General features: G+C 39.7%; 1 protein-coding gene across 2 annotated transcripts; it reads left to right on the top strand.

The window, feature by feature from the left end:
- Nucleotides 1–2,146: 2,146 nt before the first annotated feature.
- On the top strand, nucleotides 2,147–51,048 carry ZMPSTE24 (zinc metallopeptidase STE24). Of its 2 annotated transcripts, none has more exons than XM_082664808.1 (10): nucleotides 2,147–2,303; nucleotides 4,275–4,421; nucleotides 11,616–11,702; nucleotides 22,815–22,931; nucleotides 23,312–23,464; nucleotides 24,817–24,958; nucleotides 29,835–30,019; nucleotides 43,369–43,473; nucleotides 45,242–45,385; nucleotides 49,731–51,048. In XM_082664808.1, exons 1-10 carry the CDS (start codon nucleotides 2,181–2,183, stop codon nucleotides 49,821–49,823), a joined length of 1,296 nt encoding a protein of 431 aa, XP_082520934.1. In that variant the 5' UTR covers nucleotides 2,147–2,180; the 3' UTR covers nucleotides 49,824–51,048. The 2 variants fall into 2 exon arrangements, with proteins under 2 accessions (XP_082520934.1, XP_082520933.1); XM_082664807.1 differs by having other exon boundaries at nucleotides 48,148–49,870.
- Nucleotides 51,049–51,970: the final 922 nt, after the last annotated feature.

Raw genomic sequence — 51,970 nt, 5'->3', positions numbered from 1 at the left:
AGTTTCAGGAGAGGAAGGGGCTTTGGGTCACTGCTATATCCCCAGCACCTAGAACCCTGTCTGGTACTTAGCAGACACACAGTATTTGTTGAATAAATGAATGAATTCCAGTTTTGACTTTTAGAAACCTCATACCAGCTTCCTGATCCCTTATCTCCTCAGACACGTGGTGACAGATCAACTATGGTGCAATTCTCCCAAGTATGGTGAGCTAGTAGCTAATCCTTATTGGACACTTATTCAGAGCCAGACACATGACTAAGAGTTTTATATGATTTTTCTCATTTGATCCTCACAGTGTGAGGGGGTAAATATTATTATTCTCATTTTACTGATGAGGAAGTGATGCACAGAGGGGTTAAGCTGTTAATATGTGGTGCAGCTGTGACTAGAACGTAAACAATGACTCTAAACCTGTGCCCTTAGCCACACAGTTTGGGTGGCAGGGGCTTTGTGAGGATTTGGACTAACTGCAGCAGGCTGGGTGGACCCAGACAGGAGAAGACAAGACTGAAGAGGACATAGCAGTGATAGTCCAAGTGAGCATTCTGAAAAAATGTTTATCCCCTCATATTTTTAAGTTGATATCTAAAAGTTTTCATCATAAATTGAAACAGTTGCAATGGATGTAAATTCTGGCAAATTGTAAATAATGACAATACACGATAAAACTGTTAAATCTTTCTTCATAGTGTGTCCAACAGAATCTACATAACAATTGAATAACCATCACCCATTTAAAAGTACATGAATGAGCTCTTTAACATTCGATAATTCTACACTGTTCCTTTATAACTTATATTTATGTTCCACTTCCCCATGTTATCCAAATGTAACACTTTTTATGTTTGAAAAACATTTTATAGATCACATCTTTGCAATAAAAATATGTATGTATTAAAGTAAAATTTAAATTTTTTTCCTGTAATTGTATGGCTCTACATATTAGAATTCTTCTGAACTGAGTAATTTTACAATTACCTTTAACATGTAGCTGCTCTTTTGACACGATTACAAATTCGATAACACATAAACATAAAAGGTAAAATTCTACTGGAAATGCATCTCTCAGTGAGATAGATGGGGCTTCTCCACCAATTAATTCAAGTATCTGAATGACTATTTCTTACTGTTAGATAAGCAGGGTCCACTTTCAATTTTATTTGTTTTTTGTTTTAGTAGATACGGTGCCGAGAAATATTACTCACATTAATGTATGATAATACTTGTAGTTTTGTTAGAATATTAATCAATTCTTTGGTTTTGTGGACAAAAAAAAAAAATGCTGCCTGCTATTTCAGTAAACAAAAAATGTTGCCTACGGGACTTCCCTGGCGGTCCAGTGGTTAGGACTCTGGGCTTTCACTACCGCGGCCCCAGGTTCAATCCCTGGTGGGGGAACTAAGACCTGCAAGCTGCACGAGGGGTTCAAAATAAAAACAAAACTCATTACCCACTTTCTAATATGCCTGAATTCAGAACAGCCCAATATAGGCCAAAACACACTTATAATGCCTAGTCCCGCTCTTTAGTCTTAAGGTATCCCAGGGATGAACACACCACAGTCCGAGAAGCACCAGTTCAGAGGAATGATTTCTAGAGCCTGGGAAGCCGGCTCCTCTGCTGCTCTTCCCAGCGACCTCAGGGCCGGAGCGGCGGCCCACTCTGTCCGTTCCCGCTTAGCCCGAAGACCAGTGGTCCTGACCGCGGAAAGAACGGCGCAGGCTGCAGCCCAGCCAGGGCAAGCCCTGGAACGAAGAGAAGAAATTGCCACTCGGGAGGCTAGAAAGCGGAGAGTCCGCGGCTCTGCCAGGCCCAGGAGGGAAGCCGGACCCTCGGCAGGAACACGCCGTGGAGGGGAGGGGAAAGAATGTCGGTGCAACACGACTCGGGGGAGCAACAGCTGGCGGAGGTCGGAACTCGGACTGTGGGCCGGAAGTGAGGAAGGCGGAGCTTATCCTGTTCCTGCAGACACTAGGCGGCCCTAGGGAGCGTCAGCCGGGGGAAGAGTGTCTGTGTAACACTGCGGGCTGAGTAGAGGGCGTGGGATGGGACGGGTGTCGGTATAGGAGCTCTAGGGAGGGACGGATATCGCTGTGACACTGCGGGGGATGCTCTGAGGGGACGGGTGTCGGTGTGGCACCAGTGCTCGCTGAAGGAGCCGGCGGAACGGGGTGGTCATGGGGATGTGGGCGTCGCTGGACGCGGTGTGGGAGATGTCGGCCGAGAGGCGTATCTTCGGGGCCGTGTTGCTCTTCTCCTGGACAGTGTATCTCTGGGAGACCTTCCTAGCACGGCGGCAGGTGAGCCTAGACAGGGCCCACCTGACCCCGACACCCGGCCAGCTCTAGGCCAGCCTCGGTCTCGACTCCAGGTCCCTGGATGATTGCTGCGGCCCCAGCACCGGCCTCGACCTTATGGGTCTCTACTGAGCCTCCTAACTTGGCCCGATGATGGGGTAGGCCTTGAGGGGATCTGGTGCTTCAGGACGTTTTCCGCAACGTGATCATGGGCCCCAGGCCGCTTAGGATCTGGTGAAAGGGAAGGCAGGGCTGCCGCCTTTTCAGGCCTGAGCTCTTGTACCTGCCCCACAGCTTCCTAAGGATTCTCGGGCCCAGACTTACTTCCTTTATTTTTGGCAGCAACTCATAAACCTTCAGAAAGAAGATACTAAAATTTTATAATCACAACTTCCCCACGATATTTGTGTCATGTTCAACCACAGCACTGGGAAGCCATTTTCTGAAAATGAAGATTTCTCAGTCCTTCCAAAGACCTGAACTCTTTTCCCTTTAAAAAATAAAAAAGAAAGAAAAAAAAAGTGTATATTGTTGTTTTTGCCCAAAGGACATTTTCTTAAAGGCTTCTTTATTGTTTTTATTCAAACAATTAAACAGTAAAGTAGAAAGTTACTTAATAACAGTTCCCTGGAGATAATCACAATTAACAATTTGATGGATTAGAGATATGAACTTTATTTATTTATTTTTTGGCCACACCATGTGGCCTGCGGGATCTTAGTTCTCCCACCCTGGCGGGCAGTAGAAGCTCGGAGTCCTAAACACTGAACCACCAGGGAATTTCTGAGATCTGAACTTTTAAATGAGATAGATTTGAAGTTTAATTGACCACTTTATGGCAGCCTTTCACTGCTGGTTTTCTTCTGTGTTGGCACTGAATCAAGTCAACTGTAATGGTTAGGAAAACCTTTCTTTTTTTAACTGCTGGAACCTTTTCCTTGAGCACTACAATCTTTTTCCTCTGCAAATTTCTCCTCTCAGATTACATTCTGTATGAATCTTTAAATTAAAAATTAAAAAATTTTCTATATCTGTCATTGTCTGGGTTATATCTAGATTTCTTTTTTTAGTCCAGGATATTCAAAGAGGTGTTAAGCTGTATAGCACTAGGTTCTCTGACTAGCTCTTAAGATAGCTTCATTAGTACAGAATGCTGTAGGCCTAGAGAAGATCCTTTGCAGAAAGTAAGCACGCAGTATGTACTGTCTAAATTGGAGATGGGGTATTGAACATCTACCTACTTGTCTTACTTTAATAATAAGCCTAGTTACAGTAACTACTTTTCAGTAATGTCTTCTTTCTTCAGTTATGCTTTCATGTAATGCCCTTTATCAAGGGTTTGGTAAGGTATCCAATAATAAATAGAGAATAGAGATTTATTGTAAAACCATTGTAGAAAATGCTGTCCATTATATTGTCTGGTATCTGTTCTCTGTATTATGTACCATGGGCTGAAATTACTTTCTAGAATTTGGTATAACGAGAAAGTTTGTCTTTCTTGAAGACCTGATCTGTTTCTGTCGTTCCTCAAATTTCCCTTAATTTGTCTTCTAGAATCAAATTTAATGACTAGCCACATTATCTGTTAAAACTCATGATTAGCATATTTACTTCCTTCTGTCCATGAATTTAGTTTCTATATTATAGGATGTGTGCTGTACCTGGAATGAGTAGTACTCTTTGTAATGTTACAATTTTGGTTTACCTCTGCAAACCAAAGTGTGTGACAGCTTTGATTTTAATTTCACCTAGTCAACTAGTTGCAGGTTCTCTCATGCTTTTACTTTCCTGCACGAGTTGTTTTAGTGGTCAGTGTACTTCATCAAACGCAGTATTTGTGTATGTATAAAGCAAATTCAACAGGCTTAAGTGACAAGTTAATGTTATAAACCAAAGTTTGATCGTAAATGACTTGTAATAAGTAATGAGTTAGCTTGACTGTTTCCTTAAGGTGTTTTCTTCAAAATATTTCAGAGACGGATATATAAAACAACAACTCATGTACCACTGGAGTTAGGACAGATCATGGATTCAGAAACATTTGAGAAATCTCGACTGTATCAGCTGGATAAAAGTACTTTCAGCTTCTGGTCAGGACTCTATTCAGAGGTTGAAGGCACTGTGAGTAATTTACTTCTTGGGGAGACAGTCTGTCAACTTATTTAATACTTTGGAATGTTTATTTTCATTTTTGTACTTTTGTGACACGAAAGAGGGTACCACACCTACAAATCCCAGAATGCTTTCTTAACCTTTGTTATTGATGGTTAATGAGTGTGGAGCAAAACAGGCAGAAACATAACTATTTAGGCAGTTGAAAACTGTAGAATATGATAACTGTCACCCTGAGGCCAGGTATGAAAAAGAACTTTTTTTTTTAATATTTATTTATTTGGCTGCATTGGGGCACGTGGGATCTTCATTGCTGCGTGCCGGGTCTTCCTTGCAACGTGCGAGATCTTTCAGTTGCAGCATGCGAACTCTTAGTTGAGGCATGTGGGATCTAGTTCCCTGACCAGGGATTGTACCTGGGCTCCCTGCACTGGAAGCGCAGAGTCTTACACATTGGACCACCAGGGAAGTCTCAAAAACGAACCTTTTGTTGTAAGTTATTCTTGTAGCAATCCCAGCTCCTCTTCCTGCCTCTCAACTCTGTAACCTGTCCTCTACATTGTAGCCCAAGGAATCCTGAAACACGATTCTGATCATGTTATTCTCCTACATAAAACCTTTTGCTGGCCCGCTGTTTCCTTCGGGGTAAAGTCCAAATTTCTTGGCACGCTTTATGAGGTCCTTTTGACCTGGCAGTTGCTTACTTGAGCCTCATCTTTTTATTCCTTCCCCCAAATTCTTTCCGCTTCTTTATTGTCCATCTCATACCCAGCTTGGTTTCTTATGACCTTGAGTCTTTTCACATGCTGGTATCTCTGTCTGGGGTGCCCTTCCTCTCCCACTTTGTCTCCACTCTCTCACTGAGCCTGACAGATCCCTACTGTTCCATTAGGATCCAGCTGAGACATCATCTCTTCTAAGAAACCGTTTGAAACTTCCCCATCTCTCAAGTCTGGTAAAGTAGCATCCCATTATTATTCCTATCAGAGTACTTAGCATATTGTATTGAATTTGCCTGTTTAGCTGACAGACTGGTAGTTCCCTAAAGATAGGGTACTTTAAAGTCTTGTTCATCATTTTATACCTAGTACCTGACATATAATAAGCACATAATTCATATGTATTGAATGAAATAATGAGTGACAGATAATTTTTACTTAGTACAACAGGGCCAGTCTTCCCCCATGCTAAAAGAAGAGAGGCTGTAAAGTACAGAGTCATGTTTCTCAGTCTTCTTTTCATGATCTCCCCTGGCCCCTGATCCTGGTACCTTTTTAGCCAATTTTCCTAGTTGCCCCTCCATGAAATTTTAATACCAGAGATATACTGTATGTTTGTTTCTGTACTGTATGTATACATATATATATATATATGTGTGTGTGTGTGCTTTACATATAAAATGAGTAAGATTCCCCCTGCCACCACAGACCAGTTCTTGGTTTTCTACCCCTAAGAACAACTGAAAGTGCATGGCGTTGAGGTTGAGAGCTGACTCTGAATTCAGGTGGCTTGAGTTTGAGTCTCAGCTGTACCATACCAGCTATGAGACCTCAGTCAAGTCACTCAACATTTCTGTGCCTCGGTTTTCTGTTAAAATCGTATGGTAATAATAGTTCCTCATTCATAGTGTTGGTGAGAGGATTGAAAATTAGTTAATGTATGTAGGATGCTTAGAATAGTGCTGGATCTGCAGTAAGTGCTCCAGAAGCATTGGCTATTGTGTTTTTATTTATTTATTTATTTATTTATTTTTGGCTGCGTTGGGTCTTCGTTGCTGCGTGGGCTTTCTCTCGTTGGGGCGAACGGGGACTACTCTTCATTGTGGTGCGCGGGCCTCTCATTGCGGTGGCTCCTCTTGCCGCGGAACACAGGCTCTAGGCGTGCAGGCTTCAGTAGTTGTGGCTCGCGGGCTCTAGAGCACAGGCTCAGTAGTTGTGGTGCACGGGCTTAGTTGCTCCTTGGCACGTGGGATCTTCCTGGACCAGGGCTCGAACCCGTGTCCCCTGCCTTGGCAGGTGGACTCCCAACCACTGTGCCACCAGGGAAATCCCTTGTTGAAATTTTTAAGGGCTACAAAATAGTGCAATATAAAGTGATATAAACATGAATAGAATCCAGAAGTTTATATTAATGAAAAATGGGTATATATTCTTTTTAAAAAATAAACTATTATTTAGAGCAGTTTTAGGTTGACAGCAAATTTGAGCAGAAAGTACAGAGCGTTCCCATACACCCCACGCCCCCACATATGCGCAGAACTCTCCCACTGTCAATGTCCGGAGTCACAGTGGTACATTTGTTAGAATAGATGAACCTACACTGACACATCATTATAACTCAAAATCCATAGTTTACATTACCATCGCCTTTGGCGTTTTCCATTCTATAGGTTTGGACAAAAATATAATGACTTGTATTCACCATTACAGTGCCATACAGAATAGCTTCACTGTCCTAAAAATCCTCTGTGCTCTGTCTATTCATCCCTGCCTCCCCGCTAATCCTCGGCGTCAACTCACCTTTTTGTCATTCCCATAGTTTTGCCTTTTCCAAAATGTTATATAGTTGGAATCATGTAGTTTATAGCCTTTTCAAATTGGCTTCTTTCACTTAGTAATATGCACTTAAGAGTCTCCCATGTCTTTGCATGGCTTGACTTTATATTCTTTTTGAAAAAATGCTCTGTCATAATTCCTCCAGAACTCTTTTAGGTCCCTCAGTACCACTAAGAGAAAGATTCCTAAATTGATAATAAGGTTGTAGGTACTTTCACCATAAGCATGTTTGCTGTAGACAGCTTTGCTGTAAGCATTTTCACCACATAACCAATTGACTGTAAGGCAATTTTGCAGTAAAAGATAAAATAATGAAAAATAAAAGAGGGGCATTAAAAAGGACATAAACACGTAAAATGAATAACAAAATTAAAAAGACTTCATTGCAAAATACAAAACATTTGAATACATTTAAAATGTGTGTGGATTCATGACAATACTGCACAAATAACTGATTTTATTTTGTGAATTGTACCTAAGCACTTGTCTTCCAAGTCTTCTGTTCATAGTATTTTATAGTTTTTTTCTTGTTGATTTGTCTCATCGTTCACAATTGCACTTTTTCTTTTTTGCTAAAACTTCTTCCTTTGTTAAGAGAAGTATCAGTTTTCAAATACTAGGAGGCATATTTGTAACTGAGCTCTGTATTGCGTTGTGAAAGCCTCTATACCATAGTTCGTTCTTGGTATGTAGTCAGATGTCCACTGATAGATGTTCCGAAGCTCTATGGGAAATGTGGGTTCAACTTTGCACCTTGGAGACCTCTTTCTCCTCCAAAGTAGTGTGTTTCAAAGTAAGAAACCAACTCTTGGGGCAAATCATCTGTCAGCTCAATAAAGCCATCAAAAACATTGCTAACTGGAGGATATACTAACCAGTTGAAACCAAACTGTCAACCCCAAAACTGTCAACCAGTTATTTTATCTTTCACAGCAAAATTTCCTTACAGCCGTTTGGTTATGCAGCGAAAATGTTTGCAGCAAGATATTTAAGGCAAAGAAGCTTATGGCAAAGATACAGACATGTAAAAATAATTGAGATTGGCTACCATAATTGCTTCCTCACTTAAAGAGAAGAAACTGGCTGTTTGTAGCTTTGTTAAATGATTACAAAATTGTCTAGTTAGTCACAAAATTTGCATTGACAAATATTGAATACTAAGACTAGTGTGGTTAAAGCAAAGACTCAGAGAAATTAAATGGCTTGCCCATATAATGGCCAAGTGACACTCACTGCTAAATGGGAGAACTGAATTTCAAACTCTGCTCTTCTGAGTCTTTAAAATTACACAGAAGAAACCATTTTTGAAACTCTAGGGACTGCAGCATGAAGGTGCTAAATTTATCCTTGGGGAATTAGTAAACTACATTTTCCATTAGATAGGAAGTATTTTGTGTTACTTTGAAATCCTGTTCTGTTTGAAAACAATTTCATTAATTCCTATTTTGTGTTGATTAAAATTAATTGGTTTGTAAGCTTTGGTCACAAAGAACAAGTGCAAAGATTAATTTAGACTTTTTTTTTGCCGTGGTACTTTCTACCTGAGGGAACATAAGAGGCCCTTGTGACAAATTACAGATGCCACTGTTCACACAAATGTGACAGAGCACCCAGCGATAAAATGTCCCCCCTTTCTGAGACAAACTTTCCTGATATCTCATAGGTGTCAATAAAGAGCCCTCTCAAGAAATGGAATGACTGGGGAGTAGAGTCGGGCAGAGTAGAAAAGTTCAAATTACAGCTTCTCCAATTTCTGCTTGTTTCTGAGTCAGCAGTTTAGCCTCTTTGAGTCTCATTTTTTCTCCTCTTTAAGATGAGAAGAAGATAGATATTAAACCATATTTCATATGTTTTGTGGCAGGGACTGAGTAAGATAATGTAATGAAGCAATTAGTATAGTACTCAACACATAGCAATTACTTAGTCACTGGGTTTCTCTGGGCAAGTTACTTTAACATTTCTGAGTTTCAGTTGCCTTATCTGTAAAATCGAGATGACTATGCTCCCTGCCCTGCCTGCTTCTCAAGACGTTAGTGAAATAATATATGTGGAAGCACAGGACTTGTTTTCGCAGGCATCATTAGTTCTTTTTACAGGACATCCTATCAATACAGAGAAACTTCACTGTTCACCGTGTTTTGTTTTTTATTCCCCAAAGCATGCTAAGCAAGTTTGCAATAGCAGTTTCCAAATGCATTCATAAATGCATTCAAAGTTCATATTAAAGGTACCCTTGATACTTACTTAAACCTGGACTTTTGGAACTTCCCTGGTGGCGCAGTGGTTAAGAATCCACCTGCCAATGCAGGGGACATGGGTTCAAGCCCTGGTCTGGGAAGATCCCACATGCCGCGGAGCAGCTAAGCCCGTGCGCCACAACTACTGAGCCTGCACTCTAGAGCCCGCGAGCCACAACTACTGAAGCCTGAGTGCCTAGAGCCAGTGCTCTGCAACAAGAGAAGCCACCGCAATGAGAAGCCTGCACACCACAACGAAGAGTAGCCCCCACTCGCTGCAACTAGAGAAAGCCCACGTGCAGCAAAGAAGACCCAACGCAGCCAAAAAAAAAAAAAAAAAAGAAAGCTGGACTTTCAATAGTAGGTGTTCCAGCCTTTCCCCCAAAGCATTATAAATCCTTAATTCTGCATTATTTATTAGTATTGAGAATAGGATGAAGGAAATGCCATCCCAAGTCAATTAGTTCAACAAGTGGAGCATATACCACATACAGTGGTGCCAAAGCATGTCTTCTGGGAAAACAGTTTATATCCAAGATTGAGTTAGTTAAAGTAAAGTGGAAATAGCTGGATGTAGAGTTGAGGGGCCTTTAAAAAGGCAGTCTGTTAAAACAGTGATTTTCAAACTTTGATGTACATCACATTTAACTGGAGACTGACTCTTAGGCCCCACTTCCAGTTTCTGATTCAGTAGTTCTGGAGTGGAGGCTGAGACTTTTCATTTCTAGCATGTTCCCAGCGACACTGATGCTGCTGTCCAGAGACCATATTTGCGACCCATGGTATTGTATCAATCCCCTGCATACTGGTAAAAGTCTAAGAGATGAATAGCATCAAGTATGAGTGTGATTGTGGGGAAATAAGAATGCTCAAGTATGGCTAATGGGAGTGTAAATTGATGTAAACACTTTAAAGAAAAAGCTGATAATACCAAATAGAGTTAAAACTCACCGTATATTGGTCTAAAAAGGTGTAGAGTGTAAAAAGTAAGTTGTAGAATGATAAATACAATATGATGTCATTTATATGTGTATATATATATATTCTTTTTAAAAAAAATTTTTTTTAAATAAATTTATTTATTTATTTATTTTTGGCTGCGTTGGGTCTTCGTTGCTGCGCGCAGGCTTTCTCTAGTTGTGGCGAGCAGGGGCTACTCTTTATTGTGGTGCACAGGCTTCTCATTGTAGTGGCTTCTCTTGTTACGGAGCACGGGCTCTAGGTGCTCGGGCTTCAGTAGTTGTGGCATGCAGGCTCAGTAGTTGTGGCTCGTGGGCTGAGAGTGCAGGCTCAGTAGTTGTGGCGCACGGGCTTAGTTGCTCCGCGACATGTGGGATCTTCCCGGACCAGGGCTCAAACCCGTGTCCCCTGCATTGGCAGACTGATTCTTAACCACTGCGCCACCAGGGAAGTCCCTGTGTGTGTGTGTGTGTGTGTGTGTGTGTGTGTGTGTGTGTGTGTGTGTGTGTATATATACACATATATATATATATTCTTAAAAAGCATATGTAAACCGCTTTATTATTTATGGATACATATATAAAAATGGAAAGTAGATTGAAAGGACACCTAAGAAATATATGATAGTGCCCAAACCCCTCAAAGCCACAAGGAACCATGTCTGAATGGATGGGAATATTGTGCTTCTAACCAAGGAGTGTGATCACACTCCGGGGCTCCACAAGTGAAGAAACAGTACGTTGACTCCTCTGGGCAAAATGATTCCACGAACTTGGTATCTGTTGTGAGAAGTCGTGTTTTGTAAGCATGTATTCTTTTCACATTTTAAGAGCTGCTCCCTCATTCATATGTCTTATTGGTTTGGTGAATATCTGTGTTCGCTTTATCTGCCCAAGACAAAGGGTGGTGCTGAGAAAGTGCCTTACTCCTATGATACCCTGACTCCTACCTCAGGATTCACTTTTTCCTGACCCAGAGAAGGCTCTGATAGCTCATTCTGTCCCCCAACATGGTAGGTGGACATGACTCTGTACTTATACCGATACTAATGCTTTGTCCTAACCAAGAGGCTATTTTCTTTCAAGGAAAAGCCAGCTATGGAGCCATAAAACCTGGCTCAAATTCCATTTCTTTCACTTGTTAGCTGTGGGATTTTCGACATGTTGCTTAGCCTTTCTAAGCTTAGTTCCTGATTATTAAGGTCTTTTGACAAAAGTTTTTTTTTTTCTCTAAACAGCTTTATTGAGGTAAATTAACAAATCATACAGTTCATCCGTATAAAGTGTACAGGCAAAAACCTTTTAACAGTGTAAACTTAGGATCTCAATTGGTTTGTATCTGTCTAAATGCATATTTTATCCTAAATAAGATCTCTCTCTTTTTTTAACATACTTTCATATGATAGTTTCTAGTACTGCTTCAATGTGACCAACATGTGCTTTGTTTTATAGCTTATTCTTCTCTTTGGAGGAATCCCTTATCTCTGGAGACTCTCTGGGCGGTTCTGTGGCTATGCTGGCTTTGGACCAGAATATGAGGTATGTCATTCATTAGCATATATTTGTCAGTCTTTCTTTTTCCTTGGCCAGCTTTCTACTAAAGTTAATTTTTTGGCTTCTACCGTTATTAGACTTCTCTGTCTCTGCAGTCCTTGTTGACCTGTGTTAGCATAATGCAAGTTACTGTAGCAAACCCCAGAATTTCAATGGCTTATTACAGTAGTTTATTTCTTAATCACATAATAACCCAGTGTGAGTATTTTGGGTGTCAGCAGGTGACATCTTTTATGTGGTAAGTCAGAGACCCAGTCTCTTCTTATATGGCTCTGCCATTCCCTAAGTGCCCCTAAGTTCTCTGCATCCAACAGGCAGATGGAATGAGAGGGTGAAGAAAGTACATCCCCTTCTTAACTCCCTTGGCTCCGAAGTGATACCTGTCCTTGGCATTCACATTTCATTGGTGAGCCGGTCATTTAGTCTCAGATGCAAGAGAGCTGAGTAATGTAGTCTCTGGTAGGCAGCTGCTTCTTGGGAACAACTCTATGAAAGGGGAAGCATGAATTATGTTGAACTCACGCTAAGCAGATACCCTGTGCCACACATGCTTAGCAGATACTTTCAACAGAGACAGAGAGTATACCTCTTAGAATCTCCACTGAGCTGCTTGAGTTGACTGCCCACTCTTCCAGGAATTCCAGTTATTGGAATCAAAGCCTTCGACCTGAGACTTTCTGCCTGTAACGGATGCTGGGACACTGCTTTTGATTCTTTCTTGGAAATTGCCAAGTCTGTTCTCTCCTTCCTGATTGTTTATTTGAAATGTTGGGTCTTATCTATACATGTAGGTACCTTGGGCTTTAATTCAGCTCATCCTGTATCCCTTTTCTGTGTACCGTTTTCTAAAGGAGCCAAACTCTTTAAGACCTCTTCTTCCTGTGATATCTCTGTATCTTTATAGACTCTGTCCTGACCTGCTATATGCGCTGTTAGAGTTTAACTGCATGTTCTCTGTATTGTTTCATAAAAAATTTAAGGTGGTTTTGTATAAACATGACTGGCTCCTATTTTAGTTCCCATCTTCAATGTCACTTTCTCAGAGAGGCCTTCTCTGACCACTCTCATCTAGAATAGCATCCCTCTGTCACTCTTCTTTTTTTTTTTTTCCCCAGCCGAGCCATGTGGCTTGTGGGATCTTAGTTCCTTAACCAGGGATTGAACCCAGGTCCTTGGCAGTGATAGCGCACAGTCCTAACCACTGGACTGCCGGGGGATTCCCCCTCTGTCACTCTTTAGTGAAGCATATCACCTTATTTTATTTTCTTTATAGAGGCACTTACCACTATTTGCATTTATCTTACTGTTTATTCGTTTACTTTTTATCTGTCACCCTGACAAGACTTTTAAGCTCCAAGGGGACAGAGACCTTACATAATTTCTTCACTGCTGTGACTTGTGCCTAGAACAATGCCAATCATGGTGTAGGTATTCCATAAGTATTTGTTGAACGAATAAACCCAATTTATATACATACATATAAAAATATTCCTTACGTTAATGGGACATATTTTATATAATGTTCTGAGACATTATTTTTGTATTTAACAATGCTTTAGAGATCTCTTCCTGTCTGTTTATATAGATCTTTGTTTTCTTTAATGGCTGCATGGTACTGGCAGTCCTCACTCTGCACAGTTCTGATATACACACATTTCACTTACCATGGTTTAGTTAGTAACACCAGTCCCTCAGCAGGTTTAAATTTCAGTTACCACAGTATGTTACAGGCATAAAGTACAAGTTCCCTGCTAGCTCTTCAGTTCACAGATCACTGTGCAAATAACAGATGCTCATGCAGTGACCAATCATGTCAGTCTTTTCAAATTCTGCTGGTGACTGGTCACTGCACATCTGCTATTCAGTGATTCAGAGCGTGCAGTCGTCTTGCCTCCTGGTCTCCCGGCTATACATCCACATGACATTTTACAAAGATGGATCACTGAAAGAGGGAATTGGCCAACAAGGATGAAAGTGTAGCAAAGAAATAGAAGATGATAACACTGGAATTGAAATTCAAATCTAGGAACTTCCCTGGCAGTCCAGTGGTTAAGACTCCACGCTTCCACTCAGGGGGCATGGGTTCAATCCCTAGCTGATGTACTAAGATCCTGCATGCTGTGCGGCGCGGCCAAAAAAAAGAAAAAGAAATTCAAATCTAATGTACATGGTACAGAGGAAACAGCTGACCACATTCCCACCTGAAACAAGCTTTTTTGGGTTTTGTTGTTTCATAATGTATGAAGCACTAAAATACCCTTTCCCTGGATCCTCACCAGTACTTATTATATACATGATTTTTAACTTTTGCCAGTCAGGGAAAAAATGTTATTGTGCTGTTATTTTATACAACTTATTGAATGGAACTTGTTGAATGGAAAAGTCACTTATGAAGCAACATAAGTAAGTAAAAGTGTGTGTGAATATCCATACAGATTTTTAATATAACTAGTGTCCTGATGATGAACATTTAGATTGGTTCAATCTTCCTTCCTCCCTCCCTCCCTCCCTCTCTGCCTTCCTTCCTTCCTTTCTTCCCCTGCCCGCCTCCCCCAGCTCCCTTCCTTCCTATGTTGGGTCTTCGTTGCTGCACGCGGGCTTTCTCTTGTTGTGGCGAGCGGGGGCTACTCTTCATTGCAGTGCATGGGCTTCTCATTGCAGTGGCTTCTCTTGTTGCGGAGCACAGGCTCTAGGTGCTTGGGCTTCAGTAGTTGTGGCACACGGGCTTAGTAGTTGTGGCACACAGGCTTAGTTGCTCCGCAGCATGTGGGACCTTACTGGACCAGAGATCGAACCCGTGTCCCCTGCATTGACAGGTGGACTCTTAACCACTGCGCCACCAGGGAAGTACAGTTCAATTTTTCTTAATTGCATACACTCGTGCCCATCCTTGTACACATGTCGTTGTGCACATATTCCACATCTATAAGAAGTCTGAAATAGTATATACCAAAATTCCAAAAGTGGTTTTCTCAGGAGAGAATTTTGGCAATTTTTATTTCCTTATTTTTGCTTATCTCTTAAGAAAATTCAGCAATGAACATCTACTTCTCATATAATTAAAACCAATTTCTTCACTAGAAAAAGAAGAAGAAAACTAAGTGGACCTCAGCTTATCCTTAGGCATAGGCAGTGTGTCTTTTGGCAGGACTTTCTGCTTTCCAAACTACCAACAAATGGTCTTATAATCAGTGTCCTTATTTTTTGACAGTGATATTTGGCCCAGCCTTTTTCAGCAGGTAATCAACTTAATGACTCAGGATGCTCCAGAGTTCTGTTGCCACATTATACATATAAGATGGAATGAATAGGTTCATCTCAAACAAGAGGTGAACTGTGCCATCAGGATGTTTTGGTCTGGATCACTCTGCCCTCATGGCGCAGCACTTTATAATGTTCTGTGTCCTGGAGTCTTCAAGTGTTCACTGATAGGGCTAGAGCCCAGATCTTGTTGCCTTTGAGAAGCTATGAGTCAAAACCCCTTCCCCTCACTGCCCAGTAGATCTTATTCCTAGGATATTTTCTCCTTCCTGAATTAGAATTAGAGATCTTCTGAGAAAAACTCCTGGAGGTTTGTGTATTCTCCAACTTCCCCAGTGTGACTGTCACAACTCCTTTTTTTCAGATAGAATATCTTCCTTAACTCAGTCACCTGTCTAAACTCCAGCTCACAGTTGTCTGTTAGGAGTAGAAGGGTCTTAGAGAAGAGTAGTGAAAAGTAGCATTTTGGGGTTGGATTATGAAAATCTTTAAAAGTATAATGAGTTTGCAGTCTTATAGAGCAGTGGTCCCCAACCTTTTTGGCACCAGGGACCGGTTTCATGGAAGACAATTTTTCCATGGATGGGGTGGGGGGACAATGGGGAATGGTTTCAGGATGATTCAGGAGCATTACATTTTTTTAAAAAAATTAATTTATTTATTTAGATTATGTTGGGTGTTCGTTGCTGCGCGTGGGCTTTCTCTAGTTCTGGCGAGCCGGGGCTACTCTTTGTTGTGGTGCGCGGGCTTCTCATTGTGGTGGCTTCTCTTGTTGCGGAGTACAGGCTCTAAGCACATGGGCTCAGTAGTTGTGGCTTGTGGGCTCTAGGGCGCAGGCTCAGTAGTTGTGGCACACGGGCTTAGTTGCTCCTTGGCATGTGGGATCTTCCTGGACCAGGGCTCGAACCCATGTCCCCTGCATTGGCAGGCGGATTCTTAACCACTGAGGCACATTACGTTTATTGTGTACTTTATTTCTATTGTTATTACATTGTAAAATATAATGAAATAATTATACAAGTCACCATAATGCAGAAACAGTGGGAGCCCTGAGCTTGTTTTCCTGCAACTACATGATCCCATCTGGGGGTGACAGGAGACAGTGACACCCGAAGTGTGTTGCTTATGTCTCTGTGGTCTCGTTTTGGTTGCTGTCACTGCAGAAAACCCTGCTTCACAAAGACAGGATGTTGGAAATGGAAGCAGGCTTTTCAGTGCTTTTGTGTCAATCTCAGGATATTCCACCTTGATTTTCATCCAGAATGTATGGAGATTTGAAGTTGTCTTAAACACACTTTTAAGGCCACTGTCACTTACGATCTCAAGCAGTTGATCTTCTTCTAGCACAGACAAAGTTAGTTCACCTGGCTTATTCACAAATGGGTCACAGATCCATTCCTTGCCAGTTCGGGGGTCTTTTGTGGTTGGGCAGTAATGCTCAAACTCTTTTGAAAGCTGAGATAGGTGATCATGCACCAGCTGGGAGAAAGAAGGCCCTCGCTCAGTCTCTTTCAAAATCTCTGCTAATGTTTGAAACATGTCAGAAATCCCAGTGTTCACTTGTCGACCCCATAATTCCAGTTTGGCTCTGAATCCCGCCACTTTATCTGTCGACTTGAGCACAGTTGTTCTCCCCTGAAGTGACAGATCGAGTTCGTTGAGCAGGTTGAATATGTCACACAAGTAAGCAAGTTTTGTGACCCATTCTGTGTCAGTGAAATGTGCTGCCAGTGGTGACTGTTTTTCTAAAAGAAATTTCTGGAGTGGCTCTCGTTACCTCAAAAACTCTGGCCAGTGATCTACCTTTAGAAAGCCATCTCACTTCTGTGTATAAGGGAAGACATGGGACTTCCTTGGTAGGCTAGTGGTTAAGAATCCACCTTCCAGGGCTTCCCTGGTGGCGCAGTGGTTGAGAATCAGCCTGCCAATGCAGGGGACATGGGTTCGAGCCCTGGTCTGGGAAGATCCCACATGCCGCGGAGCAACTGGACCCGTGAGCCACAATTACTGAGCCTGTGCGTCTGGAGCCTGTGCTCCGCAACGAGAGAGGCCGCTATAGTGAGAGGCCCACGCATTGCGATGAAGAGTGGCCCCCTCTTGCCACAACTAGAGAAAGCCCTTGCACAGAAACGAAGACCCAACACAGCCATAAATAAATAAATTTAAATAAATCATATATTTAAAAAAAAAAGAATCCACCTTCCAATGCAGGGGACGCGGGTTTGCTCCCCAGTCAGGGAACTAAGATCCCACATGCCACAGGGCAACTGAGCCCTTGCGCTGTGGATCCCATGTGCCACAACTAGAGAGAAGCCCGCACGCCGCAACTAAGACCCAACTCAGCCAAATAAATAAAGAAAAAAAAATATATTTTTTTTTTAAAAAGGAGAAGATGTGTGTGCTCTGCATCCATCTCCTCACAGAGCTGCACGAACAGATGTGAGTTAAGGGCATGTACTTTAATGTGGTTGATAATTTTAATCACATCCTGCAAAATGTTGTTAAGTTCAGGTGACATTTTTCGGTTAGCCAGCAGTTCTCTATGGATGACACAGTGCGCAGACTCACATTCAGAAGTGACCTCTTTGACCCGAGTAGTGAAACCAGAAAGCCGTCCAGCCGTGGCAGCCGCCCTGTCCGTGCATATACCGACACAAAATGACCAATTCAGTTTTCCTGATATGTAATTGTTCAAAGACTTGAATAGTTCCGCAGCTGTGGTGCTGGTTGGCAACAAAAGTGCACATAACATATCCTCATGCACACCTTCCTGAAAAATATATCGCACAAAAACAAGCATTGTTGCCTTGTTGTCAACATCGGTAGACTCATCAACCTGGATTGCATACCGTGGTGACTCATTAATCCTCTCTAACAATTGTGTCTCAATATCCTCTGCTATTTCATCAATTCGTCTAGTTATGGTGCTAGCTGAAAGAGGAACACGTGCCACCTTTTGAACTGCAGTCTCCTAAAAGTTCATGACAAATGTCCTCAGCAGCAGGCAGGATCAGCTCTTCACCAGTAGTGAAGGGCTTCTTAGCTTTAGCTATGCGGTTAGCCACTAAGAAGGATGCTCTCAGTGCAGACACATTTGATGAAGTGGTGGCCTTCAATAATTGCTTCTGTTCTTCGTGTTCATGGTTTTTTTCCTTTGAAAGACTCCAAAGGCTTGTCTTTCAATGCAGGTGCTTGGTCTCCATGTGGCGAAGCAGTTTTGAAGGTTTCGTGGCTTCATTGGATAGCCGGTAGCCACATATTATATAAAGCAGGCTTGGAGAATGTGAATCCCCTGTTGCAATGAACCCGTAATTTAAGTAGGACTCTTGGTATTTTCTTTTAAATGTAGCTTTCTTTTTGTTGGCAGTCTTAGAGTCTTCTGCTGTCTCATCACTGGGTCTTTCCCCCTTTCCAAAGAAGCTCTCCAATGACGTTTGTTTTTTTACTCATCCTGGCTAGGGTTAGCTTGTGGGCTTACCAAAACGGTGGCTGAGACAAGTGTGCAGTGTGGGAAAGAGGCACGGATGGAAGTAGATAAATTAATGGGCGGGCCACACGCAGACTAAAACGTGTCGGATTCTGACTTAAAGCTTGCCACTAGGTGCAGCTGTACAATTGATGTACATCAACTCACTTGCCACAATGAAGCCTGCCACCAGATGCTTAATTGTTGCTTGCCACTCACTGATAGGGTTTTGATATGAGTCTGCAAGCAATTGATTTATCATGGTCTCTGTGCAGTCAAACCTCTCTGCTAATGATAATGTATATTTGCCGTTGTTCTCCACTGCTAGCATCACTGCCTCAGCTCCACCTCAGATTATCAGGCATTAGATTCTCATAAGGAGTGCACAACCTAGAGCCCTCACATGCGTAGTTCACAGTAGGGTTCGCTGCTCTGGGAATCTAGTGCTGCAGCTGATCTGAACAGGAGGCGGAGCTCAGGCAGTAATGCGAGCAATGGGGAGCGGCTGTAAATACAGATGAAGCTTCGCCCGCTCCCCCACTGCTCACCTCCTGCTGTGTGGTCTGGTTCCTAACAGGCCACAGACCAGTACCGGTCTGTGGCCCCGGGGTTGGGGACCCCTGTTATAGAGCCATTACGAGCTTTTAAAGTAGAGAAGTGGAGTTTTAGAGTCATCTAGGATGGATCGAAAGGGGAGGGATTGATATTAGGCGGGGGGACCATTTAAGAGGCTGTTTTACTGTTTAAGGCAAAATAATTTACAATGCTCTTGGAATCTTAGTGTTTTAAGGAGGGAATAAGCCTACTGATTGGGGAATTAGACTTACTGTTCATCTTCTTTAAGAAGAAAAATGGTTTATTGATAGAATTATTCATTTTAAATGGTATTTATGCATAAGATAAATGAGATTAAGAAGAAATCAAGTTATCTTAAATTAATTCAAGGCTCCATACGTAGATGATTTATATGTTAGTGTGCAGAAGGAACTTGAACTTATGGCATATGTTGATAAACTAGGGAGAATGGAGAATGTTTCAGAAGACTACAGGTGAGCAAAATCTAGACTTTCAAAAGGAGAAAATGGTACATTCTGTGCAGAATGCTAAACTTGATAATCAGTGCCTTATCACAATTCTTCAGTGAATTATTAAAGAAGAGATGTATAAACTTTAAAAAAAGAGTAGAGGGACTTCCCTGGTGGTCCAGTGGTAGAGAATCCACCTTCCAATGCAGGTGATGCAAGTTCAATCCCTAGTCGGGGAACTAAGATCCCACATCCTGCAGGGCAACTAAGCCCGGGCGCCACAACTACTGAGCCCCCGCACCTCAACTAGAGAGCCTGCGTGCCGTAGACTACAGAGCCCACGTGCTCTGGAGCCTGTGCCACAACTAGAGAGAGAAAACCTACACGCCACAACTACAGAGAAGCCTGCACACCACAACTAGAAAGAAGCCCTCATGCCTCAACGAAGAGCCTGCGTGCCACAACTAAGACCCGATGCAGCCCCCAAAAAAAAAGAATAGAGCCCAGATATAATCCCAGAGCAGCTTGTGAAGGGCACATGATAAAACATTTTATAGTTAATCTGAAAGACTAAAGACAGAGAAATAGCCAGAAAGATTCTGAATAAGTAAAATAATGAGTGGTAACTTTTAGATATTAAAATGTATCATAAATTTTAAATAGTGTATTGGTACCAGAAACAGGCCTAACTAAGTATATGTAATCTTGGTATATGATAAAGGTGGCATTTCAGATTGGTGAGGAATATATAGGTTATAAATTTTCTTAGGACAACTGAGAAAAAAATAAATTCCAATTTTATATCCTCCAAGAAAAAGAAAGACTTAGATGAATTGAGTATTTAAATATAAACAAAGATACATTGACAATACTTAAACAAAAAAAACTATAATTTTTTTAAACTTTTTATTTGATATTGGAATATAGCCGATTAACAATGTTGGGATAGTTTCAGGTGCATAGAAAAGGGACTCAGCCATACATATGCATGTATCCATTCTCCCCTAAATTCCACTCCCATCCAGCCTGCCACATAACACTGAGCAGAGTTCCCTGTGCTGTACAGTAGGTCCTGGTTATCCATTTTAAATATAGCAGTGTGTACATGTCAATCCCAAACTCCCTGACTATCCCTTCCCCACTTCATTCCCCCTGGTAACCATAAGTTCGTTCTCTAAGTCTGTGAGTCTGAAGAAACTATAAATTTTAATATGATCTAGAGTTTTTAATTAATTAATTAATTAGTTAGTTAGTTAGGCTGTGTTGGGTTTTCGTTGCTGCGCACGGGCTTTCTCTAGTTGCGGTGAGCGGGGGCTACTCTTCATCGCAGTGCACGGGCTTCTTATTGTGGCGGCTTCTTTTGCTGTGGAGCACAGGCTCCAGGCATGCAGGCTTCAGTAGTTGTGGCTTGCGGGCTTTAGAGTGCAGGCTCAGTAGTTGTGGCGCAGGGGCTTAGTTGCTCCGCGGCATGTGGGATCCTCCCGGACCGGGGCTCGACCCCGTGTCCCCTGCATGGGCAGGCGGATTCTTAACCATTATGCCAACAGGGAAGTCCCGAAAGAACACTTTAGAAAAAATTGAGTACCTCAACACAAAAATGGGCAAAGGAAGAAATTCGTATGATCATAAAATACATGAAAAATATAAATCCATACTGACAATCAAAGAAATGTGTTTTAATACAACAATGAAGAATCGAGGAGTTGTGCTTCTTTCTTTGTTTTGGCCTATCATATCATATCGGGTAAAAAACAGTTAAAAGAATCATAGGACAGAATTGTTGAGGGATAGGGAACTAGTCTCATGGTGCTGTCAGACTGAAAACCATTATAGTTTTTCTAGAGGACACCTTGGCAGTTTGTATCAAAAATCTTTTCAAAGTTTGACACCAGGGCTTTCCTGGTGGCGTGGTGGTTGGGAGTCCACCTGCCGATGCAGGGGACACGGGTTTGTGCCCCGGTCCAGGAGGATCCCACATGCCGCGGAGCGGCTGGGCCCGTGAGCCATGGCCACTGGGCCTGCGCGTCCGGAGCCTGTGCTCTGCAACGGGAGAGACCACGGCAGTGAGAGGTCCGCGTACCGCAAAAAAAAAAAAAAAAAAAAAAAGTCTGACATCAGACATTTCACTTTTACAAATTTATGGGGAATGAATGAAACGGGTTCATTGTAGCATTGGAATGAATGCTACATACATAATGGAAATATATGTAATGGAGCCATTAGCAATGAAGTAGATCTATATTTATTGATATAGAAAGATGTTCGTGATATGTTAAATGAGTAAAACAGGTATTCAAACAATCTATACAATATGGTTGTATTTTTTGAAGATGGGATTCCGATTCAGTAATTTTGAGGAAAGTCCTGGAATCTACTTTTAAAAAATTTCTCATTTCCCATCTGGGGACAAATGCTGGCATAAACCACCCTGCATGTTGTAGCCAGACAAATCTCCTCTTTTCCTCTTCCCTTCTCCCTCTTCCTATGTTTAGAAACATAGTGGCTGCATCTTTACTACCAAGTCAAATATGCTTTGGTGGTGTACTCACACTTAAAAGAATTCAGTTTTACACTGGGGAGTAAGAGGGAGAGTGATGGTGTGGTGGGAGGGAGAGCGAGGGTTTTATTTGCTTCATTGCCTTCCCCTCCCCCCAAGTCCCTTCATACCAATTAGCCCTCATCCTCCACTGTCATAGGAAAAGATATTTGTAAAGAAAAATGAGGCAGTTCTTGGCTTTTGATCTCCTAAGGACCTGTTGTTAAGGCAATTAAAGGAGTTCTAGAGGGTTATTTTCTCTCTTGAGTTTTGGCTCTGTTAAAACTTTAGCACACTCTGCCCCACCTGCCCTGGCCCAGCTTTCCTGATGCTCCATTATGTTTCTCTGCCTGGTCCCAACTAGGCCCATCGTCTTGTCATCTTTCACTTTTAAGGTGCTCTTTTCTTTCTCCTTGCTTTTGCAAATTGTGTGGAATTCCTCCTTGCCTCTTCTGTCCCACTAATTTATCTCTTTCTTCAGAGTAGCATTCCATTTCTCATCAGTGTTGTAAGCCTTTCTTGAATTCACCAGCATATGTGGCTGAATTTAAGTTCTTTTAACCTTTTTGTCTCTATGACTTCAATTAACTTTCATATGGTGCCCGTGTAATAAAAGAGGAAGTGTTTTAGTGCCTCCCTGTCTTGCAAATAAACTCTGAGGGTAGCAGTGATGTTTCAGGTCCGTAGAATCAAGCACATTGCTTGAGTTATAGTAAATACTCAGCAAATACTCGTTGATTGGTTCCCTAATATTTCATTTGAAGAATGACTTAATATTAAAAAACTGCGTCTTTTTTTCTTGTGTTTAGATCACTCAGTCCTTGGTGTTTCTGCTGTTGGCTACACTTTTCAGTGCATTGACTGGTTTGCCGTGGAGTCTTTATAATACTTTTGTGATAGAAGAAAAACATGGTTTCAATCAGCAGGTAAAATAGAGAATGCAAATGTTCTCTTTTGTGCTTTTGTCCTCTGCTGGGAATAATTAAAACATAATTTGCTATTTTAGAGCATGAATTAATCGAGGGAAAAGGAACTGAAGATATGGTAAAGATCATAGTTTAAGGTCTTGCCATAAACTCTTCTAGCACTAATGTCTAGTGTTTTTTCAGCTAATAACATTTAAATGAGTTTATTTTAAACTATAAAATGCAAGACATTGACTTATTGTCTTAGGCTACCTGTTGTCATGTAGTCTCACTGCCTTTTAATTTTTAAAATTGCTTTAATAATGTATCCTTTCTATTCACTTATTTGTTATTTTAAAAGCAGTTTCGTAGTTTCTCATGATGACCTTTTATTTTTTCAGACTTTGGGGTTCTTCATGAAAGATGCAATCAAGAAGTTTATTGTGACTCAGTGCATTTTATTACCCGTGTCTGCACTTCTACTTTACATTATTAAAATTGGGGGAGACTATTTTTTTATTTATGCCTGGCTGTTCACACTAGTTGTGTCTCTGGTAAGTGAAATCTTTGTTTCGATTTTGTTTTACAAAATGTTCCTTGGTGAGATAACTGTCATTTAATCTTCATTAGCATTTAAATGATTCTTAAGAAGCAGAAGAAATATAAATAGGTGCTCATATAAATTCCTCTTCTGTTTTCTGCTTTTAGCTATAGAAATGGGAGAGTTGACTCTGACCATAGATTTTCTTCTCCTTATACTGGCTCTTATAGATTCTAGAAGCTAGTTGTTAGTTACCTTTAATGATGCAGTTGTCAAGCAGTTTGGGGCTGTGCATTTGTGAGTTGCCACCAGAGTGATGACTAAGTTTGACAATTTGATGACTCTTGACTGAGCTCCAGTGTCTAAAAACCATGGATATTTTGGAGAGAGAATAGATGTAAGCGGGATAAGAAAAAGAAAGCATAAACGTGTCTGCTTTCTCCTGCCCTCCTTCCCCTGCCTTTCCCTTCCTCCTCTCCCCTTTGCCCTTTACCCCTTCTTCTCTGTCCCTTGCCCCCTCCTCCTGCCCCTCCCCGTCGCCCTGCCTCTTCCCTTTTCCCCCCACAGCCCCCCCTTCTTCCCTCTCTTCCTTCTCCCTCCTTTTTCCTCTCTCCACTTCTCCATTGTCCCTTCTTCACATCTTCTTTTCCTCTTCTCTTTCCGATATTCCAAACTGCTTCACAGCACAAACACTACAACACAATCAAAATGACCTGTTAACAGCCCCCAGAAAATACGTCCTATCAGCTCTTCAGCTGCACTGATGGTGAGGTTTCTTTTAGTCTGAATTACCATGATGCTTATTGCTTCACCTCCTGCTGGTGGGATCATGACTGGAAAATGGGTGCTAATTGGACTTACAAATATATGTTGTATGGCAAATTGAAGTGACAGGAGAGAGAGCAGAGGAAATGCTCCCAAAATGCTTAAGGAAGTACTGTTTCAACCAGTGTGTATAGTTATGAACTGCAGGTCAGTAATATTAGCAGGCAAACCAAATAATAGCACACAGTCAAGCTCTAGTAGTTCTTTTTTTAGCAAACACTTCAAGTCTATTATGATTACCTTGAAAGACAGAATTCCAAGTTATGATGGGCTCATGAAGTGTCAGAAATCCCCAAGATAGTTTTGAATGGACCATTTGGCTTTTCAGTTATTACCATATAGAGACTATTCATTTTGATTTAATTCATCAAACAGATATTGAATGCTGTACTGGTACTATTTCGGGCTGGGAATACGAGAGCAAATAAGATAAGGTCCCTGTTCTCAGGGCTGGGATCACATAGTTTTAATACTGAATCTGTATAGAGTAGTTTCTCTTTAAGGACATATTCATAGGTTGTTCTCATATTTGCGTTTCAGGTGCTTGTCACCATCTATGCTGATTACATTGCCCCTTTATTTGACAAATTCACACCTCTTCCTGAGGGAAAGCTTAAACAAGAAATTGAAATCATGGCAAAGAGTATTGACTTCCCTTTGACTAAGGTGTATGTTGTTCAAGGTAAGGCTCCCTGGGGTAAGAAGATTTTATTTGAGTGATTTGTTTTATTTGATTAGTTTATTCTTAAAGCTTTAATAAAAGAACAAATCAGTTGGTTTGGGGTTTTTTTTTGTTTGTTTGTTTTTGTTATTTAAAGATTAGGATTTTACATTTTGGCTTTTGAAGATTTATAAGAATTGCTGACATAGTCCAGGGATAGAAACTGGTGGCCTGATGCCAAGTCCTGCTCCTGCCTGCAGCTATGTTTGGTTGGTTTTATTGTTTTTAATTCTGCACCAAGGCCTTTATCACTCCCTGCTATGTCATAATATTAGACTGATTTTTTCACTTCTATTACCTGCCTGGCTCCTATATGTAACTGAGTTGGACTCTTGCTTAGATTCCATTTGGCAGTGGTTTGGGGGCTCAAAAACAAAACCAATGTTATTGGCTTTGTCTCCACCAAGAAAACTTCCAGTGTTCTGCAGGACTCTGATTTCACCTGCAGATTACCCAAGATTGGTGCCACTTGGTATTTTGGATTAGTTATACTCTGCTTTTCTGATGATTGCTTTTGAAAATTAAGCTATCTATCTGTTAGCTTGTGTAAGACTACTAAAGTCTCAAGGAAACCTACAAAGATGCAAAGAAAAACTGTGTGGTACCATGACTTTCAGAATCTGTAAATTAAAATCCATGTAAATGAATGAGTGTAGTTCTGCCTCTGCCACTTACCAGCTGTGGGACCTTGGACAAGTCACTTTGCATCTCTGGGTTTCAGTTTTGCTTCCTCTGAACTGTGGTCTGGCAAATGCTTTCTGTAAAGGGCTAGACGGTAATTATTTTAGGCTTTGCAGGTCACATGGTCTCTGTTGCAACTATTCAACTCTGCCATGATAGTACAAAAGCAGCCATAGTAATACATAAAGAAACAAGCATGGCTGTTTTCTAATAAAACTTTATTTATAAAAATAAGTGGCAGGTTTGATTTGACCTGCAAGCCACAGTTTGCCCATTCCTCCTCTAAAGTAAAAATCACCATTGAGAAGTAGCTATGGCGGATGAAGGAGTAGAAACTGAGAAGTAATTGCAGGGTCCAGGAGGACAGAGATGGTCACAACTGGAAAGAATGAATTAACAGCAACGAGAAGGGTATAGAAATCTCAGGCATTTGGCAGCCAACTAAAGGCACAATTAGAACATGTCTATGGGGAAATAGTAGAAAAATAAGCCAATTCATACTACTGCTTTGGCCTCTGAGATTACTAGTCTTTTAATAATATTAAACTAGTAGCACAATGATCAGTATAGTAGGACAATCTCTGAGGCGCTTTTACTGAAGGGGCAACCTAAGTTGCCGATCACTTATAATCAGATAACGTGAATGCTAATGCTATGACAGTAGAGGTAGTCGAGAAGATATGTGATCTATACCATCAGTGCTATATGATTTTAGCTGAAATAGTCAGGGAAGGCTTTATGGAGGGTTATAACATAAGCTGGGACTTTGTGGAAAATCGAGATTTGAGTAGGTGGAGGGTAGCATTTCAGAGGTCAGGCTGTGGAGCCAATAGGTTTGCGTTTAAATTCTAGTTCTAGCACAGATTCCCTGTGTGACTTTGGACAACTTACCTCTGCTAAACAGAAGTTACTCATCTGCAATGCATGTTTCTGTTGTTGTTAATAATGTTGTCAAAAATATTTTGAGTAAAAGAATGTTGTTAATAACAATAACAACACACATGATGGATTTGTAAATTGAAAGGAAAAACCGAGTGAAAAACCAAGAGTCTTGCTCTCAGAAAATATCAGATAGTAAGCACTGTGCAGAGAATTAAACTGATGTGAAGTGATAAAGAATGGCTGAGTAGATACTTACGATTAGGTCATCAGACAAGACATCTCTGAGCAAATGAATTTAAGCTGAGATCTGAAGGAAGGAGCCATCCGTGCCAAGATCAATGGAGAGACCCTCCAGAGCTCTGTATCTTCAAGAAACAGAAAAAAGTCCAGTGTGGCTACCTCATGGCAGGAAAGTGTTATGACATGAAATCTGAGACATAGGCGAGAGTCAGACCACATAGGCCTTTGTAAATCAGAGTAAGGAGCTTGGATTTTATTTTAAGTCTAGGGTTAAAGCTATTGAAGGTTTTAGGCAGGAAAGTGACATGGCCTAGTTTGTACTTTTTACCTATTTTATGTTGCTATATAGAGAATAGACGGTAGGGGAGGCAAGAGTAGAAGCAGGGAGAGCAGTTAGGAGGCCAGTGCTGTTCAGGAGGAGATAATGTGGCTTAGACTAGAATAGTAGTAATTGATGGAGAGAAGTGGATATACTGGGGATGTGTTTTAGAGGTAGAATTGATGGAATTTGCCGGTAGATGACATGTAAAGGAATAAGAGAGAAAGAGACATCAAAGATAATGACCTAGATTTTTGGACTAAGCAGTTGGATAAATGGTTACTAAGATGGGAAAAAACTGGGAGAAGAGCAGGTCTGTGAGGGTTTAAGTTCTGATGGGTGTGTTATATACCTATTGAACATTGTACTAGAGTTCTACAAGCAGTAGTTAGTTGCATGCCAGCCATAGAAACCGACTATAGCTGACTTAACCAGAGAAATTCCTTATTGAAACAATATTTGATAACTCACAAAGTCACCAGGAAAGTTAAGTTTACCAGACTTGGGAAGTGGACTCTCCATCGGGAGACCAGGAACTCAGAATCATCCTGCAGAACCAGTCTGGGGAGGACACTGCTAGTGGCTCCTGATGTTGGAGTCAGCAGTGTGTATCCCTAACATCCCTTCCACTAGCACCTGCAGAATTCATTCCTCACTGCCCTGCTTCTTTATGTAATTAGCTAACTGTTTCAGAGTCCCCAGTGGGTGCATCTGATTGACTGAGCCAGGGCACTGGGCTAGCTGCCAGGAGTGCTTGGGGAAGCAGATAGCTAGCTTTTTAGATTTCTCAAATGAGAAGCAGTCTCTCACAAGACTTGCATGATGCGAAATTCCCTAAACTCTGCAAGGGAATTCTAATACTGGTCAGGGAAAAAACTATGCTTGAGAATATAAACAACAGATAGGCACTTTAGCCATCCATGTGGAGATGTAGGCCTGTCAAATAAGCAGCTAGATATATAAATCCAGAGTTCTAGGGAGAGGTCAGGGCTAGAAATAGTGATATGGAAGTACCTGTATCTGGCATGTAGATACCTCCTTGGATGAGGGCACTTAGAGAAGAGAAGGGGGCTCAGGTCAGAGTCAGCAGAGGAGGAAGAGCCAGCAAAGGAGGCTGAAGAGGAGAGACCACTGAGGTAGGAAGAAAACCAGGAGAAGATGGTGTTTCTCTTGAGATAGGAGAAGAAAGTGTTTCAAGGAGGGAGTGGTCAACGGTATCAAATGCTGCCAAGAAGTTGATTGAGATAAGACATCATAAACGAAAGATGAAGAGACAGCTGGCCATGCCTTACAATCTCATAGAACGTTTTGGTTTTCAGAGTTCCCAAATACATTACTTCATACCTCAAGTGGTACGATAAATCCATTCAGTAAACAAGCATTATTGAATAAATACTACATGCAAGGCATAGTGATACAAAAAGCTTATGGTCTAGTGCAGGGACTCTTAAAACTTTAGTGAATATAAGAATTCCCTGGAGAGTTTGTTTAAAGATTCCTCGGCTCCATTCTCAGATATTGAGTGTTTCTAGTATTTACATCTAACAAGTACCCGTAGGTGATTTTGGTGTAGGCATTCTTTGGGCCACACTTTGAGATACTTAGACCAGTGGGAGATACTAAGACATTCATTTTGTTTTATTTATCTGCCTACTTCCATAGGTAACTTCAGGTAGCTTCTAAGAAATATTTTTAAATTAATTTAAAAATTAGAATCAGAGAAGATAGAAATGACATAGAAGTATAAGATCTAGATACCCAGCTTTCCAGATCCTAAGGTCCTATATTATTGACAAAATTGGACCACATATTTGGCTCTTAACTTCCAGGCAACCAAACCAAAAAAGTCCTCTCCTCATATCATAAACGGGAAAATAAAGCTTAAAGAAATTAAGAAAGTTTCTTACATTTACACAACTAATACATGGCAGAGCCAAGATTTGAACCTAAAGTCATTCTTAACCACTAAATTCACTGCACATGCTAGAACATAAAATATAAAGAAAATAAAGTATAGAAAATAAAGAAAATTATAAAGAAGAAGATAAAAATCAACCATAGTTCAGCTACTGTTAGCCACTGTTAAAAATTTAGGGTTTTTTTTTTCAGTCTTTTTAAGATAGTTTTAATTTTTTCTGATTAAATAAGTATACTGACTTTAAAAGCCTTGGAACAGAGCAAAGTATAAGGGAGGGAACAAAAATCCATATTTCTAGAAGCCAGTGATAAACACTTCAATATTTTAATGTATTTCTTAATAGGTTTGTGTTTCTGCTTTTCTATTTACATGTACATTTTTTCATGACAGTAATGGAATTTTATATACATGAAGTTTTACATCCTTTTCAGTTATGTTGGTGAGCTTTTTCCTATCTTGTTAAAATATTTCAAAAGTATACTTTTTATCTGGCTGCTTAAAATTCCATTTCATAGCTTTACCATAATTTAATCATTCCATGACTGTTGGATATTTAGGCTTTATTTATTTACTTATTGCTATAAAGCTGCAAAGAGCATAAATATTTGTTGTCAAGACTGCAAAGAAACAGGCACTTTCCACTGCTGGTGGTGATTTATGTTGATATAATATTCTTCAGGTGTTAAACAATTTGAAAATGTTAATGTCCTTTCCAGTAATTCAGTTTCTAGGCGTCTCTCCAAAAAACCCCATACTTTTTAATTATTTTTCCATGCTTTGAACTGTCTTTTCCTTAGGATCTAAACGCTCTTCCCACAGCAATGCTTATTTTTATGGCTTCTTCAAGAACAAGCGAATAGTTTTGTTTGACACTCTACTAGAAGAGTATTCTGTACTAAACAAAGACATCCAGGAGGAGTCTGGCATGGAACCCTGCAATGATGGAGAAGGGGACAGTGAAGAAATAAAAGCTAAAGTTAAAGTGAGTTCTTCTCTTCCTAAGAGACCCTGGCTTAGTTTTTATGAACAGTTCCTGTGACAACTCAGAATAACATTAATTTCTATGTAGTGAGTGTTGAATTCCGGGAGACTATCAAATAAAAATACAGTGGCCCCTTTGTAACTGTGGTATTTGGGAGAGATTATCATTATCGTTACATGCTAACTACCTTGCAAGCTTTCACAGAATGTACACAAGTATAAGGTAGGAAAATTCTTATGATTATAAGCTGTCTTTAAAACAGAGACTTTATATATAATTCCTGACATGTTTATGATTGAAGAATTCCCACAGGCAAGATAAAAAGGTGATAAACATCTCATTTTTAGCTTCATTGAGATATAGTAACTATAGGCTTTGGCAGTGGAGAGACTTGAATTTGAATCCTGGTTCTGTCATTTAGTAGCTGTGCATTCTTGGGTATACTATGTAACTTGGTCAGTTTTCTTTTGTTTGTTTAACAAATATTTATGAAATGTAAACTCTGTGCTGAGATACTTTCCTTGGCACTAGGAATACAAAAATAAAGAGGCAAACCTTGCTCTTAAGGAGTTTATAGTCTAAAGGGGAGAAAGTCATACAAGCACAGTACAATATGGTAATTGCTGCATTGAAGCTGTAAATACTGGATGCAGTGAGAGCACAAGAGAAGACGTTTGTTAAATCTGACCTTTTAGTCTGAGAAAGCTTTTTCTGAATCTTCTCCTGGATGAGGTCAGCTAATGCTGACTAGCAAAATCTAAAGTATACCAAGACTAAATGGGGAGGGGAAACACTGATAAGAAAACAGTACATATTTCATCAGAAACAGTCTCCAGTAGTTGTGTGTGTGATGGAATGTGCCATTGGCTTTGGTGTCATTCAGAGATGATTTGGGATCTGTGTAACTCTGGGCAAGTAACTTAAGCTCTCTAAATCTTTGATTTCTTAACTGAAAGACAATGCCATCAGGGTTTCTCATCTTGGCACTATTGACATCTTGGACCGGACAATTTTTCATCATGGGAGGCTATCTTGTGCATCATAAGATGTTGAGCAGCATCTCTGGCCTCTCCCTTTAGATGCCAGTATCAATCCCTCCTTTCCCAACAACTGGGACAATGAAAAATGTCACTAGACATTGCCAGATGTCCGCGGGGTTGGGGGGTGCTGGAAGGAGGGGGCAAGATCACTCCTGGTTGAAAAACACTGGAATAAAGATGCCTACCTTTTAGGGTTGTTAAGATTAAATGAAATAATATATGTGAATAACCTTGTACTCTGTGTGCTTTAAGTACCAGAAAATAACTTTTATCACTGAGCATCTGTTTTGACTCTAAAGAGATGGTCTAATAGAGTGCCTAGCCTGTTATAAATATGTAGATGGAACAAAATTCTGTGAAGGGGTTAAACAGTATTGGGTGAAGGTTAACTCCTTTGATTATATTTATTTTTAAGTGGGTTTATCAGATTTCCCCGGCGGTCCAGTGGTTAAGACTCCACGCTCCAAATGCAGGGTGCATGGGTTCGATCCCTGGTTGGGGAGCTAAGACCCCACATGCCGCATGGTGGGGCCAAAAAAAAAAAAAGGGAAACAAGTGGGTTTATCCTGTCCGGATATTGTAATAAAAGTCATTTTGGTCTGACCAAGAGTCATAGGATTTTAAGCTAGGAAGAGCTCTTAAGGTCATCTTATAGACAGGAAAACTGAAGTCCAGAAAGAGTAACCAGGTGACAACAGTGGGGAATCATACAAGTTCAGCAAGTCAACCTGCTGAAGAGGTATCCACATGCAGGGTGGATTACTTTATAGCCAAACCTGGGTGTTAGATAGTGGTCTGCTGATTTCAGTAATGAAATAACTGACCTTTAGTATCTGTGAGAACAGTATTCTTTGGCTTAAATCTTAGAAAAGATTAGTCTTTTGAACCACGTTGAATGGAGTTTGAGTTATTTTGTTGGCTTCTTGAAGAGTAGCTGCAAATATTTTAGCATCTATGTATAAGTTACATAGTCCTACCCTAGAGAACCTGTAGTAGAGGAGAGTAGATATGTATACAAATAGCTCATAGTTTAAGGCAGAGGGTGGTAAGTGAGTGGCTGAAATAGTGTGGCTTTTAGAAATTAAGAAATTAATGCAGATGCTAATGGTCAGACAGGTTTCTTAAAAGAGAGGATATTTGAACTAGGCAAAATTTTGACTTGGGGATGGAGCTTTTCAGGTTGAAGATATGGAATGAATAAAGCTATAAAGACAACTACACAATGGCTATTCTGAGACTAATGAATAAACGGATTCTTGTAGAAGGGGATAGAAGGGTAGGCCAGGACGAGTTTGTAAAGTACTTCTTCCTGAAGACATTGAGTGGTTGTTTTCAGTGGCCTGGAAAGTTTAGATTGATTTGGGTAGAGGCCAAAGCTTGTTTTAGGAAGTTTAAAATTTTGTGGCAACATATATGATAGAGCAAAGATTAGAGGCAAGGGGGACTTCTAGGGGCCTATTGCATCAAGATAACCAAGATAAGCATGAAATAAGGGCCTACACTAGAGTGAGAGGTGAGAATAAGTGTGGAGTCATAATAAAAGATGGATTTAAAGTACTTGGGTGATTGCTATTATGGGGAGTAAAGGAGGAAATCAAAGATTGACGCAGAACGCCAGTGCATGTACCACAGGTGAGGTGATTTTAGGTAGTATATCAGTATTTGAAATTTGAATGGCTATATGTGTATTAATGTATATTAGGAAAAAGATAAAACTAGCTTATCATGATTTCATGAAAATTGTCATTTAGGATAAGGTTAAGTTTTAAAAAGTGAATTGATTTTTTAAAAGATATTAAATAATCACACAGAGAATACACAGGTGTGGCAGAAGTTTAGGAAATAGTGGTTTGTTCAGCACCTGCTACTGAACACCTACTATGTACAACACAGTGGGGGATGCAAAAATGGTTTTAAGTCTGGATCACATAGAAAGGATGAAGTGTTTCATTTTGAACAGAAGAAAACTAAAGTTATCTGAAATCCCTCCTCGTAGAGATAACTACTGTTAACATGTTGATGAATATCTCCATACTGGCTATTCACATTTTATAAGATGACTAGGAAACTTACTCTCTGCAGTTTTATCCTTCAGAAGACAAACTCGATCATTGGAACAACCTGTCTCAAAAGCAGTTTAAGTAAAAGGAAAACTTTTAATATATAAAAGCTGTACTTTTATAGAAGAAAACAAGTATTTCCCCAGCAAGTGCTAGGGTCATGTGAAAGTATTCCCAGTTGATAAGTATAGTAGAGGACAAGATCCAGAGATGTGGGTTTGGCTTTTACCCACTACTTATTAGCAAGATGGTCTTAAGACATTTTAACTTCTTGGTGTCCTTTATCTCTAAAATGAAGATATTACTTCCCATCTTGTGCAGCTTGGTGTTGTGAGGATCAAATGAATCAGCATATGAATTTTATGAAAAGTGCTATAGAAAAGTGAAAGATATGTGGTACTTATTTTTGTTATTGTATGTGAAAGTTGCATGGGAAGAAAAGAAAATCCAGTTTTGTCTAAGAATCTACCACCAATAAACAAGTCTCCTTTCTGCAGAAAGTGACCCTTATTTAAGCTCTTTTCATTCCATATCTTTGAATGTGACTCCATGCAGTTCTGAATAGCTTCCTAAACCCAGACATCAAACCAAGAGACAAGAGCCTATGTTATCTAATAGAGACCTGCTTGTTTTATAAAAGAATTAATTCATAGTTCATACTGGGAGGCAGGTAACTAGTGAAACTAGAAGCCTAAAGACTGTGTACTTTATATAAAATGATGATAATGATAGCTGCCTTGTAGTAGTGGAGATTAACAAACTGTATGTAAAATATCTAATAATACAGTGTCTAGTACATAGACCATTTAATGAGTGGGAGCTGTTATCATTATTATTAAACAAAGCAGCCTATTTTGCTTATTATTAAACTAATAGACAAATTAGAAAACATGAATAATCCAACTAACCGTAAACATCTTACTATATATATTTCTAATCTTTTTAAATCATCATTTTTTAAAATCATTCTCCTCGGGACTTCCCTGATGGCACAGTGGTTAGAATCTGCCTACCAATGCAGGGGACACGGGTTTGAGCCCTGGTCTGGGAAGGTCCCACGGGAAGGTCCCACATGTCGTGGAGCAACTAAGCCCATGTACCACAACTACCGAGCCTGTGCTCTAGAGCCCACGTACCACAACTACTGAAGCCTGCGCACCTAGAGCCTGTGCTCCGCAAAAAGAGAAACCACTGCAATGAGAAGCTCTCATGCTGCAACGAAGAGTAGCCCCTGCTCGCGGCAACTAGAGAAAACCTGCACACAGCAACGAAGACCCAAAGCAGCCAAAAATAAATAAATAAATAAATTAGTTAATTAATAAAATAAAATCATTCTCCTCTTATTGGGTGTATGGGTTGTTTCCAGTTTTTTGCTGTTAAAACTATTCTTGCAATGAATATTTTTGTATATAAATCTTCAGTTGCACCTCTTTATTTCCCCCTTAGAATACATGTCCATTAATTGGTGCTTTGTTCGTTATTCCCTCTTGATGGCCATTCCCTGAAGGTACAGGTACACATGTCTCTTAGCCATTTAAGAAACTAGGCTAGTTATCTCATTCTTCACTTTCTCTATCAAATGTATTCTGACGTAAATACTGATGTTTAAAAGGAAAAGAGATAATAAATGTAAATGCTATCTTGCCAGTCATTTTAATCTGTCCCTCTACCCAGCCTCATTTTGAAGTGGTCATTTTCTTTCAAAATGAGGAATTGGTGAAGGAGTGGAAAAGTGGTAGAATATCTAGATTCCAGTATCTTGCTGCCTGTGTTTCCATTAGGTTGCATTTTTCTAAGGTCTATAAAACAAAATAAATTTCCTTTTTGTCTATTTTTTTTTTTGTACGTCACTCTTTTAAGTAGCTGGAGTTTATTTCAAAACCGTTAGCCTTCACTTTCTGGGGTATATATTGTGTAATTGTTGCGGGATAGATATGTGTCCCATAGATGAAGCTTTTTTATTATTTTGTTTATTTTTTTAAAAACAAGAATATTTTTTAAATATTTATTTTTAAATAACAACATACTTTATTTTTTTAATTAATTAGTTAATTAATTTTTGGCTGCATTGGGTCTTAGTTGCTGCACGCAGGCTTTCTCTAGTTGCAGTCAGCAGTAGCTACTCTTCATTGCAGTGTGTGGGCTTCTCATTGAGGTGGCTTCTCTCGTTGGGAGCACCGGCTCTAGGCGCGCGGGCTTCAGTAGTTGTGGCTTGCGGGCTCTAGGGCACAGGCTCAGTAGTTGTGGCGCAGGGGCTTAGTTTCTCTATGGCATGTGGGATCTTCCCGGACCAGGGCTCGAACCCGTGTCCCTGCATTGACAGGCGGATTCTTAACCACTGAGCCACCAGGGAAGTCCCGAAAAATATTTACTTTTTAACTTTTTTATTTTGGCTGCTCCAGGTCTTAGTTGCGTCATGCGGGCTTCTTAGTTGCGGCATGCAAACTCTTAGTTGTGGCATGCGTGTGGCATCTAGTTCCCTGACCAAGGATTGAACCCGGGCCTGCTGCACTGGGAGCATGGAGTCTTATCCACTGCACTACCAGGGAAGTCCCTGATGTGGACCATTTTTAAAAAATCTTTATTGAATTTGTTACAATATTGCTTCTGTTTTATGTTTTGGTTAAGTGTACAGTTCAGTGGTTTTTAGTATATAATGTGCAACCATCACCATATCACATTCATCCTTTTACTTTTAACCTTACGGTTTTTATATTTTAGATGTCTCATACATAGATAGACTTTGTTGTTACGGTTGCTTTTAAATCCAATCTAACACTCACTGTCTTTTTTTTTTGACAAGCTTTATTTATTCATGTATATTGTGATTACTGATATATTTGGAATTATTTTTACCATATTATTTTATGCCTTTTTTCCCCTCTATCCTTTTCATATCACCCCCACCTCCACCCCAAACATATACACACACATCCTCCTCTTGCTTTATTTTTAGAACTTATTGAAGGTTTTTAAAAAATGATATCTGGGTTGTCATTAATGTTTCAAGGTTCATATATGACTATTCTTTTAATGGTTGCTGTTAAAAATAAATCATGCCCATATAACCTAAAATCTTAATATATACAGTATCTTCACTGCTTCCTGAACAATCCAGGAACCTTAAATAAACACTTTGATCTAATTATACCCCCTTCATATTATATTTTAGTTTTATCTTGTTTATTTTTTACCCCTAAAATTAGCATTATTATTATTTTATACAGTCATTATTTAAGTTTACCTATGTGCTTACCTGTGTCTTTGCTTACCATTCCGTATTCATCTCACACCTTCCTTTTAGAAATTACCTTGCTTCTTCCAGAGTATATGCTTTAGAAATTTCTTTGGAAAGTTGTTTTTGTTTTATTTATTTATTTATTTATTTACTTACTTACTTATTGGCTGCGTTAGGTCTTCGTTGCTGCGCGTGGGCTTTCTCTAGTTGCGGCGAGCGGGGGCTACTCTCCGTTGTGGTGTGCGGCCTTCTCATTGCAGTGGCTTCTCTTGTGGAGCACAGGCTCTAGGTGCATGGGCTTCAGTAGTTGTGGCACGCAGGCTCAGTAGGTGTGGCTCGCAGGTCCTAGAGCGCAGGCTCTGTAGTCGTGACGCACTGGCTTAGTAGCTCCGCGGCATGTGGGATCTTCCCCGACCAGGGCTTGAACCCATGTCCCCTGCATTGGCAGGCGGATTTTTAACCACTGTGCCACCAGGGAAGTTGTCCCTGTTTTTGTTTTTATATCACTCTCATTCTAGATATCAATTCAAGATTGACCGCTATTTATCCTAGCATCCTAATATTTATTTTTTTCTATTCTGTTCTGATTTCCTTTGTTCCTGTTGAAAAAGTCAGCTCTGTGAGAATTCCCTGGTGGTCCAGTGCTTAGGACTCTGTGCTTCCCCTGCAGGGGCCATGGGTTCGATCCCTGGTCGGGGAACTAAGGTCCTGCCTGCAGCATGGCCAAAAAAAAATTCTTCTCTGAGCTTATTGGGTTTTTTTTGTTTGTTTTGGTTTTTTTTTTTTTTTTAGTTCTTTCTGGTTATTCTTAAGATTTCTCTTCGATTTTCGTGTTGTGAAAGTATGGACTTCTTTATCCCAGTCCTGTTTGGGATATACTGTGGTTCCTAAATCTAGGGACTCATGTCTTTCCTGAAGTTTAAAAAATTCTTTGCCATTATCTAAAGTATTCCTTCTTTCCCGTTCTCCCTAGTCTATCTTTCTGGAATTCCAATTAGATGAATGTTATACCATCTCATTCTGTCTCCCATGGGTGCTAACCGCTCTTCTATATTTGTCTCTTGGAGCTGCATTCTGTAATTTTTCAGCTCTACACTCCAGTTCATGGATTCTTCCTTTAGCTATATTTAATCTGTTCTTTAACCAGTCCATTGTGTTTTAAAGTTCTAATTGGTTCTTTTTCAAATCAGTCATTTCTGGTAGTCTCTTATTCCTTCCTCATGTTTTTAGTTCCCTTGTTTGTATAAAACATGCTTCTTTTTATTCTGTATCTGATAATTCCAGTATCTGAAGTCTTAAGGAGCTAATACAGCTAGCTCCATATTGTTTCTGCTAACTCTTACTCATTGTGGCTTGTTTTCTGAAGTATTTGGTAATTTTTATTGTGAGTTCATAATAGGTCAATGATCTTAATCTTCGGGAATCTTGAAGTGTCTGAGTTTAGGGTACATTCCTCAATAGAGGATTTGTATTTGCTTCTATCAGTTGGCCCCAGTGCTACCAAGCCAGAAGCACTTTAATATCTCATCTTGGGGTTTTCTGGACCATGCAGATAATGTTTTTGAATTTTAATGGAGACTTTTCTTTTTTTTCCACTTTAGATGAGCTTGACACAGTTGGGCTACTTCACCAGCATTTTTTTTTTTTTTTCTGGCTCACTCTTTGACTCAGAGTATACCCCTTCATGGGATTAGGCAAGGGATGTTAATTTCAACTCCTCACCTTTGGCTTTTTCTTACTTTAAACTAAACTAAACTGTATGTTTAAAGATATTTGTTTTACCTTATTAAGCAGGTTTTTTTTTAAAAAGATATTGGGGATAGGAGTTTATTAATTAATTTATTTATTTTTGCTGTGTTGCGTCTTCGTTTCTGTGCAAGGGCTTTCTCTAGTTGTGGCAAGCGGGGGCCACTCTTCATCGTGGTTATTAAGCATTTTTAGATGTTTTTCAGAGTATGTGTGTGTTGGTGAGTGAATGTGGGTATGCACATGTGAGAGTGTGTGTATAAGATTAAATTGTTCATTGTGTCTTGGCACTATTTAAATTTAATCTGGAAAGTTTATAAACAGTGAGAATTTTATTTGGCTTTGTAAACATTATATTTTATCATTCATATGACCACCTACCATTTAGGTTTAGTTATTTTATTTAATTAATTTATTTTTATGCGGCGTGCAGGAACTTAGTTCCCAGACCAGGGATCGAACCTGTGCCCCCTGCAGTGGAAGCATGGAGTCCTAACCACTGGACCACCAGGGAATTCCCTATGTTTAGTTATTTTAAAACCAGTACTATAATAATATGCAAATGATTACATATCTGTTGACTAAAAAATTGTTTATTAGATAAATGTTGAATAATTTACTTTTATAGTTATAGCTGTGTGAAAGTTGAAAGCACAGGTCTCTGGCATCAGACTACTTGGCTTCACATCCCAGGTTTTCTGTTTATTGGCTGTGTGGCCATAGGAAAATTAGTTAATTTCTCTGTACCTAGATTTTCTCATCTTTATATTTTTATTTTTTTAATTAATTTTTATTAATTAATTGCTTTACAATGTTGTGTTAGCCGCCACTGCACAAGAAAATGAATCAGCCATACACGTACAGATATCCCCTCCCTTTTGGACCTCCCTCCCATTTAGGTTACCACAGTGCATTAGGTAGAGTTCCCTATGCTATACAGTATGTTCCCATCAGTTGTCTAAATTTTCTCATCTTTAAAGGGCAGTAATAAGTGTACTTATCTAATATGGTGATTATGATGTATAAATGAGTTATAATACAGTATTTAGCACAGAGGACCTGGTACATAGTCACTGTTTAATAAATGTTAGCAACTTTGTTGTTACTTTTTTAATCTTTCCTGGCCTATTCTTCATATGTGTTGAAGGAAAAAAAAATATGTATGCATGTGTATGTATATATTTTTGTGTGTATATGTGTGTGTGTGTATTTACATATATATTTGTAATGTTGGTTTGAGAGGCTATCATAAAGTTAGGGAAGCAGAACTCCAATAAATTTTAACATTAAATTTTACTTTATTAAAGTAACACAAACATACTGTTTAGAAGTTCAGAGTACAAAAAAAGCATATAATAAAATATAGCAGTTTCATGTTTCTCGCTTCTCTGTGCTGCTCACGTGCTGCCAGGGCCCTTTCCCCACAGACTGCAACTCTTTTAGCTTCTTCTGACATTTACACATATCATTTTCTATATTGTATGTGTACTATTATTTATTGACCCTATCTCTCTTTTTTTTTTTTTTCCCTGCACCGCATGGCATGTGACATCTTAGTTTCCCCAGCCAGGGATCCACCCCACGCCCCCTGCAGTGGAAGCACAGAGTCTTAACCACTGGGCCGCCAGCGAAGTCCCTGACACTATTATCTCTTGACTTTCACTTACGGTAGATGAGGATTTAGCTCTTGTCCTAACATCCGCTCTGCTCCTCCCTTCCCTCAATTCTTCCAATATAGTCCTGTTACAGTTCTTGGTTTAATCAGTATCAAAACATTTTTGTAAACATTATTGTAAAACAGTGTTGTACCTATTCACTGCTGAGCATGCCTTACCTTTTTTCCCTCTTGCTTAATAATTGCTTTTTTTTTAAGTGTGCTTAGTTTTCCTTTTATCTTTTTGCTAATTCTTCTCACAACTTCTGCTGTCCTTCAGTATAATTTCCTACAAGTTTAATTGCATCATTAACCTTATTAGTTTTAGTCCCCCTCATCCCTGCCACACCCCAAAAGAGATCTCTATTTTCTTTCTTTGGGGTGGTTTCTCTGAAGCCCTGCTCTTCAGTTCTCATACTGGACTTCCCTTGTGCTCATCCTTGATTCCAAGTTGATTTGCTGTGTTCTCTTGATAGTGTACATCTTCTACTAGTTTCATCAGGTTAAAAAGATGGTATGGTGACTGACAGTGTGATCATGGCAGCCCTTAACAGATTTTCTTTCGAGTCACACTGTTCAAATCTGGATGGGTTACGCTCTCTAGCTGGTGTATAGATGTCATTCTGGGGTTGCCCTTTACCATTAGAGATTTCCTTCACTTCTCTCCTACATTGGGTCTCCTGTGTTCTGTATTCCATGACTTTTTGTTCCTTAATTTACTCCTTCATTTTGGTAAAGAACATCCTCAATCCAGTACCTTCCTGAGAAAGACTGCATAGTAAAGTTTTTGAGTCCTGGCATCAAAATGCCTTCACTTTTCTGTCACATTCTTTTCTGTCACTTTGACTGGGGTTTAGATTTCTAGATTGGAAATACTTTTTCTTCAAGATCGTGAAGGCATTGTTCCATCGTCTTTTTTTTTTAATTGCTTTATTTTAAAAAATTAATTAATTAATTTTTTGGCCGCACCACACAGCTTGTGGGATCTCAGTTCCCCTACCAGGGATAGAACTTGGGCTGCAACAGTGAAAGCCCGGAATCCTAACCATTAGGCCACCAGGGAACTCTCTCCATTGTCTTCTTGATTTCAACATTGCTGGTGAGGTGTCTGAAACCATTCAGTTTACTTATCCTTAGTATGTTACCTTAATTTTTATGCTTCTAGGAAATTGTTGGCTCCTTTCTCTGTGTTCTGAAATTTCACATGCCTTGGTGTGAGCCTTGTTTTTAAATTGAAGTATAGTTGATTTGCAATATTATATTAGTTTCTAATGGACAACATAGTGGGTCTGTTTTTACCCATTGTGCTGGGTATGCATTGGGCCCTTTTAATTTGGAAGTTGAGGTTCTTTGGTACTAGGAAACTTTCTGGAATTGTTTTGTTGATGATTTTCTCCTCTCCATTTTTTTATTCTCTCTTTTCAGAGTTCCTATTATTTGAATGTTGGCTTCCTTATATTGAACTTTCTTAGCTTTTCTCTCCTGCTTTTCCATTTCTTTATTTCTTCTATTTTCTGGGAGATTCCATCATCTCCCAACCTTTTTCTTTTTTAAATAAATTTATTTATTTATTTTTGGCTGCATTGGGTCTTCCTTGCTGTGCGTGGGCTTCTCATTGTGGTGGCTTCTCTTGCTGCGGAGCACGGGCTCTAGGCGCGTGGGCTCAGTAGTTGTGGCTCGCGGGCTCTAGAGTGTAGGCTCATTAGTTGTGGCGCAAAGGCTTAGTTGCTCCACAGCATGTGAAATCTTCCCAGACTAGGGCTCGAATCTGTGTCCCTTGCATTGGCAGGCAGATTCTTAACCACTGTGCCACCAGGGAAGTCCTTCCAATCATTCTATTAAGCTTTAATTTCCAATATTTATTTTTCTCTGAATTTCCCATTTTTACACTATCCTCTGTTTTTCCACGAATATAATATCTTATCTCTGAATTTTCTCCTTCTATAATTTCTGTTTCTTCCATACTGCATTTTTTTCTGTATCTGGTCTTCCATCTTAACAGCTTACTTACCTTGTATACCTGATAATCCTTGTTCGTGTACTCCTTAGTAAAGGAATGGGACTGAAAACCTGATTGGAATCTCTGAGCCTGTAGATAAGGCTTATCAACTTTGAGCTTCACTGTAGCTTGGCTTGGATGTGCTTGTAGTTGAGGAATACCTGCTGTTAGTATCTTCAGGTCTTTCCTGGTAGAATGGTCAGTTCCCAGGGAGTACTCTTCTAGTCTTTTGCCTGGTGGGTAGTTATCTGGGAGCCAGGTATGGGGAGAGGACTAGTTTGGGAGAGGGAGTTCTCAGTGTTCAGTGTACCATACCATTAGGTAAGCAAATACATGGTCTGTTGCTAGTGTACCCAGGCCCTCAACTATGTCGAACTCCCAGTTGAAGTGTCCTATTCTTTTGCCCTATCCAGGGAGAATGAGCTTTCAGGCTTTTGCCAGAACGAGGAGGAGCACTTGCCTTTTGGTGTGGAGTTGGAGAAGGAATCTGGAGCTTTAACCATTTCTCACACAGCTCTCAATTCTTATTTCAGCCACCACCTCCTGTTCCCCAGTTCCAGAATTACCTGGTACTGTTAGTTCTCGAGCCCTTTAAAGACTGTCAGTGTTAATCAGTGTTCTCAGCCAGTGTAAATCAGGCTGGTTCTCTTTTCTCCACTGCTAGTTTATGATGTAACTTCCTTTGGCCTGCCTAGTCTATTATCATTTGTCTGTCTGCTTTCCTGCTTCCAAAATGTTGTTGCTCTTGCCACCTCACCTGTTTTCCCTATCCTTGTGGGTTTATATCTTAAAAAAAAAACAACTCTTGATTGTAGTTTTACTGGAGTTTTTAGAGGGAATAAAATTAGATGTGAATGTTCCCTCTGCCATCTTAGCTTGGAAGTCTCAGTTTTTTAAAGAGCATTTCCTGGTGTTTTTGGGGGTCATAAGTGACATGTCCTTATTAGCAGATAATTTGGAAAATAGGAAAGATATGAAATAAACATCACTGTAATTCTACCATATAGAAAAACTATTGTTGACATTTCGATATACTTTCAGTCTGTTTTCTATATTTGTGTATTTTTACATACACATTTGCATTTTTTCATAATTGGAATCATACTATATATTTTTAGTTTTGTTTCCTGCTTTCTTCACCTAATGAGCCATTTTCCCATGCCAGAACATAATCTTTGAAAACATCTAGTGGCTATTCATCTAGTGGATGTATAACATAAATGTTATTTGGCACTATCATGAGCAGTTTCCCATGTTGCAACATAATCTTTGAAAGCAAAATTTCTAATGGGTTTATAATATGGCTGTCACATGACTGTGTCATGATTTATTTAACTATTGTCCTATTGATAAATATTTATGTATTTTTTAATCTAAAGTAGACTCATGAAGTCAGAATATGTCTGTCTTGTTCATGATTCTGTGTTCAAGCTTAACCCGGTGTTTAATGTGGAGTGGTTCAGGGAATGTTTTGTTAAGTGAATGAACAGTTCTGCACAAAAGTCCGATTGTTTTCTTAAGTTAGAATCTAAGAAGGTCTCTTTCTGGGTTAAAAGGTATAAACTTTTTGAAGTTTGTTGATAATTTATTTTCAATTTGTTCTTCGATTCAGAATAAGAAACAAGGATGTAAAAATGAGGAAGTGCTTGCTGTGCTAGGCCATGAACTGGGGCACTGGAAGTTGGGACACACAGTCAAAAATATCATTATTAGCCAGGTAAGTTTGGAGTGACAATTCTCTTTTTATGACAGGATAGTCAAATTATAAATATAGCAGGCATGAGAGTTCATATAGTAGAGAGGTTAATACAGACTCTGTAGCCAGGCTTCACATCACGGCTCCCTGACTTACTACCTGTGTGACCTCAGGCAAGTTCCTGAGCCTCTCTCTGCCTCCATTCCCTTATTGAGTGATGATATCTCATAGGACTGATGTAACAATTAAATGAGTTAATATACGTAAAGAATTTGGAGTAGTACCTGGAATATGGTAAGTACTATAGAAGTATTTATTGTTATCATCATCGTCATCGTCACCACCTCCTGAGTCACTCGGCTAAGGAGCTGTGAAGATCAAAAGGAGTGAGCCCAGATAACTTGGGTATTAAAATACTTTTTTTTTTTTTTTTTTTTTTGCGGTACGCGGGCCTCTGACTGTTGCGGCCTCTCCCGTTGCGGAGCACAGGCTCCAGACGCGCAGGCTCAGCGGCCATGGCTCACGGGCCCAGCCGCTCCACGGCATGTGGGATCTTCCCAGACCGGGGCACGAACCTGTGTCCCCTGCATCGGCAGGCGGACTCTCAACCACTGCGCCACCGGGGAAGCCCTAAAATACTTTTTAAAGAACATTTTTTCTCTTTTAAAAAAGTCATTATAGGGGCTTCCCTGGAGCGGAAAAAAGTCATTCTATACCCATAGGAAAAAAAATTGGAAAAGGTAGTATATATAAAGCACATAATAATTTCTGTAATATTCCGCTTCTGGGTATTAATACCACTAAACCAGCAGAGTGACCACAGTTTTAAGGCTCTAAGTGAAGTAGCACTGTGTTTTGTTGACTGGTTCTGAGCATATATGGCCTCAACTGAGACTTAAATGGGTCTTTGTACCTTTCTAAAAGGCTAGCTGGTTCTGGGTGATGGATTGTATGGGAAGACTTGTGTACCCCTGTACGTACCTTCCTGTTGCCTTACATCTATAGGTATAAAAATGAATTCCTTGGCGGGAAGCTATGTTGTACGGATACATGGCAGTGAGTAAGACATTAAATAAGTCCAAATCCAAGTTTAATGTAAGTTATTCAGTTTAATAAGGAAAATCACTGCTGCTTTTATGAAGGAAGGGGTCCAAGAGAATCAGCCTACCATGAGGGTGGTGGACTGGTCCCTGAGGTACCTCATCAGGGCCGGGGTTGATTGCCTCTTCTGAAAAATTGTACACTCAGCAAGAGCCAGTGGGGGGATGTCTGTGTTGCTGATTAATGCATTGATTCCATCCCTATCACCATGGCCACTCTGTTCATGAGCCCTTGACCAAGTCCTAGAGTGGCTAAGGAAAGAAGCTGGCTAACATCTGCAGAGCAGATATCTTCTCCACCTGATCATTGAGAGGGCCTTCTCTACCGTGGAACGCTTTTGGTGAACATTCACGTTAGACCTAAGTATTATCATACTCTGGGCTAATTTTGGAAGTTTTACCACATACCCCTTTCCAGATCTTCTTGTTAGCCATCCACTAGTTTGTTCCAAGGTCCTAGTCATCCAGCTAAACCATTATTTGTCCACTAACATGAATTAGTGTATATATCCTCAGCTCAGGCCCTCTCTCCTTCTAGAATAAAAGTAAAACTATAAAACTACCTAAATAACTTTTTCTGTGATTACACTAACATCATTCTTAAAATCACATCATGATGTCTTGTTCTACTGATCCCACAGTGAAATCAGCTTAGAAATAACTTAGAAATTTTGTATCCTTCTTTCTAGATGAATTCTTTCCTGTGTTTTTTCTTGTTTGCTGTATTAATTGGTCGAAAGGAGCTTTTTGTTGCATTTGGTTTTTATGACAGCCAACCCACTCTAATTGGACTATTGATCATCTTCCAGTTTATTTTTTCACCTTACAATGAGGTAACGTATACTCTTTAAAATTATCTCACATATGCCCTTGTCTATTTCAAATCTAGAACCTTTAGGGTAGTGAAAAAACAGAACAAAACTATAGTTTTAACAAGCAGATGAAACAAAGTTTTAGTCGCTTGATTTACTAGCTAGTATAAGAAAGTAGCAGAAAAACCCAATCCCAAATAATAAGTGCTTGCATACTGTTAGGGGAAAAAAAAAAGTGGAGAATTAGACTTTAGTGGTGAAAACCTTGATGTAACAGATACCTAGAGACTTGGTAGATGGAGATTAACTATCGGAATGCTATGTCCTAAACCACATATTCACCAGTGCTTGGGTGAAAACCTTCTGTGTGTGAAGGGACAAAGCAAATATAATTGAGTGTAAGTATGACTGGATAAGGGAGGCTGTATGACAGTGTTCCTCTGATTGTATTCCCTGACCACCTGATTCATAGTAGCCTTAGCATCCCACCCCACACCCTCTGAATCAGAATTGGGTGTTTTATGATAAGTGTAGTTTAAGAACCACTCAGTAGGGGGACTCCGTATATGTGATAAGACATAGATTAATGAGACTGTATATGAATAAATCCAGTGATGGCAACATGTCCTGATACTAATTGATTAGACTTCCACATTAAGCCAAGAAATAGTATCGGGGATCTCGAGATGTCTCCATTCAGAAGAATTCTTTCTTGGGACAGGTTGTAGAGTTAAGGTTTTAACTTTCTCCGTAAAAGGTGGGGGTGGGCTGGGGTGTAAGGCACCAGCAAAGAAAAATGGAGAGGAATAGATCATGTTTGTATAGCGTTGTCCTCAGAATCTACATTCATTTTCAGAGAACTGAGATTTATTATCTTTAAACTCTAAATGTTTTAATTTTTTATTTTACCTTTTGCTGAGAGTATAAAATGCTGTATATAGACTGTTACTTCTTAAAGAGGTTATAGAACACCTTATAGTGGTAATTGTCATTTCTGTCTTCAGTCACAATTCAGGAATGCCTTAAGGACACTGAGTTATGTATATGAAATGCCCCAGACTGCTTTGCTCTTTAAGCAGTTATGCTGTTTGTTTATTTATTTAACTAATTTTCTTATCTCTTCGCTCACTGTCAGGCTGATAATCCTTGCTAATATCAGTGTAACTTTCTGTTATGGTCATTATCTGTTTATAATTTTCTTCTTCAACCAATCATAGACTGGGAAATCAGATAAACTCATTAAGTAAAAGTTACTAGATTTTGACTGAGTATAAGTGTCCTCTAAGGAAGGCACCAGTAACGTTAGTGGTTCTCCTTTGGGCATCTAATTTGGCCTCTCAGTTTTTGTCTTTGTCTCCTTATATTGAGTAGTTGCGTTCACTTCAAAAAATGTCTAAGTAAATGTGGGGTATTAGAGTAATTTGAAATGCGAGATATTAGCAACTGTTGTAAAAACTTTGGTGAGCCCAGGAGATTCATTTCAAAAAGACTAAGTATTTAAACAGAAAATCTTATGTTTAATGTCAGCATTTAAGAGGTCATTATAGGAAAGACATATTTTCCCAGAAAATGGGGAAATTGCCCCATCAAGAAGAGCTTGGAAACCTACAGCAGAGTAGGTAGGTATAGGTTATATCTGCTTATGTTTCTATTTATGTCTTACAGTGAGATTCAAGGAACAGTTAGCCTGGGACACTTGAAATCAGGAGATAGATACATAGATAGATAGATAGATAGATAGATAGATAGATAGATAGATAGATAGATACTAGTTAATGAGTCTGTCCCAAAAAGTACATTCAAGATTTGGAAAGAAATTTCAGGTAGAATTCAGATATTAGCTTTGAACATATCTAAGAAGGTATCAGGAACTCCCAGACTTTATGTTGAAACTCTATATCTGCTAGTGGCAATAAGAGGTACAGAGGAGAGACTTTTTAAACTTTTTTTTTTATTGCTGACATATTTTAAAGTAAGAAATAGACATCATGTCATTCAACCTGTAATACTTCAATATGCAAATAAATTACTTTTCCCTCAAAATTTATATTTTCGGATGAAATTTGTCCTCTTCGTAGTTGTCACCTTCAGGGACTGAACATTTATTCTGATGAAGCTACCATAACTCAGAACACTTTAGAAAATTCTATTTTGAGATTGTCATTAGTGGCTATAATATATATATACGTGTGTGTGTGCGTGTACACACACATATATATATATTAGAATGTTCTCAGTTATCATTTAAAGGTGGATAAGTGAGCAAGAATTTTTTTAAAAAAGAAAAAGAAGAGTCTGAATATAAATCACCACATCTTACCTGTATCTGAGGAAGGTAGTGTCCATGGGCTTTGGAATCATCAAGAATTTCAGCACTGCCACCTTCTAGCAGTGTGACTACAAGCAAGTTATCTCATCTCTCTGAGATACACCTTCCTCATCCGTAAAACAGGAGTAAGAGTAATCACCTTGTGGGATTGTTGGAGAATATGTAAAGTGTCAATTCAGTGCCCAGCACATGGCAGGTTCTCAAATGTTAGTATTTCTTTAAGACTGACATTCCTTTGGACATATATCTGTTTCTGGTCTGTTGGCTTGCTGGGGAAAAGGCTCAATTTTTAACAATTCCCCCACCCTAGGTCCCCTAAATATGAGTGATCTTTCTTTTGGCCTGCTGTTTCTCTTATCCTGAGCCAAACTTCCTCTACAGTTTTGGCTCATGAAACCTTTAGTGACAACAGAGAGGGGAGCAGTGGTTAAAACACTTTTATTTACTTTTTCAGGTTCTTTCTTTTTGCCTAACCGTCCTAAGCCGCAGATTTGAATTTCAAGCTGATGCGTTTGCCAAGAAACTTGGGAAGGCTAAAGACTTATATTCTGCTTTAATCAAACTAAACAAAGATAACTTGGGTTTCCCTGTTTCTGACTGGTTGTTCTCTATGTGGCATTATTCTCATCCTCCGCTACTAGAGAGACTCCAGGCTTTGAAAAATTCAAAACAAGACTGAGTTGCCCAGGGTCTGCAACTGAAGACGTTTCTGATGATTTCTGTCCTGGCAGCATGTTCTGGCTCTTGATGTTTTTAAACTTTTTTTTTTTTAAGAAAAATTATTAAGTATGGAAAAGCCAAGATTTAAATACATTTAATATCTCATTTCAAAAATGATTTTAATAATCCATTTCTTAAAGAAAACACTGGATGAAATTTTGAGGCTTAATGTTTTTAAAGGCTTAGTTTTATCTTTAAAATCTAGTTTACCGTCAACTTGTAAAATCACTTGAGAAAATACAGAACTTGTTTTATTTACATGCTTATATGGAACCTGCATATAAGGCGTCTGGGGGCATATGTTTAAAAGGGAACACACCTCTGAATCCTCTCTGTAAGACAGAAACAGTGGTCCTGAATCACTGTGCTCATACCTAAGTTGAGACTTATTTTTACTTTCATGCTGTTATGATTTAAGCTGGCCAATCAATGTTTTAAATAAGGAAGAAAGCTAATAATTGGTAAGGCTGATGTTTTGTAAATGAAAGTAGTTAGAAATATGCTCTCTCCTGTTCTATCAAATTTCTCTGTTCCCTCTCTTGCTATACACTGTTCAGGAGTTTCTAATAATGCTTTGAAATTAGGAATTATGTACAGAATGTTTTAAATCACTGGGTTTTGTTTTTGTTTTTAAGAAAGTCTTTCTCTTTCTTTCCACCTGGTGGGTATGATCCCATTAGGGGTAAACGAGTATTTTTCTAAACATTCAGCTTTTTCTCATTCATACTCTTGTATTCAATAAATAGTGCATCCTTTTACTTAGCAAAAATTGCCATGTTGAACAGGCTTTGCTATTTTAAAAGTGGGAGAATGTGGAAAGAAGAAGAAATGACATTTTAAGAGATGTAAGATTGAAATACTGATGATTCTCTTATGATGTTACAGGGAAAAAATATAATTTTCTATCTCTTTCAAGGATAGAAGAGTTTTCGTTTTTATTTTTCTAAGTTTTGTCAGTAAGTCTTAAGTGCTATTTAATCAGGCCTGATTCCATTTTAGAAAATTATAGTTCTTGATATGCTGACAAGTTTTATTTTCAAAACAAATGTCATGAAAGATTTCCAGTTTTTGAAGCTGCATGTTTGACTGATTCAAATCTCTGTCCACTTTCTGAATGAGACCCAACTTTGTGCCTAGAGCTCCCACCCGCTGGTGATGTGTACCTTCTGGGCATTTATTCCAAAGTGGGATCAACTGTGCGTGCTTGGTATCTGGCCAGAAAGTCTTTTGCTCAGCTGATATTTGGGTGATGTCTTTACATGGAAATATAATAAAAATAAACATCTAGTTTAGTACCGTATTATTTATTTTCCTAAGGCTGAAGAGGAACAGTGCTATGATTTGATCCAGCATCTTTCATCTGTGAATTCATGCTGTGATAACTGCCTTTCCTTCCTTCCGTGCCTTTAAATACAAATTTCAGCTCTGCACAAGTGAAACATTAAAAATTGCCAGTGCATATTGATGTTCTTTGTCTTTAATTTGACAAAATTTGTCTGTCATTTGTTACCTAGTAGATATATGTTTATTACCCTAGAGGAACCAAGTGCTAGTACTGGGTTGGCCAAAAAGTGCCTTCGGTTTTTAAGTAAAAATAAAAGACACATTTTTCATTTTCACCAAGAACCTCTTATTGAAAAATGTATTCGCCCTTTTGTTCCACTACCTTCTGCCATTTTTCAGGCAACTTCATAATTCCATCTTCCCAAAACATTTTATCTTTTTGAGCAAAGAACTGTTCCAGGTGCCTTTTACAGTCTTCCAGGGAATTGAAATTTTTTCCATTAAGAGAATTTTGTAAAGACCAAAATAAATGGAAATCTGAAGGTGCAATGTCTGGTGAATATGGTGGATGAATCAGAACTTCCCATCCAAGCTGTAACAGTTTTGCCTGGTCATCAAGGAAACACGCGGCCTTGTGTCATCCTGATGGAAGCTTACGCGTTTTCTGTTGACTAATTCTGTACGCTTTTCTCATCGAGTGCTGCTTTCAGTTGGTCTAATTGGGAGCAGTACTTGTTGGAATTAATCGTTTGGTTTTCTGAAAGGAGCTCTTAATAGAGGACTCCTCTCCAATCCCACCATATACACAACATCACCTTCTTTGGCTGAAGACCGGCCTTTGGTGTGGTTGGTGGTGGTTCATTTCACTTGCCCCACGATCTCTTCCATTCCACGTTCTCGTACAGTATCCACTTTTCATCGCCCGTCACAATTTGTTTTAAAAATGGAACTTTTCATTACATTTAAGTAGAGAATCGCATGTGGAAATACGGTCAAGAAGGTTTATTTCGCTTAACTTATATGAAGCCCAAACATCAAAGCGATGAACATATCCAAGCTGGTGCAGATGATTTTCAACGCTTGATTTGGATATTTTGAGTATGTCGGCTATCTCCTGCGTGGTATAACGTTGATTGTTCTCAATTAATGTCTCGATTTGATCGCTGTCAACTTCAACTGGTCTACACGACTGTGGAGGCTCGTCCATCGAGAAATCTCCAGCACGAAACCTCGCAAACCACTTTTGACACATTCGATCAGTCACGGCACCTTCTCCACACACTGCACAAATTTTTTTTTTTTGCATTTCGTTGCGTTTTTACCTATCTTGAAATAATAAAGCATAATATGCTGAAAATGTTGCTCTTTTCTTCCATCTTCAGTATTAAAATGGCTACATAAAAATTCACCAACTTCGATAAGTCTTTTTTTAAACGCACACTGATATGACAGCTGTCACGTACAGTCTAACAAAATTGTTTTGAATGAAGTTAAAGACAACTAAGTGCTACTAGAGCCATCTGATGGAAAAAACAGAATGACCCTTTTGGCCAACCCACTACGTGAAGAGTAGTGTGAAGGAGCGGCCTGAGTGCCCAGTGGCAGCAGGACCATCACTGCACCTCACTCGGAGTCCTCTTCAGTGCTCCACTCCAGAGTGCCACTTGCTGGTGTTTTCTCAGAAGTGTCATTCAGAACCATTCCTTCTCCATTCCCATAACCTCTCATTGCCTTAGGCCTGTTTGGTTTGCTCCAGCTGCCTCTTTAGTCTTCCTTTCATGTGGCAGCAGTAACTAGCTTTTTTTTGGGGGGGGGGCATACCCCGTGCCATGCAGGATCTTAGTTCCCTGACCAGGGATCGAACCCGCGGCCCTTGCAGTGGAAGCACAGAGTCTTAACCACTGGATCACCAGGGAAGTCCCAGTAACTAGCTTTTTAATATGTGATTGTTTTGACCTGGTCACCTACAGTTTATGGGAGGCGTAGGGATGGCCAGAGGATACTGGTAGGTTCCTGAGGTATTGACCAATCAGGGGAAGGAGTAAAGAGGCCAGCCAAGGAGGGAAAGAGGTGGCAGTCTGCACCCTAATATTTGGTGGGTGTGCAGGGGGCTGAGTGAAGTAGATCAAGACCTCAGATTAAATGGCATGACCTCAGCAGGGTTTATCTCTGAATCTAAGGCAGAGTCCTTGTGTGTACATACTGCCTTTATCTGACTTGGCTTTTTGCTGAAGTCTGAGAGCTGCTAGTAAGTCCTACCTCTGTTTAGGATA

Source organism: Grampus griseus (assembly GCF_964374135.1).
Source record: "Grampus griseus genome assembly, chromosome: 1".
Classification (NCBI taxonomy): Eukaryota; Metazoa; Chordata; class Mammalia; order Artiodactyla; family Delphinidae; genus Grampus; species Grampus griseus.
Note: the sequence above shows the minus strand (reverse complement) of the source record. Positions and strands in the feature narration are given on the sequence as shown.

What these genes read in the sequence shown, in the direction of transcription:
- ZMPSTE24 (XM_082664807.1), top strand. Translation starts at nt 2,181, where the DNA reads ATGGGGATGTGGGCGTCGCTGGACGCGGTGTGGGAGATGTCGGCCGAG. An exon ending in TCACACTAGTTGTGTCTCTG is followed by an intron (nt 23,465 to 24,816) that starts GTAAGTGAAATC and finishes TTTGCGTTTCAG; the next exon opens with GTGCTTGTCACCATCTATGC. An exon ending in TAAGGTGTATGTTGTTCAAG is followed by an intron (nt 24,959 to 29,834) that starts GTAAGGCTCCCT and finishes TCTTTTCCTTAG; the next exon opens with GATCTAAACGCTCTTCCCAC.